The sequence below is a fragment of the Mauremys reevesii genome, linkage group 7 (genome assembly GCF_016161935.1).
Source record: "Mauremys reevesii isolate NIE-2019 linkage group 7, ASM1616193v1, whole genome shotgun sequence".
NCBI classification, from domain to species: domain Eukaryota; kingdom Metazoa; phylum Chordata; order Testudines; family Geoemydidae; genus Mauremys; species Mauremys reevesii.
Genome location: NC_052629.1, coordinates 104,940,765 through 105,012,853, shown reverse-complemented (window position 1 = coordinate 105,012,853; position 72,089 = coordinate 104,940,765). Strand labels below are relative to the sequence as shown.

General features: G+C 46.7%; 1 long non-coding RNA gene across 1 annotated transcript; it reads right to left on the bottom strand.

Annotated features, from left to right (window-relative positions):
• Nucleotides 1–50,300: 50,300 nt before the first annotated feature.
• Nucleotides 50,301–71,694, bottom strand: LOC120408920. Its single transcript, XR_005601007.1, has 3 exons — nucleotides 71,657–71,694; nucleotides 58,319–58,374; nucleotides 50,301–50,568 (listed from the first exon to the last, which is right to left on the bottom strand). It is a non-coding gene; the product is annotated as an uncharacterized LOC120408920 (long non-coding RNA).
• Between the last annotated feature and the right edge of the window lie 395 nt (nucleotides 71,695–72,089).

Below are 72,089 nucleotides of genomic sequence, written 5' to 3'. Positions count from 1 at the left end.
CTGGATCCAGGAGCAGCAAGTCACAGCTCACTTTGAACTCGCTGTGGGTCATCCGACGTATCTCAGATGATGCACATTGTCAGGCAGCAAAGCAATGGACCAGATTTCTTTCTGCACCAGGCTTGATTTGATCCTGCAAAATGTAGAAGCTGATTAGACTATCCACATCCCAAAAACCTGAGAGGTCTTGGGCAACTTTCTGACTTTGCCTGTGTCTTCCTCCTTCCATGATAGTGGTGCTTCTTTATGCCTGTCTGGCAGGGCCAGCTCCAGACCCCAGCGCGCCAAGCACGCGCGTGGGGTGGCATTTTGCCGGCAGGGCGGCAGGCGGCTCCGGCGGACCTCCCGCAGTCATGCCTGTGGAAGCTCAACCGGAGCCGCGGGTCCAGCGGACCCTCCGCAGGCACGTCTGCAAGAGGTCCCCCGGAGCCGCAGGACCGGCGACCGGCAGCGCACCCCCCGCGGCGTGCGGCCGTGCTTGGGGCGGCCAGATTCCTAGAGCCGCCCCTGCTGTCTGGATTCCTTTGTATATAGAGATACCACAGTGATGGGCATGGTATAAAAACCAGGGTGCATGGAAGAACGCATGCAACCTCTAGGGCCAGAATCACTGAAGCTGGCCCAGGAAGGTGCAAAATTACACCTCCGTACACCAAGGTGACCGCCCGCATTCTGAGCAAGGGTAAGCAGTGATATGATGATAACCTTCCCTGGGAGGTAGGCAATTTACAAGTACAGCTGAGGGAATACACTGAGAGTGCCCACCTCCCAGCACCTCCTCCTCCGACCATTCCCAGCCAGTGGGACCAATAGAGGTCATGGTCTCTACCTCCCTCCCCGGTGGATTTCCCATCATGGAGGCCAATTTGCCTGGGGGTAGACTAGTCCTCTGCTGAATCTGGCCCTTGGATTGACTATAGCCTTTTCATCTTCCTCTGTTGTCCATATCTCTCACTGATTTCTCTTCATTGTCTGCACCCGGCCCATTCTCCTGCGCTGCACCTTCAAGGCTCTGCATAGCTCTGATCCCTTCTCCCCTCCTCTCTGCCCCAGCTTTCCTCCTGCAGAACTTGGTGGCCCAGCCCCAGGGGAGGAGCAGGTGTAGTTCACCTTAGCCAGTTGGAATGGGAGGGTTTAATGTACCATGAGGATGGATGTTCTGGGCATGGGAATGACTTCCCTGACTTTCACATCACACTCAAGCAGGTGTTGCTGAATGTCACCTCCGCCAGCAGTATCTTCCTGAGGTGCCCCTGGTTGCTTTGCAGCCAGGGAATATGATGTGTTAAGGTGGCACTCCATTACATGATATGGTGGCTGCATGTCATTTACACCTTCTCGCTACCTCTTAAGGATCTGCCTGCTTAGGCAATCAATCAAATTAACCACAAAGAGCAGCCATGCTGAATGCTCTGGCTCCCGGATCAACGTCACAGACACTTCTTGACACTTATTAGGGTTTCAAAATATGCCAGAACAAACCACTTGTGTTTGAAAGTTCAGGCTGAGTCCCCCTGTGCGGGCAACCAGCATTTAGCACTGGACCATTTATCAGCAGGCAGTGTAGGGAAGGTGTGGGTGGGGAGGCTTGCAGAGGCAGCGTGCTCAAGAAGAGGAGGAAAGGAGGAGAAGGCCCTGTCCCTGGCTCATGACTGTGTTCGACCAATATCAACAAGCACTTTTGGAAGGGTGGGTCAGCTCAGCATGGAGACTAAGCAAAATGAAGCTTAAAAAAAGGGTGGGTTGATCCCTCCAAAAGAGAAAATAGTCACTATTAAAGTTCTGATTTAAATCCCTTAGATAGTTATCTTGTTGTGCTGGGCTACAGCAGGGGTCTGATATCAAGACGTCAGTGTGTTTGAAAAGGCAGCTCATATCTGCTGTGTTTGTAGATGAGTTCATGGTGTATAACAATCCATATCAGCCACGGGGCAGTACCTGAGCACGCTGGAGTCAGGTCTTATTACAGACGCTATAACCCACTCCTATGCTATTGAGCAGTTTATTCCCCAAATTGAGCTCTCATTACATTGCCATCTAATTTGGTTGAGTTTATCCTACAGGTGGTTTTTAATTAACTTATACCACTCATTCTTTTTTTCAAATTGAATAGTGGCATGTTCACTTCCTGTCCCAAAATATTGTATGATGTTGTTACACACTGCTACGCAGCTATTATATTCCACCCCAGAGGTGGCTGTATGTCAGTGGTGGGTGAAATGATTCTTGTGTATTTAGTTTATAAAATTCTTTAGGATCTTTCAGGATAGAAGCCACTAGAGAAATGTAAGGTATTAGTAGCAGCGCGCACACACACACACGCACACATATTTTCCATTTCATATACCCAGACAGAACATCTCCTTTTCTGATGAAGAAGCCTAGATCTTTGGACCAGGAACATCCATGAAGAGGAGAATCTTCTGAACATGTGTATAGAAAATGTAATAGAAATGAACACAGTGGGAATGTTATTGTTGTGAGCTGGATAAGCTATTGTGATCGTGTGTAAGACCAAGGAGACCACAGAAAATCCACCAGCAGGAAGCACTCCTCATATTGATGCATGCAGCAGTCACCTTTGTGAATGTTTGTCGTATTAACCCCTATGATCGGAGGAAACGAACTGATGTGGCTTGGAAATACATTATGTAGGATTAAATAATAGAGTGTACACACACATAAACAAGCAAGAAGCTGAGTTTTAATACTGTGTATTATTATTGACATGCCGGACCTTAATGGCTGTAATGTCAATGGGCACTCTGGGACCTTTACTCATGGACTATTAAAGTATTAGACCACAGCTGTTATGGGCTATTGTGTCAAGAGCAATTTTAGTAGATGTCTATAGTATGTGGACAGAATAAATACATCATTTAATTGTTAGGATATAGATATTCAGGCCTGTCTGCAAAGGCCTATATTTTAAGAATTTAGGTGTATTCTTATCACAGCTAGTTACAGAGGTATAAAAGAAAGAATCAAAATCACTGTCTGTGTAATGGCCTTCTCTTACTGTGACAGGCTAAGGCCTTCAGCTAAGATGTAGTTAGGCAGCCATAAGCTGGGAAGTGTATGGTCACATCCTCACATTCCAAACTAATCACATTGAAATAAGATGCTATTGGGCTATTAGGAATACAATCCTGTCCTGATATTCCTATCACCTCCAGAGAAAGGGTAGAGCCTAGAAGATGTAAAAGGAAACTTAGTTTGATAGCATCCTGTCTGGCAAGAACTCACTTATCAATAGACACTGCTGGAAAACCCTTATGTCTGTATAGATGTAGTTGTGAAATCCTCACTTCTGTATTGTTTTGTATGTTTATTTGCATGGTCTCTGTCTGGTTCTATAATTGTTTCTGTCTGCTGTATAATTAATTTTGTTGGGTGTAAACCAATGAAGGTGGTGGAATATAATTGGTTAAATAACCATGTTACAATATGTTAGGATTGGTTAGTTAAATTTCAGTAAAATAATTGGTTAAGGAATAGCTAAGCAAAACTCAGGTTTTACTATATAGTCTGCAGTCAATGAGGAAGTGGGGGGGGGGGCGGAATGGGAACAGGGACTGGCGATGGGGGATTTGGGATCATGTTTTGCTAAAGGGGGAAATGGGAACAGAAACAGGGACACAGGCAAGGCTCTGTGGTGTCAGAGCTGGGAAGGGGGACACTAAGGAAGGAAACTGGAATCATGCTTGCTGGAAGTTCACCCCAATAAACATTGAATTGTTTGCACCTTTGGACTTCGGGTATTGTTGCTCTCAGTTCATGCGAGAAGGACCAGGGAAGTGAGAGGGTGAAGGAATAAGCCCCCTAACATCCATCAGTGTTCTATACACTGTAGGCATGTGAACTGTGCACCCTAGAAATCCTTTAGACCATTCTGTAATACCATCTCTTAGCAGGTACTGTCTTATAGCAACATTGTGAATGCCAGATAAGAGTAAGAGAGAGATTGGAGAGAGACCCTGTCAGTTCTTCAGAGGAAGGCGGGGATCCACCATAATGTACACAGCCAGTTGTCAAGTATCAGAGGGGTAGCCATGTTAGTCTGGTTCTGTAGAAGCAGCAAAGAATCCTGTGGCACCTTATAGACTAACAGCCAGTTGTGCAATACTGCCCCGTGATGTGGGGACACCAGCTGCTGCTCATTTGAAACATGAAGATTAATAGCCTCGCTTAGTTAGTTAGTTAGTTTGCACTGATTAGGATAAAATAAATAAACTGCAGGTGCAATTTTAGTCCTGTAAATGTGTGCTCCTTTCCTAACTCCATTTGCTTTGCACAGTTCACTCCATGGGACTTCAGTGGAGCGTAAAGTCTCATGTTGACCCTCTGCGCCGGAATGAATTTCATACTAAGGTCTTCATCTTGAGTGGTGCTGAGGACCCCTCAAGATCTGACCTTATTATATTCCAAAGGGCCTTTCTGAATGCACTGTAATTCACTGTAAAAGCTGAAGCACGCAAAGTAGCTGGAATCTCTGTGTGATTAATTCCAGGTGAAGAAAATGCATATATTCGCCATATCTCTGATGCATGTTTGGCAAGATATATTGGTCAGATCCCACAAGTGAAATATAGGGGTCATAATAAACCTGCTAGGACACTTGGAGTGTAAGAGTTGCTGCGGGTCAGAAGTGAGATGCACTGGAAGAGCTCGGTGTGGAATCAGGAGTGGAACAGCAGGTAGTGCAGCCGGTCAGGAGTGAGCTGCACTTGTAAAACTTTGTTGTTCTCCCTGAGGTCAGCCCTGTTTGAGTCTCCATTTTCCTAGGCACTAAACTCAGATTCAAGAGAAGGAAAAGAAATCCCCTGATTCTCCTGACAATACTGAATAGAGCTAGACTTTTCATCATGTCATATCTGGGCCATGGAAAGGCCCCTGCTTTTATTGTGTGACGACATGGAAATTACCGAGTAATTATAGGATTATGCAGTACCCGGTAAATTAAATGTTACCTCTTTACCTTTTATAGAACAAAAAATAACCATGTAATTTCCTAGTGAATTAAGCTGTTAAGGTCTCATGGTAATTATACTTGGAGTCAAAAGCTCGGAGTTCTTCTGGTAGTTACAAGTAAGGAATTATCTTTCATTTTTAAACATATGTTGCAGTCGGATCCCAAGCCCTGCATTTCCATTTTAATAACACTATGCCATGCCCAAATGAAAGCAAGCATATGTTTCCTATCGATGTGTCCAAATATAGTGCACATGTTATGTAAAATAGATTGGACATATGCAAAACTGACCCAGCTTTGTACCAGAAAATATTATATGGAATGACACGAAATAGAAATAGAGCTAAAATATTATCAGTTGGATCATAATGTTTAAAATCATGCCTAGTTTCACAGCATGATGGCTAGTTTTCATGGCAATCAAGTCAGTGTTGGGCTGGTTTTTTTTAACATATATGAGCAATATCTTTGAATATAGACAGTGGAACTGGCTGGTAAGATGCTTGAATATAGCCCAGCTGTTTACAAGGAAGTCTAATGAACAGGGCTGGCTCCAGGCACCAGCATTCCAAGCAGGTGCTTGGGGTGGCAATCTGCAAGGGGCAGCAGTCTGTGTATTTTTGCCCCCAAGCAGTGCGCCGAATTGCCACCCCGGACGGCAGGGGCAGTCCGTGTGCCGTTAGGGCAGCACGCACGTTTCTGCAGCAACGGCAATTCAGCGGCAGCTTCTATGTCCAGCTGTCCGCGGTGGCGCAGCTTCTGCCTTCCGGCTGAAGACAGAAGCTGCCGCCGAATTGCCACCACCGCGGAAACACGCGTGCCGCCCTAACGGCACACGGACTGCCTCTGCCGTCAGCGGCGGCAATTCGGCGCGCTGCTTGGGGCAGCAGAAACAGTAGAGCCGGCCCTGCTAATGAAAGCCCTGAATCCTTTCAGTGTGTAGGTGCATCTCCCTGTACATTGCCCACAGGTAGAGAACAATTTTGTGTGGGCTGGAGTGTGAGGAGAGTATCATATAAACAAACAAAATAGTGAAATAAGCTGTAAGGGTTAAACCCTGGCTGTGTCATATGTTGGGCCTCCTGTTAGAATTCTCAACAATGTTGGGCAAAGACTCGGCTCTTCTTGGGGTGTTCCGTTTCGAATGTCTGCAGGAAGGATATGAGTGAGAAAACAGAGCCTGCTACAGGGCTATTTATTGATCACAGCTCAGAATAACCCCGTTCAAGGCCGAATGCAGAGCTTGTACAAGCTCACTCAGCACTGGGGGATATGACAGCCATCCAGCACAAGGGAGCTCAGATGTGTCTGATGTATACCGAAGAAACAGGGAAATGTGGTTTTCAGGCTTAAAATACATCCCTTGAGAGCAGACTTGAACAACTGGCAGCTTGAATAAGACACAGAAGCCCACCAAAATTACAGCACTCTAGCTATTCCCAGATAGCTTGTCCAGTACTTTTCAGGCTACCTAGCTAGCCTTGCTAGGGTAGACTTATTTTAGGACTGGAAGGCAGGAACTGATTCCAACTCTGTCAGTGACTGTGCAGCCTTAGGAAAGTTATTTAGGCCAGGATTAAACTGAAACAGATGGGACAGCTCTCCTGGACCCAAACAAATAAGGAAGGAAGATGTCGGGGAGCTTATTTTCTATACCAGTATTAGTGGCCTGATTTGTCGAGGTGTTGAGAACCTGCAACTCCTTTTGATTTCTAGTGTTGTTCTGTGAGCTGGTCAAAAAAAAAAAAAAAAAAAGGCTCTTGTATTAAAAAATGTTAGTGCATTTTTCAACATTTCCTGCACGACTCTTTAGGTTTTGTTTTCATTTGTTTGTTTTTGACAAACAAATGAAATAAAATAAATTTAAAAAAGCTATTGAAAAACATTGTCAATAAAAGTTTTGGTAAAATGAAAACTGACCATTTTTATCTGAAACCAAAAAAAAGTTACTAAATTCTTTTCCATTTCTAGTTTTTTATCCACAAAATGGAAAATTTCAACCAGAATCCAAAAGCCATTTTTCACCAAAAAATGTTTTGAGGAAAAATGTTGTCCCGTGCAGGTGCTCAGAACCACTGATAACCAGGCATTTATTTAGTGCCTAAATATGTTTTTAAGTCCCTAACTTTAGGCCCCCATGTTTGAAAAAATAAAATGACCTCAATACCTCTGCCTCAGTCAGACCTGGATAGTGCAACATTCTCAACTGCAGTACTTCACAGCGGTGCTGTGTGCATTCATTAGCTAATTTTATAACGTGCTTTTAAATATGTAACATGCTATATAAGTGCTAAGTATGATTATCACAGCATTACTGCAGACTCCTTCCTGAAAAAAAAAAAAAGATACAGAACGACTGTCAGGGTTTTTAATGAAGTTTAACACTAATGTTTTAAATGTTAACATTTGAGTCTGCATTTTTTAGCACAGATTGAACAATTTCACCTACAAGTCATAGCAAATCCAAGCAGTAATTGCTGCGGGTACACATCTGCATTGAAATAATTATCCTCTGATCTTTTTATTTTGAGTTTTTCTCATTTTAGTTTAATATTAGCTGGCAGCTCTCAGACGGCCAGTGTGTTTTTTAGCATACCAGCACTTTGAATCCTGTACTAATATTGCACACTTCCATTGCACGCTGAAACCAGTAACAGGCACTTATTTAAAGGACATTGCTGTATCCCGCAGTTAAGTATGTAGCAGTTGCTTTCAATATGTTGTGGCATTTTGGTGCAAATGAGCTTTTTTTATGTAACTTTTCCAGGCTTTTTCACAATCTGCCTGTCACTCTTAAAGCTCGATATTTGCCTTTTGACAAATATTAATAGCCACTCTTCTGCGTTTGATCTAAGAGTTAAAAAAACGCTCTGTATCTCATCCCTAGTCTCTTGCATATCATCCCTGCAGCCTGACACAGATTATTGCTAGCATTGTGCTTGCCTGGTCTCTCTCCCTTAATAGCCTTACATCTCATTCCAAGAGAGATGAAAGAGTGAGAAGTACCAAAGGGCTTACATTCAATTAATGGGGAAAAGGGGCGGGCCTTCAAAGTGCTCATCGGCAGCTCTGATGGCAGCAGGCTGCTGACTGCACATCCTGTATCGGCGCTGTCAGGATGTGTAAAACAAGCACTTTCACCCCCATGCTTAAACCGAACAGGGCGGAGGAGGAAAGCACCTATAAACAGGGTGGCCATATTTCCCAAAGCAAAAACGGGACACCCCCAGCCACTTGCCCTCCCACCCCCCAGGCCCCATGAGTCTCTGGAACCTTGTCCCCGCATCCTAGAATGCTGCCTCTCCCCATCCCCAGTACAGGGCTGGCATCTCCTCTCACTGCCCCCCCCCCCACGTTCCTCCACACTGCACCGCACTGGTCAAATTGGCAAGAGCAAATGGGACAAATGCCCACTTTTACCAAAAAAAGAAAAAAGGTTGGGACGGATGGGACAGATTAACTGTCCCAGTTAAAACAGGACATATGGTCACCCCTACCTACAAAAGAAAATTGGGTTTATGGTCTTTTCTACTGCTTTATGCTTGAAGAAAACCTGAATATTCCACACAGGACCATAGAATATTTTTTTCTCCTGCTTGTTTTTCACCTTAGAAATATCAGGAGTATCAAGTCTTATCTTCCCCAGTTTTGCTGGAGATCTCCTTAGAGGACCAGAGATCTGGATCAGGAATTCTCTCTCAACCCTTGCCTGAAGCGTTGAGGAAGTTCAATTTTGAACAAAGAGAACTTTCCTTCCAACTTTTTATTCAGGTCTTTGGTTTAAAGAGGCATTATCCACAACAAACAGCGGGCCGAAGGATTTTTTTAAACGGTATTTTTAAGCCAACTGGTTTAGAAGGAAACTTTCCTTAGAGGCAGGTTATTCCATAATTGTTCACTGGGGGAGAGGGGGAAGGGCTGGCGGGGGTGAATTTGGTACTAGCAGGGCCGGTGCAAGGATGTTTCGTGCCCTAGGCGAATCTTCCACCTTGTGCCCTCCCCCTCCCTCCGCCCTGAGGCACCCCCCTCCCAGCAGCAGTTCCCCCCCTCCGCCCTGATGCGGCCCCCTTTGCAGCAGCTCTCCACCCTGATGCACCCCCTTGCCCCAGCTCACCCCTGCTCCGTCTCCATCCCAAGCACGCCGTTGCTGCTTCACTTCTCCCACCTCCCAGCTTGCGGCGCCTAGGCTGATTGGCGCCGCAAGCCTGGGAGGTGGGAGAAGTGAAGCAGCTCACCCCTGCTGCGCCTCCTCCCTGAGCACGCCGTGGCTGCTTCACTTCTCCAGCCTCCCAGGCTTGCGGTGCCAATCAGCTTAGGCGCCGCAAGCCTGGGAGGCGGGAGAAGTGAAGTAGCCACGGCGTGCTCGAGGAGGAGGCGGGGCCAGGGGTGAGCTGGGGCAGGAAGTTCTCCTGAGTGCCGCCCCCCCCTTACTTGTTGCAGGTGGCCCTCCCCACGGTCCCTTGCCCCAGCTCCCTCCGCCTAAATGCCGGCAGTGACCGGGGCGGCCAAAGATCCGGCTGCTGCGGTCGCTGCCGAAGAAAATAGCACCCCCCAAATCCTAGTGTCCTAGGCGACCGCCTAGGTCGCCTAAATGGTTGTACCAGCCCTGGGTACTAGCCACTGTTATACACAATGCTGAACTGGAAGGACCAGTGGCGTGGTTCAGTATGGCAATTTTTGTGTTAGGATTTCTTTGGTCCACCCTGTTTGTTTTATGGAGAATGGCTATTTGCAAAACTTAGCTCTGGATCGGGATTTGAATTTTCAACACTCCTAAAGTGTGGGGCAGGTTTGGGCCCAGGTGTCATATGATGCATATTAAATATGTCACCGTAACATACAAAGTGCTAGGAAAGGATGGCCTCTTAAGCTCCAACAAAGACTGAGTACGTATTTCGGTTCAGCTCAGGTTTTGTTTTGTATTTAAGAGCTTTGATATTGGATAGATCCATTCTGGAATTAGACTGAATTCTCTCGAGTGATGCTCGGAGCTGACCTTGCATCGGGACTGTTTGGACTTATGGCTATCCAGGCGTGTTTGTTTATTGGGCTGCTTTGCATTTGCCTGAATTTGCTTTTAATATAAACCTTGGAGAACAGAAAGTTCTTGCCTGAGACCAAAACCACCTGCTTCCCTGGACTCTGTCACTACCTCATGCCAATAACATCCTCCACTACTTTAACCTTTTACAGTTCTCTGCATTACTATTGGATTTGGCCTCTCCACTTGTTTCTCACAGGTTAACAATGCTGTAAAGAGCCTGGCTGGTCAGTGTAATCAGAAAACACTGAAAAGGTCAAGGCATGTTGAGGACTGCAGAGGCTCCCCTCTAATTTAGTGTAGCCTGTGACCTTCACTTACCCCGTACTTTAAATGATTGCAAATTAACTCAGGCAGCAGAACGGGGGCTTTAGCAATCTAAATGAATTGAAAGAGGAAACTATATCAAAGAGCTTTCCATCAATGTCAAGCAGCGCTCTCCAGCATAGCGTACACCAAATATGCACACAGACAGAACTGTCTTACTTAGCCAGCTGGGCTATAGCCCTCAGCGTTCAAATAAAGCCCCATTAACTTCCCCGATGCTGAGCGAAGTTCTCTACGCATTCATATGTTGGTACCGTATCACATCATCCTCTCAGAGAAATGCTCACCACAGCACATCTGGCACTCTAGGCCAGCGATTTTTCTTCCCGGTGCGGGCCCGGGGCCTGCGTGGTTTATGTGTATGGAGTACAAGTGAGGAATTAGACATCATAAACCCGGGGATCACAATATAGCTACCTGATCTTGCACCCACGGAAGTGAATGGCAAAGCTTCCATTGAATTCAATGGTCCAGCATCAAGCCCCATATGCTCATGGTGACAAAACTGTCCACCACCAAATGTCAGTGATTAAATGTCTGATAAAGTAGCAGATAATACGAGCTGCACAACAAAATGCCCTGTGACACACACGTGCTCGTGCTCTCTCTCTCAGTGGAATAAATGTTCAGGATCCTCACCCCTCTCTTATCTAGCCATAAAGAAAAGGAGGGTGAACGCAACCTCGGGCTGAGCACTCATAATCTAGGTTCTTATGCAAAGCCCATTACCAAGTTTTGAGCCAGGCAATGTGTCCAAGAGCTTCAGTAAGAGTAGGTGAAACGGTTCCCCTTGATGCACGCCTTTCTAATCCTGCTGAAATCACAAGTGTTAATTAGCAAACCAATTACTGCAGAAAGAGGAGAATGTGTGAGACTTGGATGTGCATGGCATTGGCATCAGTTCTTGCTGCCTCCATGAAATGGGCATCAGTTTATATTAAGGTGGCTGTTTTCTTCTGGGTACACATTTAGCTGGCGCTTTTTATTCCACGCTGGCAAAAATGGAAAGGGAGCCATTGCTGAGGGGAAAAGGTACGTTTCCCCCCAGATGTAAAGCTACTTCCAAAGAGAGAGAAATTCAAAGCAAACACCCACCAACGTTCACCCCTAGCAACTCCACTGAAAGCCCAACTTTTTGCCAGCTTCACTGATGCTAGGGATGTTTCGCAGCAGCTGTGTTCTGCCATAAGCTCAAACATTGTTAAATACCTGGGTCCAGGAAGAGCTGCTCAGTGTGATTAGTTGGCCGATAGTATATGCTACTCAGTGAATTCCCATGGAGATGGCCTGATTTCCATAGCAACTGAATTCACCCTCTTACCTTTCCCTTAAACAGGCATAAGTGCAATGATTAAAAATACACTCTGGTGTTCTGTAGTCGTGGCCCAGAGCACTGTAGTGGCACCATCACGGACCGTAATAGTCTGGGCTATTACTGCAGCTCCTGGATAATCCGGGATATTTTTATTCGTGTGGACTCTTGCCTTCCTTTTCTTCTCATTCCTTAACTTTTTATCAGGCTGCCTGTAGCAAGGAGTGAGTATTGACTGAGAAAGCCATTGTTGGAAAGGTGGGTTTGACACTTCACTCAGAACTTATTTAGATTATGGCAGTACCCAAAATGCACATGGTGCTTTCCAGGACACGGAGGTAGACACAGTCTCTGTCCTGAAGAACATACAAAAACTGATGAAGACTTGGGGAAAGGGATGCAACATCACAGGCCCCGACTTTTGAAAGTGCCTGGGGGTGCTCGACACCCAGCTCTGCCCCAGAGCCCGTCCCCACTCCACCTTTTCCCCCAAGGCCCCACCTTTGCCCCACCTCTTCCCACCCAGTTCCACCCCCTCCACTGAGCACTCCATGTCCTTGTTCCTCCTCCTTTCCCCCCAGAGCCTCCTGCACGCCGCAAAACAGCTGATCATCGTGGACGGGAGGCACAGGGAGGGAAGGGGAGGTGCTGATCTGCGGGGTCCGCCAGCAGGCGGGAGGCTCTGGGGGGGGGAAGGAGCTGATGGGGGGCTGCCGGTGGGTGCTCAGCACCCACCATTTTTTCCCCGTGGGTGCTCCAGCTCCAGAGCACCCAGGAAGTCAGCGCCTATGTGCAACATACAAGCAAAGAGATCAGGGTGGTGACAGGCACAAGTTTGTTGTAGGGGTTTTTTGGTTGTTTTTAGTGTTATCAACAAACAAACAAAAGTTCCCTCTTCCCATTTCTGTCCTCTCTTCACACAGCAGCTCCCAGGTTCACTTCTACTGTCCTTACCCCCTCCCTCACTCGGTCCCTCTCTCACTGTTTTCATCCCTCTTCTTCCACATAAATGAGCATAAGGGCTAAATAAACGAATCCATACATGGATGACTTCGTCGGGAAGTTTCTTCTAGGCATCATGGAAGAAGTGGGTCTTAGGGAGGGAGTTAAACGAGACAGCAGAGACTTTGTGGATCTGCTCAGCGTGCATACAGGACAGGGTGGCCTAGAGGGAAGCACTCAGATGGTAATAAGATCACATGTCAATCTGATGTCTGGTGGAAGGGGGTTCCACAGGCATTATGGGCCAGCCACTGAGATGGCCCAGTTTCCCACTCCTGCAAGTTATTTTCTTGACACTCGTGACTCCACAGTGCTTGATAATCACATTTGTCATGGCAGGAGAAAGAGACAGCATCTGAGATATCCTGGACCCTCTCCATTAAGGTACTGGTAAGTCACAATCAATAACTTAAAGAGGATCTGGAAGGGAGTAAAGAGCCAGTGCACAGGGCAAAACACATAGGTTAATGTGCAGACTGCGTTGCTTAGAAGACTGGTGGCCACATGTAGGCCATCGGAAAGTTTTGCATGGCCCCCTGTATAGGTACAGGGCTTTGCAGTAGCAGAGGTTGGAGGTGATGAAGGTGAGCACCACTATGGCTAGGTCAACATCCAACCGGAAGTGGCACAGTTACCCATCTGGCCAAAGACGGTGAAAGGTGTTTCTGGCTATAGAGACCATTAGGGGATCCAGGAACAAAGAAGAATCCTGAAAGAACGACGCACCGATGCACCGGGCTGATCAGGGAGTGGGCACTCACCGTCAAGGATGCCGTGCTGGGAAAGTGATGTCTGTAAAACTTTGTATACACACGTGCAAATGGAATCTAACACACTTTCAGATATAGCTGTGCTGAGTGTCCAGATGCGCCTTCGTGTTCACAGCTGCCCACTGTGGGTGGGTGCAACCTAGGCACCTCTCTTGGAGAAAGCTGACCCTAATTCCATATGATTATTAGCATTCATCAAGCTACAACAGCTGGCTCAGGCCCTGTGCAGGATCTGCCATGAGGCGCTTGCAGCACTTGCAAATGTATTGAAATCTGCTGTGTTTAAAATATCAGGTGTTATGTCCTAGATTTAAATCATCATAAGAACCGGCCAATTTCCTGTAATCTTTGCAATATATTTTACACCCTGTCCAATAGTTTTGAAATCTAAACACAAGGCAAACTGAAACTCAAACCCTGGGTTGGCAAATCTCCCTTATCACATCCCCCCGATCCTGAGTACCAGAGCTACACATTTCCACATGGCCCCATCTCCTTTCTGCACCTCTCTTCCCCTTCCGGCCACCATGCCCCTTCCACCCGCCCCATCCAAGGATTTCATTTTGCACTCGACAGACATAATCATTCCTTTCTCCTTTCCCCCCTTCGCGCTGAAAACCAGGGAGGAAAGCATAGCAAATTGAAATAAATGAGAGCGGAGGAAGAAAAGGAGAGGAGGGGAGGGAGCAGGAGAGGGCTCCCAGAGCTCGTCAGTTTAGCAGCCTCAGGGGGCAGGGGGAGAAGGGGAGGCAGGCTGGTGATAATCAGACCAACGCTGGAGCAGAGCGTGCTTCTTGGCAGAGAGTGTCAGGGAGCTTTATTGCCCGTGACCTTCAGAGCACTTAGTGCTGATGAGGGACCAGTGAGGAATGCTCAAATTATCATATTATGGTTGTCACGGGGGATGGAACAGTGTGTTTGTGCGAGGGGGAGAGGGCCTGAAGGAGGGGGAGAAAGGAGGGGCCAGCACCCAACTTTGCCAACAGCTAAGGATGCAGCACGCAAAAGTGAATCTGTTCCCTCTCCCCCACAGTGAATCAGGACAGGACCATGTCAGATGCAGCCACCGTCCAGGGGCAGGTGGGCTCATGTGCCTTGTATTTATTCATCCCAGATGGGGAAGACTGGCTTAGTTGTGTACTTGACAACCTTGTGAAAAATGGCAAAATGGCAGCCCTGGAGCTTGATGTCCTGCTTTCATCTCCAGGATGTGGACACTGGGATGGCGGTGGCAGAGGCAGCTCCCCTCAGCTGCCTCGTGGGCCCCATACAACTGCCTGTGTTTTCATGAGCCTAAAACAGACCGTAATTCGAGGGTGGGGGGAGGTCAGTCTGGGTGACCCAGATGTTTCCTGTGGCCCTGCTATCTGTGTATCCACATACCATTTCTTCCCTCTCTTCTTTTGTCCTCTGCTGAGTTGTCAAGAATCAGTGGGAGCTGGCTGGGGATTCTTTATGTATTTCTGATCCTAAAGGAGCAGACGCTACTGGAGCCTCCTTTTGGTTGTTTCTCTGTTTGCCCCAGTGCCACTGATTGTGTGTGCCAGGCCAGCCTAGTTCTGGGATCAGTGCTAGCTGGTGAGCCGGTCACTGCAGACCGTCAGGAGGAGCTCACAACACTGCGCTTTGCTGCCCGTTAGTTGCGTTTTTGGATTTCTCAGCAATAGAAAGGCGGGTGTTTGTAAAATTGAAAAAAAAAACCCTCCAAAGGTGTCCCCAGCTCAGGGAATAGGCTGTAGCTTTAACCCACTGCCTGTGCTGGAAAGGGGCATGGAGGGACTGTGCTGGCTGACTCCGTGCAAATTCTTGATGGTGGCTTTCAGGGATGCATGGCACTGTGGCAGCTCCACCACCCTGGGACAGGGGGCGAGCATGTGCTCTGCTCTGAGTTGGCTGGTGCAGGACTATGGAAGGACTATGCCACATCGCCATCTCACACCTCTGTCCCTTTTGCAGAGGCTAGTGATCATTGCTTGCACTCCCCAGCCACGGGGCATCTGGCTGTGTGTGTGTGTGTGTGTGTGTCTTTTGCACTCTCTCCCTTATGCACCTGTCCTCCCAGCCAGCCCTGATCTAGCCCTAATGAGGATGATGCAGGGGTCTGTCAGGCTCTAGCTCTCTGAAGGTCTGCAGTGTCTCTTTAAAGGAAGTGTCTGTAATAAAAATTTACCTCCAGGTTTAGGAAGACAATTATTGCACGTTAATTAAATATGAAATGACACTTAAGAGCATATCCATTGCCTTAACAGCGACTGTCTGTAATAATAATAACACTTAGCACTTACACAGCTCTCTCCATCTACACAGCACGTCACAAACATTAACTAATTAATCCTTGCAACCGCCCTATGAAGCAGAGAGACCACTGGGAAGTGTCAGGGGAGTAAGTCTCCTTCGCCACTTCTTACTATCCCGTTGAGGCTGCTTTTCACGCAGCTGCAGTGCTAATGCACTCGCTCTCCCCGTCACGTTGACCCTAGTTTTGTCCTGTGGCTGTACCACTGCTGTAAGGCAGGTAGGCCCTAGGGTGAAAGGGAAACCAAACCAGGGAAGTGACGTGACTTGCCCATCAGCACTGGCGGTGTCAGGGATAGAATTAGAAGTCAGGGCTCCCTGGCTCTTAGGTCAGGCTCTGTCCTCTAGACCATGTTTCTTGCATTGCCCACCTTGTTAGCATGCAGTACCTGGACCTGACTACTGACTTGTGTGGAGAAAGGCCTCAGCTGATGAGCTTGAATGCAGACAGTGAAATGTGAGGGCATTTGGACCTGGGATTCCAGGTCGGCCCATTAAAAGGGTCAGTCACAAGGTTCTGATCTGAATCCATATGGCCCTAAAATGTAAGGGTCCAGCTCTGTAATGTATATAGTTCTTATATCTTATGTTAAGTATGAAACTTTAAAACAGGCCCGAGTGCACCCCATGACCTTTTATGCTGCCCTCTGCCAGCTAGAAGGTTGCTCTGATTCCAACCTCTTCACCTGACTTCGAATGTGATTCTGACCATATAACCCAGCTTCCCCTCCTGTGCAGCCTTTAACAGTGTCATAGCCTCTGCCATGGGCAATGGACCCAGAAGAGCTGCAAAATCGCAGCTGCCATTTTGGATTCCCTCCTCTCCTTGGCTTTGCCCACATAGGTTGTGGTGTTGGGATACTCAGATTTTTTGAGTCCAGACCTGTTAGAGATTGAGAGGCTCTGAGATTTCCTGAGGTTATGAGGGGTTTGGATCTAGAGGTCTGGCTTGGGACCCATCTTTGGCTTACCTAAGACAGCTGCAGCTCAAGTACCACTAATGTGATCGTCCCACACGCTGCCCCAACCAATGAATCTCCACGTTGGCCTGAAGGGGCAAGAGGGAAGTTCAGTCTTCTATTCTGTTGGTAAAGTGTCTATTGCTTGACCACACTTTGGTCTGTTATAAAATATACTCAAGAGACCAAATAACCAATGTCAGTCTGGTTTATAGCTGTAAGCCAATAATTATAGAGTACAAGAAAAAAGCCCTATACAATACCAGTCTCTGGAAAGCCTCCTTGTTCAGCAAAGTTACATTTGCCTGCCGCAGAAGGTGTGCTCCCAAAGTTACACATTTCAGCGAGTATTATTTATGCGACCATTTTACAAGTTTTGCATCTTTTTATACATCACTAAAATCCTACCCATCAGTTTGTCCCAGTTTCCTGACGTATTGTTCTGTTCCTTCCTCATGGGTTGAATACTAGCACTCTAAGTACTGATCCGTGAAGGTACTTCCCTAGCTTGTAAGAAGACATAGACTGGAATATATTTTGATTTTGACAAGTTTCTTATCTGCAAATCCAAGGTGTTTATGGGATACTTAGCATAAGTGAACAGGGTTATAGTACAGGTGTCATCCAGTTTTGGCTATACAACTGATACAATATTGGTGCTGAAAGTGCTTTGTGCTGAATGTGTACTAATATATATAATGCAGATAATACACATTATTAATGTGATAGATATGCTAGCCCGCATATGTGGGCCAATAATTCCATTCCATTCTAGTCTATGTTGTACTCATCACCTTGGCTTCTGAGCTGCCTGAGACCATTCCTCTATTGCCTTTCTGCTGGGACAGCCAATAAAGGAGGGAAAGGAAGGCTCATTAGAGGCGGAAATTCAAAATAGCGGTGGAAGCTGCTCCATGAGGCTGTCACTGTGATGCAAAGCCCTGAGTGAGCTGCTACTAACGGAAGGGACGAGTACCCAAGGTTGAGCTGCCGTAAAGCATTGCTGCCAAAGCCGGTCAGAGCAAACTCCTCTCTTGTCGAACACCTGCCCTGGATCTGCCTCCGCCACTGACTGCCTGGGAATTCTAGAGCCACCTCTAATGCTGGGGCTGTCTTTGTGTTTGTGTCCTGTACAGCACCAAGCACTTTGCTGGCACTTAACAACTTAGTATTAACAAGCCGTAATGTGGCTCTGTGCACGTCACTCCCAAGAATGCTTTTCCAGCTCAGAGCTATTTCGTAGGTGACTAAACTAGCAGAAAAAATACACAAAGTTAGGGCATGATGAGCACTTAGGGCTGCAATAAGGAGAGAGGCAATTATGTGCCCCTTTTCAAGCTGGCTTTGTGAGAAGCTTTCCCCATGTTCCTCTTTCAGACCCGTATTCAGCATCAGTTTCCTTAAATAGCCAATGAATATTCAAAAGCTCTTTATTTAGATTAATGGCCATGCACTAATAGTTACACCATCTACAACACAAATCCCTGTGTATATCTGCTAAGCAGTTGTCAAGCCACAGCAATATGTGCTCAGCGATAAAGTCGTGGTGAAGGCATCCCTTGAAACATTTAGGACTAGACTGGAAGGAGCATTAACAGCTGCACAGAGCAGTCCTGCAAGGGGAGGAGAGAGAAGATAACCTCTCCTATATAAATGCTTTCTGACTCCAAGTTCTGTGATTCAACTGTGATTTAACATACAACTCCATTCTTAAGGCCCTGGTTTTTCAGAAGTTTCTCAAATGAGCCTCCAATTTTGTACCCACTAAAAGTTGCCTGTGGCACAGTGTTGTGGGTGCAAATGATTTCAAGTACATTTTGTGGCACTTAGATATCTAATAACAGTTCCTGTCCATGTCCCCAAAGTAGACTTCCAAGAGCCAGGTGATGTACCTGGAATTATGCAAGGGCATAGAAATGTGGGTGCAAAATCAAAGGCAGTCTCTGATCATCAGGACCTAAATCTCTATTGGGCCAGATTGTGAAGATACTTTGGTTCATGCAGAATAGTGCTTTATGCCTTGAGTAGCCCCAGTGATGTCAATAGCACAATTTGGGCAGGGAGGTAAGGACCCAAGTTACAGATAGAGACAGGGCAACCCTCAAATCATTCATTCACACTTCAAGCCCTCCTTCCCCCAAACTGTGTGGTCTCAGATAACATGGAACCTGGCCCATCCCGGCTTTTGACTTTGTTTTGCAAACCCAAGCTTCGACTGATGAAATTTGATCAAACAGTGCTACTAGCACCATCATCCATCTCCAGTTACAGGTCAACAAAGAACTGAGTGTGTAGGTTTCAATCGTCCAGCTTTCTGGTCAGTTCTTTGTAAACGTCATGCGTATATTGTGTAATGCCAGTGAACTGCTTTGCTGCCCGGCATCATGTAAATGACGTGAGAAACGGTGAAACACACCTAGGTAATTTGGAGTCAAATTGCAGCAGGGAGGAAAGATCACTGTAAATGATTCTGAGTGGGCTTGGCAATGCCTGTCCTGCCCATGCGCAGGCTCCGCCTCTTGGGTTAACATGGAGTCACTAGAATGCAGTGGTCCCCCATCGCTATTCTCACCCCATTCAGTCCGCATCTGGTTCTTTCTCCTTCTCACTGGTTAATAAATTGGCTGTTCTCTGAGCACGGTTAATTTCTTATTAATGGCACTCATTTCTCACCACGTACTTTGGCTGCCAGCTTTTGAAGGTAATTGCATTGTTATTTAGAAAAGTCAAAAGTGCATTCTTCCGGCGAGATCGTAGCTGTGATCTTGTGCACTGAAGTCTGCGGCTTGAGATGGGGCCTGCATGCGCTTGTTAGCAGCCAGGTGTCACTGCAGGCAATGGGAAAACAAGGATGGATTCCAAGTCTCACCCCCCCACACACACCATACACACACACAGAAAGGATGAATAGAAGCCTTTAAATGAAGAAGAAGGCAAAAAAGAAAATTACCGTTTAAAATACATAACACAAAATGTTCCCTTCTGTTAAGAAATTGATGTCGCAAATGACCTTATTAAAAAAAGGTAAAAGGCTTGTTTACTTAAAGCTCGTGCTCACAGACAGCAGGGGAAACGTGGCTTTAGGACATTTTTCTTTCTCCTTTCTCTTTCCTCCTAAATGAGATTGAAATACAGTTTCACATTTGCAAGGGCTAGTGCCCTTTCTGCCAAGAAATCCATTGACAGTCCAATCAACAGACATGTTCTGGTTACAAGAATCACGCATCAGTCAAACACTTGAAAGCCAGATCCAGCAAATACAGGAGATAATCGTATTGAAAACAGCCAGTGGGGAGAGGGAAAAGTCATTGCAGTATAGGCAGAGGCTAGTGTAGGCAGGATGGATTGGCACATAGCAGAGGATAGAAAGGGAGGGGAATAGTGGAGGAAGGCTAGTGAGATGGGTAGTTTAATGCATCAGGCTTTTGTCTCTGGGGACCCACATTCAGACTGTGCCATGGGCCACAACTGGTAGTGATTTGGATGGACTCAGCCTATCCCACGGGATTTGTATCCCATCCACTCCATAAAAACACTGCAACTTCTGGCACAAATTGAACAAACAACACGACTCAGCCAAGACCCCGGAGTAGAATAACAAGTGGATGCTTGGCAGAGCAGCGTGAGGGCTTGGGACTGGACTGGCAGTGGGCACTGCAGGTCCATACCGAATAGGATTACCAGATAGAAAGAGTGAAAAATCGGGACAGAAGGTGGGGAGTAACAGGCGCCTATATAAGAAAAAGTCCCGAATATCAGGACTGTCCCTATAAAATTGGGACATCTGGTCTCCCTAATACTGAAGGGCTTTGGTGGAGCAGTTTGTGGTGGAGGGATCAGGACCAGGATTAGCGAGGGGTACTGCCGGGCAGGAGCCAAGTGCATTTGGCAGAGCAGTGTGTGCCTGTCAGAGGAGTCAGGCCTGAAATACCCCAGGAGGTGCTGTAAGTGAGAACACAGGAGCATTGGTAGAGCTATAGGAGAAGCTTTGCAGGCAGCCCCCACATATGTGCACTTTGTGTTGCTGAAACTAGCGATTTCAGTTTCTCACAAGCCCCCAAATTTGCTGATTTCATCCCAAAATGTAAAAATCTAAAGAAGATGATGAAAGCAAAAATGAACAGAATAGAACTTGATTGTATGTACTGTATCTTTAATGTATTCCAGAGCTCTAGCTAGTAGAATACCCAGTGTCTGATTAGAATGGTGATCCCAGTAGAATTACTTCCTTCCCATGGGTAACATGGCCAGCAAATTACCGGAACTACCTGTAAATCTGCAATCCTCCTTTGGAACTCAGTTCCTGAAAGGGAAATTAGGCAGGTGGGACAAGGGAACACTATCTCACAAGCCCCCAGTTTTCAGCCTGGGTAGGTTTGCTCACCCCTCCAGTTTTTTGCATCGCTTACCAGAAGTCACATGCCCCTCCCCAATTTTATTGCATCATTGGGGAAGGGCAGCTTGGCCAGGACATGCCATTTTTAGAAGCATTTTCTTCCACAGAAAAAGCTGCTTTACATGCAGAACAGAGGTGGGTTTAAAAAAAAAACCAACCAAAAAACTTTAACTCTCTTTTAAAGAAGGCACAGAATATTCCAAAGGAATACAGCTCTGACTCGAGCAAGTGATAAATGAAAGCAGCATGGCAGTGGCAGGTCAATCAAATATGTATAGGAGAACTCCATCCATTAGCATTGGTGCTGTAATAGGAATGACTGAATGAAGTCAGAAGCGTTTTCAGACCTGTGGGAGGCGTACACAGCTTTGCCTCCCAGAGATCAACTTTGGGAGTCTAGCAGCTTTGCCTTGTCAAGGCAGTGGGCGGGAGGGTTTAAAAAGGGGAGGCAAGGAGGAGAGACGGAGGGAGACGGTTGGAAGCACTAAAAATAGTTTGGATTATTCAGAACCATATTTTAGAATAAATTCCCCTTATCTCCTCAGGCGGCTGAATGTGTTTGCATACTATCGAGGAGATCCATGCCCTAAAAGGATGTATCCAGGGGAGGCAGGGTATGTCTCTGTGTGTGTGAGTGTTTATATAGGAGGAAAGGGCATCAAGCTTTGCATTCACTAGGAACGCAGTCGTTACAATCGGTGAAATGCCAGAAAAGGTTACGCCGCAGCAGCTGAAAACCATGCAGGAAACCTTAGGAAGAGAGTGGAATGGAACCCTATTTTTAGGATCACATGTTATGATTTGATTAATATTTTAGGTGGCAGTTATCACATGTTAAAATACCAAATGATCATTAGCAGCCTACTCAAGCACATGCTGCCAACATTTTAACGAGAGGACCTCATCCAAAATTCCACCTCCCCTCGGGTCTATGATTAATACCTGTATGCTAGGAACAGGGGTGTAATGTGCTTGCATTGAAAAGGGGTGAGGGACTGGGGAATCTATTCATTTGCTTTCTCATTCAAACTAAGACACACTAAGACACTGTGGCCATGATCAAGGAAGGAGGCAGCACTGCTCTGCACAACACAGTTAGATGAAGATACATGTTGCTGGAAATGTTTCTACTTTGCCAATGAAAAATGTACTCTAAGTCCACCAATAGCAGCAGTAGGCCAAGCAAGAGAAAATCAGGTTTGTGATTAAAAGGGCCACATTTGGGGTACAGCCTAGCCAAGTATTTAAGCACACACTTATCTTTAAGCATGTGAGCAGTACTTCCTAAACGATTAATCACAACATAACATGTTATTCTAAAAACAGGCCTGCTGACTCCATTAGCCACTCTTCCTAAGGTCTCCTGGGTGATTTTAGCTGTTGTGGCTTAACGGCTTCTCCTGTAAGCATAGTCCTCTGAGACTAGTCATTTGCTTAAAGTTAAGTATGTGCTTAAGCGCTTTGTTAGCTTTGCTGTGCTGCCATTTGTGGGGATCAGATAATTTGTTATTCACAAGTATTTGGAGCACTGAGTTCATGAAAATGTACTTGAATCTTGAAGCACCAAGATTTGTGAGTCCAAAACCTCGTCATGGAAACATGTCTTTTGTCAACCTTCATTCACTAATAGCTTTACAAAGTTTAATTCATCCAGTCTGGGAGCAGCATCAATACCATGTGTCTGAGGTGACCAATCACACTGTTCCCACACCATACTTAGGAAGGGCTTGATATTCGTGAGCAACCCATGCTCTGAAAATTGATTGGCCAAAGTGTTTTGGGAATTAGTACTAACTGCAAAGAGGCAAGCAGTAACTGGGATCAGTGGGTGAGGTGTTAGCAAGAGATACATTGGTGACCGTGATAAATGACAGCATCGTAGTGTTCCCCTTGTTTGATCTGGAGTAAAGGATTGGAGCAAAGACCCTGTAAAAAGGCACCAGAGTGAGGCAGTATCACCAAACGGATAGGTCACAGGACTGGGACAAGGAGACCTGTGTTCAATTCCTGGCTCTGTCACTGGTTTGCTGGATGACCCTTGGCAAATCACTTTACCTCCCTGTGCCTGTTTCCCCATCTGTAAAATGAGGCTCATGATTCTGATCTCCTTAGTATGGGTTCTATGGTGAAAAGCGCTATATGTATATGAAAGCTAGGCATTGTTGGTATCCTTGTCAAGGATCTTCTTAAAAACACTAGCCATTTGGTGTGATCTGGTCCGTGCCAAAGGCTAAAAGAAAAAGCTCTTCACAAGTATCTAGCCCGTCGGATGGGTCATCTCTGGCAAGGATGATTTGGCAGTAGACAGAACGGGGGAGCTCCATTAGCGGTAGGGGAGTCATTCTAGTCAGACTGGTGATGAAATCTTTGTAAGGTGATACCCAGACCCTGCTCTCATACATCCCTGACCCTACCCCACATTCTCTGCTGGTGTAGATCATCCTGGCTCCATCCGAGTCAATGGCGCTTCCCCAAACTGCATCCGCGGAGGATCAAGCCCATTTCTGTATTTCCTGAGGTTTCAATGCTGTATTCCAGACCTGTGCCTCCTCTCTGCCAGTGCTGCAGACTCAGTGAAGCATGGGAGAATCACACCAGTGTGTTAGTTCTGCTCCACACAGCAACACCAGCGCTAAGGGATCTGGAGTCCAGCGTGGTAATTCTGCGGGTGATAGTCAAGGCAGCACTGAAAGCTGATCTCCCCTTCTGCCATTGGAGTCTTGCCCATGCAGGGGCTGGTTTATTGACTCAGAAAGGACATGACTCAGAAAGGAAGTTGCCTAAGGAAGCAGGTACGTGCAATAACAGTCGTCATTCTGGCCACAACCAACACTTCAAACGTGTCCCAGATGTACTTGGGGCCCAGGTGTTACCATTTAGAAACATTCACTTTGGAGAATGGACTTGGACATGGAAATTTTCTTTTCCCTTAGGCAGTTTCTGGAGTTTTGTGACTTACAGGGAACTTAACCTCTTCGTTGATGAAGCACATGAGATAGCTCCAGCAAATGCAGATGTCCAGGGCATATGGCTGGCTGTAAAGGAGCTGGGATGTGCCTGAGATCCCATTCGTTTGACTGGCTGTTCCACAGAGAACTGGCTGCAGGACACACCCACTCAGGTTCTGCTCACTGTGAATGGGGGAAATGATCTTTTGCCCATAGCTAGAGGAAGGATCCTGGAAAAGTATTTGGTTCCCAGCAGAGTGGAGGCACTGGTTTAATACACCTGAATACTGTATATTTCAGTTACTGCCTTGCAAGGCCCGTGGAAGTCAAGTTTACTTCTGTTTTTCCGTCTAATACAGACACTGATAAATGTTAAAGACTAATAGATTTATTTGGGCATAAGCTTTCGTGGGTAAAAAAAAAACACTCCATGCATCTGAAGAAGTGGGTTTTTTACCCACGAAAGCTTATGCCCAAATAAATCTGTTCGTCTTTAAGGTGCCACCGGACTCCTTGTTGTTTTTGTGGATACAGACTAACACGGCTACCCCTCTGATACTTGATAAATGTTATGAAGTTTTAAAAATTGAAATTAATGTTAGTTTTCTTTGACTCATTTTAGATTTTATCTTTATGAAGTGGCTTTTCCATTAGGAGTTTAACCACTCAGGCTTTCTCAGTCAGGTTCAATGCACAGCTCAGTCTAACTGCCACTCTCTCCTTGGGTGGGGGCACAGGACTGGAAGCGCACACAGGCCAAGACTGGGGTTCATTGGCAGAGCTGTGGGAAGGGCAATCAGGAGAGGAACCAGGACTGCAATAGTAGGGGTTGCTATGAGTCAGAGGGAGGTGCATTGGGCAAGCTGAAACGGGGAGACTTCCAAAGTGTCTACCCACAGTAACTCAACTCCGGGCTGTCATCCACTTTCATCATGACTGTTGTGCACCAGGGCTAGTATTTGTGCTTTGCATTTTTCACCATTTCCCTCCCCCAGTGATTCAGGGAGATATTTATGGGACCAAGTCTCGTACAATAAAGTTGCTATTGTGTTCTACAGCAATGGCCCCAAACACTGCAGCTCCCAGTCATGCCACTGCAGCAGTTTGTTCTGTTGTTATATGACATCCATGGAAATTCTGGGCTTCCCAGGGCACGTTAGTTTCTGTATAGTGACTGCATCCTGAGGACACCAGGAGAGGCTGGAGATCTGGAATTGTTTTAGGCAAAGAAGACTGAAAGCCCCAAGGACATATGCAAACACAAAGGTTTATTTAGCATTTCTGGGGTAGCAAAATATTCAGGCTTGTCTGGGCACCTGCTGGCAATGGCCTGATTTTGATCTCATTTACACTGGTGTAAACTGAGAGTAGCTCCACTAAAGCTAATGGAGTAAAACCTGTGTGAAACTAGAGTGAGCTCAAGATACACGTGTCTTCCGGGAACCTGATCCACAGCCCACTGAAGTCACTGGAAATACTCCCATTGATTTCAGTGGGCTTTGACTCAAGACCTGAATGCATAGTCTTAATATAAGCTTCAGCGATCCTACCCTGAATGCTGCCTGCCACGTGCCATTTCATTTTGCATGTCACAATTCCCATTTTTAATAATGCCTCCAAATTCTCTTGGCTAAAGAGGCTCTGGAGACCCATCTGAAATAAAAGATTTCCTGTTTTCTCTTCTCCTTGCCTGGAGGTGTATCTGTATCGCAGTGAACTCTTCCTAAACACTCGTTTCTTCAGAGACACTCCCAGCTTCATCTCCCCTACTCGAGATCCACCTTTGCCATCGCTAAATAATAATGCAGCTACATAGTAAATGAGCAGTGGGGGCTGTGCAAGCAGCAAATCTCTGTTCTGATGATTAAAAAAAAATTAACCCCACTTATAGCTCAGTTCTGAGGCAGCAAAGCTTCCCGGACTGTAGCCATTATGTTTACAGAGTTCCCATTGACTTAAATAGAAAATCTATGCTTGGAATGGCTGCAGTACTAGACCCTAGATATACAGGAGAACAAGCCTGCTAATATTGACTCACTGTACATTGATATAGTGACTTCCATCCTGACGTTCTGGGTATGGATTTACACTCCTAAATGTGAACCCATTTCTTAGTGTGACAGCCACCTCCTCGGCTGGCACATCAGAGGACTGAACTGGGGAGCGCCAGAGCTAAAAGCATGAATTTCTACAGTTTAAGCTAAGCACTAAACTGGCTGTTGCAACACAACCATATCCTCTGGGATACGGGACATGTAGCACAGGCTGACCTGTGGGTTACAAAAGCAAGCAGCATCCCACATTGAGCCTGGGATATTTTATAGTCACCTTCTGGGGAAGAGATGGAAAAATTCCCTGGTTTCACCAGCCTTTGTATTTGGCCCTAATCTTCCCCAAGCCAGTGTTCCCATCCCTAGTCTCTAAAATTTGAAGGGGATTGGATAGCTCGGTGTGTCTGACTGAACCTCGAGCAGCTATTTCATCTCAGAATATAGAACCAACGCAAACTCACATAGGAAACAGCACTGGGTGGCAATGCTGCAGGCTGGAATCTGATCTCGGTTATGCTGGTGTAAATGAGGATTAACTCCAGGATTTAAAGCTCACGCCAGGGAGATCAGAATCAGAGCCAATGGGAAATTCTATGTAATTTCCACCCTTAGGGATGACTCACCGCTCACTGATACAGTTTTACACCAACAAAACCACTGATTTCCACGGAAGTTGTAAAGCGTCGCCAGTGATCCCTTGGAGTTCGAGGATGATAGCCAGTTAAGGTGACCAAACAGCAAATGTGAAAAATCAGGACAGGGGGCTGGGGGGTAATAGGAGCCTATATAAGGAAAAGACCCTAAAATCAGGACTGTCCCTATAAAAATCGGGACATCTGGTCACCCTATAGCCAGTTATTGCAACGAGATGATTGCGTCACAGTGAGGAGACACCGCTTTGTTGCTGGTGGTGAGAAGGGAAGATGCAGTCTTGTGTTGGTCAATGAGATGGCATTGGGAATCACAATGCATTGTGATGGGATGATGCACTGTTGAAATGGGATAACCTAGTGTTGGGCTGACACTGTATTACCACGCGACAGTGATGCCTTGAGGCAGATAATGCTACAATGTGATGGGACTAAGCTGCGCTATGGCCATGATTCAGCAAAATATTTAAGCATGTACTTGAGCACTTTGCCAAATAGTTCAGCAAATTGCTTATGTTGGAATAAAGCCATGGTCTGAATGGGTATTATATTGCCTGGGGACTGCACTGCAATGACACACAAGTGTGGCATATCATCCCTAAGCTATATCTGGGACTTCTTAATGTCCTGCAAGACAGCATGGCTCAACGTGAGCTAGACCCAGTGAAAGCTGGATTGTCTCACAAAAGTCAGGATGGGTGGCAGCCATACTAGTCTCCATGCTAACACTCCTACATCATCTACTCCTATAGCTGACCCACAGCCAGTTGTGTTTTCCAAGAGCGCTCTGCAGCCTCTGATGGGCAGCCTATATCCTGGAACCCAGAGGAATAATGCCAGCTGAGAAGATGAATTGCCAACCTCCAATGAGGTGGTGGCAGGAGGCAGTGTATATATTACATCCCGCGATGTAGCATTCTGCCATTCAAAACAGCTCTCACGCATGGATAGCACAGGCTCTGCTCAGAACAGTACTAGGTGGGGGGATTTTATTCAGGCAGTGTCTGAAACTTATTTTTTGTTAAATTTTAATGTTAATTAATTGTGCTCCCAGGGGTGAGCTGAAATGGCCTCTATTTTTAATTTTTTCCCTTGAGAGGATGTCCTTAAACCCCTTACCATAATGATATGTTCCCAGCCTGGTAAAAAGCCAGTCTGGATTTATTATTCTGCCTCTCTCCTTGTCCCTTCTAATCCTAGCGAGACTGTTGCAATGACTGCTGGTTAGAAAATTAGTTAAGTGAACTGTACACTGTATTCTCCATCTGTATTTTTTCTTATTAGGCTAGGCAGAAAATGTAGTTCTCTTTCCTTCCTCCTACCCCCCATGGTGGGAACCTTTAACAGCCTGTCGCACCTTGCTTGCAAAATGACGCACACCCCAAAGCCCTCAGGACACCTCCGTTTCTAGAGCAAATGTTTTGTATCATGTTTGTAGGGACAGGGGGGGATATGATAGAGGTATATAAAATCATGAGTGATGTGGAGAAAGTAGATAAGGAAAAGTTATTTACTTATTCCCATAATACAAGAACTAGGGGTCACCAAATGAAATTAATGGGCAGCAGGTTTAAAACAAATAAAAGGAAGTTCTTCTTCACACAGCGCACAGTCAACTTGTGGAACTCCTTGCCTGAGGAGGTTGTGAAGGCTAGGACTATAACCGCGTTTAAAAGAGAACTGGATAAATTCATGGAGGTTAAGTCCATTAATGGCTATTAGCCAGGATGGGTAAGGAATAGTGTCCCTAGCCTCTGTTTGTCAGAGGATGGAGATGGATGGCAGGAGAGAGATCACTTGATCATTACCTGTTAGGTTCACTCCCTCTGGGGCACCTGGCATTGGCCACTGTCAGTAGACAGGATACTGGGTTGGATGGACCTTTGGTTCTGACCCAGTACGGCCATTCGTATGTTCTTATGTAGGTTTGCCAGGACACGGGAATGGTTTGCTAATGATTGACTAGCACTTAAATAATATACCTGTAGTGACAGTTCTGCACTGGAGGAGTGTGGGCCATGGACAAGGTGGCCATTCTGTTTGGGAAAGTGCATTGCATGGGTAGTTAAACAGCTGATGGCATATATTTAAAACATTGCCGAAATGGACCCATTTACGTGATTGGTGAGATGCCCGGAATGCTGTCGTTATACAATATAATGTATTGCAACAGGCTGTAAATCCAGTGGAGTCCACTTCTTCACATAGACTAGTTAAGGGAATGAATTTTCCCTGCAATAAGCCAAATCATTGTACAGTGCCCATTTTAAAAGAATATCTGCCAAAAGAATAGACCCGTTAAGAGAATAAGCTCCTAGGGAGTTAAATAGAGCAATTCAGGAGGAGGCTGACCTGATAAGAGCCGAGAGCGCTATTAAATGAAGCTATTCTTTGTACTTCAAATCCAATATATCTCATAAGGGAGCAAAGCTTTCTGAAACAAATGCCTGTGACAGAAATAGAACTTAGGTGCAACGAGGTTGTCTGTTTAATGAATTCCCAGTATTCCCTATGTCGAGGGAGAGGACCCAAGCCTCGAAATTCAAAGCCAATTGTGGATCAGAACGAACACGAATAAAGTTTGAGGGGGCTCAGAGCAGGCATTTCAGTGTGTAGTCCCTCTCCAAGGCTTTTAAGTCATACCTTTTAATTGGAGGTGAATGGATAATTCACTGCAAACAATGTATACAATGATTTTAATGTCTCTTTCTGGCTCCCTGAATATCTGACTAGAGCCATGATGCAGGCCGTATCTTCAAAGACTAGTGCCAAAAATGCATCAGCAAAACCTTCCTTTGCCCTTGCAAACAAATTATAGTGCTTACCCTTGCAGTCACCCATTGGCAAATGTATCATTTATGGGCACAACTGAAGCACCAAGTCAGCATTTGAAAAGCTGGGTTCTGTAATAAGCCACCTGCTTCATGAGCAGAGCACAGTATGTGTCCTTTTGTTTTGAAAGAGACATACTTAGGCACCAACTGGGGCCCTGCATGGAGGGAAGGCTGGGTGGGTTTGCTGACCGTGTTTTGAGTCAGATCTTGACCTCAGTGCTGTAAATTGTTTGTGAACTAAGGGTCAGGAACCCAGAGCTCAGCCTAGGGCAAACCAAAAGCGTTTTTGTCCTGGGAGCACCCAGGCTTGCACATCTAAATGTATTAGCTAACTCATAGTAGGTGGCAATCAGTTAGCTCAAATTAAAACACACCAGTATGGACAAACCCATGGAATTCAAGGGCTTGCAAACTTCTTGAGCTCTGTCCTGGGTTCAAAATATTAGTCTGAGTTTAGGAACCTTCTTGCCCTGTAACTTATACAGGCAATGGGGCCTTTTACCAAAAGGTGATTCAATTATTTTTATAAACAGTTTTACCCAAATAGGCAGCTTGAGTGTGCTATGTGGTAGGGCTAGAATAACACTCCTGACCATCCCAAGCACAAGCTAGGCTGGCATGACTGGACAGACTGTAATAACTGCTTATGTTAACATTCACATAATTCTTGCTTCCCCCCAGCCGCTTTATTACCCCTCTGGATCTTTTCTCGCTCTCTCTTTCCTTTCCTTTTCTATTCCTCCAAAGCAGAACTTAAAACCCACAATAGGAGCATTCAGGGAGAGCTTAGGAACCTGTAGTGTTCAGATGGGTTTGTTGTTAAGCCAAAATCATTTCCCCCTGGGAGCCCACTCTGAACATCCATGTTGTGGATGTTACCACGCTGATCACTGCCGTCTCATTGTTACCGTGTGCTCCCCCCGGTCTGTTCATTGCACCACCTGTTGTCTCTTGTCTTACAGTTGGTTTGTAAGTTCTTTGGCACAAGGACCACCATCTTGTTTTAAGTCTGTACTGTGCCTAGCACAATGGGACCAGGACCTCTAGGTACTGCCAGTGTAACTCACACACCTTCTGGGTGAGGTGTTCCGTCCCATCCAGTGGCAGCGAGACCACTTCGAGAAAGAGATAAAATGAGTCTGCTCTACAGCCTTCGCTAAGAGGCAGTTGGCTTTTAGCTTGTGCTGTAGAGGCTTGTGCACTAAGCTCCAGAGGTCCCATCCTGCCCGCTGATGACTGGGGTCTGTCGGTGTTACACCAGTACACATGGGATGGGCCAGTGCTGCATCCTCATTTTAAGGTTCTGATCCTGAACCTGTGAAGTTAATAGGAGCTTTGCTATTCATTTCAGTAGCCACACAATCAGACCCTGAATATCCCCCCTACCCTGCCCTGAGCCAGCCTCAGAAAAGGAGTTGGTTTTATTGAAGGGACGTTGGAGTGAGGATAAATGAAGGACTGTGAAAGATGCCAGAGTGACCGCTCTGGAGGCTTCCAAACAGGGACCGCAGCAGCAGGGACACACACACACACACACACACACACACACACACACACACACACACACACACACACACTAGCTCTCCACCCCACCCCCACCCCATTGTCCCATACAGACTGGTTCTTTAGAATGAAGGGACAAGACTGGTAAAGCTTCCTCATTGGTCACCATTGCTATTGTATGCATGTCAACAGTAATTCAAGGGCGTGACCTTCCTCCTGCTGCTATGTCCCTTTCCTGTCAATTGCATCAGCTCAGGGAATGCATTTCAGGGGGATTGTTGCACTTCTTGGGCAGCTTGAGGTCACTTGGCTTTTGGCTTCCTGCTTCACACCACCACCAAAGGCATCCCTAGGAAAGGCCTGGCCTGTCAGGTCTTATAACTTAATTAATTTCTGATTGCTGAGCAAAACATAGCCCCACCTCTCCAGGGACACCTCTGCTGTTCTCATTGGGAGGTGGGAGGGAGACTGATCTGAGTATTTGTATTTCACGTGCTGGCATTTGTTTGAATTTTGTCTATTTCTGTGGCCTTAATGCCTCAGGGAACAATTTATGGGTCCAAAACAATGTAGACTCCTAGAAATGTAGGACTGGAACAGCCCTTGAGAGGTCATCTAGTCCATCCCCTGCACTGAAGCAGAACTAAATATTATCTAGACCATCCCCCAGCCTGTTCTTATCAAATATGAGATCTCGTGTCCTCACAGAAGTGTTTCAGCTCCTGGACGGTGGAATTAACATGGTGAGACCAGATCATGCATTATTTTGTGCTGTAAAAATGGTTTCCTAAGGCAAAAAGAGCCCATGGTTAACATGAGCACAACTTGATACCAAGATATTTGGGCTTATTCAGTTCCTATGATGGCCAACTGCTCAGCCCTGCTTTTTAGATACAATGGGAATCTATCCTCTCATGTGCACAGGGGAAGACTCCTTTGCACTGATCTCCATAAAGTAGCAGAATATTATAGATGATCTCATGAGATTTCTCCAAGTCTGTCATTTATTTCACTGAGAGATCCCATAAGATATTACTACCGCTATGTTCATCCCACGCAGGATCAGACTCAAATTAGCCTGGGCTCAGAGCCACCAAAACTTCAGCGCTCCCATCTGTAGCCAGGTCAGCTATATTCACATTATTGTGCAACATTTGGTACAGGCTCTTTAGTTTTAAACAGCAGCTAAGAGTAGAGGAGCAACTGTCGGTGACATGCTTTCTGAAGGGACATCAGCTCTCTCTGGCTTTCTGTAGTCAGTCTTTAGTGGCAAGAGTCAAGGCAAAGTTACACTATACTGGTGATGCTGGATGAGGAGAGGAGCAGGTAGCTGAGCACACAAGCTATTCAAGTCATTAGCTAAAGAGAACTGGGTCGTATCACTGAGATTTACCCAGGGTTTCCCATTGCAACCCCATGGGAATTACTGCAGAGTTGTCACCAGTGGCTTGCCATGACAGTTCTATAAAGCATGCAACAACTCACTTGCATGTCTTAGGTGATCCAAAATGGTGTCCTCCCTGGGGGCCAGATTGAATTGTTCCATGGGCTGGATCTGACCCATGGGCCACCATTGAACAATGCACAGCCAGTCGGGTGTGCAAGTCGTGCCTAGATGGCACACCACCAGTTGTGACAGAAGCCCACAAACTGTTTCCTACCAGCAGCTAGAGATTCAAGTTGTTTCATGCATGCAGAAATTACTTACCTTCAGTTTTAAAACAAGAACTAGGTAGTTTTAAGGTGGAGCTTGATAAGATTATGAAAGTGATTATATGATAGGGTTGCCTGTGATGGCAGGGGACTGGATGACCCATAAGGTCCCTTCCATAGGTTGCTAACTGCTCCCCACTCCCCACTGGTCTTCAGCTGAACTGAACAGGATTTTTTTTTCTTTTTAGATTAAAAAATTGCTTGAGAAACTGTTTCTTTTCTCTGTAATGTTCACACACCTGCTCACTTCCTGCTCCCCTTCCAAAGCAGAAATACCACCAAGAAATACCGTGCATAGCGTATTTCTATGTCGATGTCAAAATCAGGACGTGCTGGAAATCTCAAGATTTCCATCCATCTAGACACCTTCAGAGTCTGATCATGCACCATTTGATGTCAATAGGAGGTTTACCATCAACTCTCAATCACAGCCACTGAGTGCCCTTTGCTGCGGTATCTCAGTGCTAGATACAGAATTCCAAAGTTAAACATAATCTCTCCTCCCCTCCTCGCTAATTCAGGCAATCTTATATCATTTTATTTAAATGTCGCTGAATCTACCTACACGCTTATATCATTCTCTGCACCATAGTCTGTGAGCGCCTCACAGTCCTTAATGGGTTTTATCCTTACAATATCCTCATTTCACAGCTGGGGAAGTGAGTCGCCCACAGTCACATAGAAAGCCTGTGTCAGAGCTGGGTATTGAATCCATGTCTCCTAAATTCCACTGAAACACTCTAGCCAATACCCAATCCTATCTCCCCTTGTCTTCCTTCTCCTCATCCATTTCCTCCTCCTCTTTATCATTGGCCCATCCCATTTCCATCGCCATCTCCAGCCAAGAGAGGCCAGGAGAAGCTTGGAATATGCTTTGGCTATCTGGGCTCATAGGTGCTTGAATCCAAACAGAACCTCACAATATCTTGAGGATGCACATCCACAATCTGTCTCCTGAGCCACCAGCCTACTGAAATTTCTCATCTCTGATAAAGCAGATTAGCTCCTGGAAATGTCAGAGAGAGGCTACAGATGGCTGCTCTGTGGGGAGAAACTTCCCTGCCGGCCCTGGAAGTCGCTGAACACTGGACCCCAGGAGGGATGCTCCACAGTCCATGGCATAACGTGAGTTGCCCTCAAAGGCTATTACTGCAAAAACACCCCTATGTGTTCTGTTCACTGCAGTCAGTTAACAGAGCATCCGCTCAGGCAGACAGCCACTTGGTTCAGTGTTTCTTTTTTTACATTTTGATAACGGATCGGAGTCAAATTAACAACATCTGGCAATTAGTGCATCTCTGTGCTACTCACCTCTGCAGTAAAGTTCTCAATGTTTGACTTTAATTTTAAATGGGTGGCTGTCAGAGAGAATTAAATGGTGCCTAAAGAAACACACAGACATTATAATTAAAGACACGCCAACCTTGACAGGTAGCTAGAATTGAGTTCAGAATTTCAACTTTTAATAGGAAATCGTCTTCAATATATGTGTGCGTGTGTGTGTGTATGCACACATTTTTCTGCTTTATGTTCCCTTGCTGTTCTAGCCCCAGATGTTTTTTATGGCTCCACACTTGCAATTAGTTTTCCCTTCATCTACTAGGTATCAACTGTGATCTGGCCCGTACTGCAACAGAGGCACTTTTATCGGGGAATATAACACAACTCCATTAACTACACCTCTGCATGTTTCTGGTGGCCTGTTCTGAATAACAATCGTGATGATAATTAAAGGATAACACACAAGGAGGAGTGCATATGTTCCTGTTGTGTATTTGGTTGTCATGGTTTTTGTTGCTATGGCAACTGAGTTAGATTGTTATGGGTTAGCTCAGCCGGTTTCAACCGGCTGTGTGAGCTCTCTGTATATCTGTAAATAAAATGGAGGTTTTGGTTAGCTGCCTGCTCTCTGGCCTCAAGTGATTGCTTCCTACACCGGCTGCCCCAAGGATATAACACTGGCGACGAGGATGGGATTCCGGTGCTGCTCCAGTAACAGAAGGAAGTAGAAGTTAAGGTAAAGAACAAACAAAGAAAAAAAGCTGCTTGTTTGCACTGACTGTGAAAGTGAAACTAAAAATCATGGCTACTCTGACCAGGCCCCTGGAGCCTTTTGATGAGAATACAGAGCAGTGGCATGTGTATACTGAGCGTTTTGAGCTTTTTGGTATTGCAAATGACATTACAGAAGCGAAGAAGGTGCCAATATTCTTAACTGTTATAGGGGCTAAAACCTACTCTCTGCTACACAGCTTACTGCACCCTGTTAAGCCTGAGACTAAATCTTACAGTGACATTGTGGAAATCCTGGGGTCTCATTTCTCCCCAAAACCACTGGTAATTGCTGAAAGATATAGGTTCCACAAAAGAGACCAAAAGGAAGATGAAACAGTTGTACAATTTGTAGCCATTTTAAAAAGCTAGCAGAACACTGTGAATTTAAAGAGATGTTAAATGATGCCCTGCGTGACAGGTTAGTGTGTGGCCTCTGCAGTGAAGCTTACACGGCAGCGCCTACTGACAGAGGCTCAGCTTACATTACAGAAGGCTGTTGATATTGCTGTCTCCATGGAACTGGCTACAAGGGAGGCACAATACATCGGTGCATCCCCTAGGGTGCAAAAAGTGTCACAAGAACTGACCCACAAAACGGTGCAGAGTCAAGAATGTTACCGCTGTGGTAAGCTGGGTCACCAGGCATCAGAATGCTGGTGTAAGGACCTGGTGTGTCGACACTGTGGCAAAAAGGGACACATTGAGTATGCCTGTAAACAAAAGAAAAAGAGGCCTGTGGTCTGGCCGACAAAAAGAGGACCCTTGCATACCCTAGAGCAGACCCAGGATGATCAAGGTGACACCTCCTCACAAGAGGAAGTGCCACTGCATGTTTTGTCTTTGGCAATGGGCTCACATGAATACTGGGTAACCCCGTTATTGGATGGCAAATGTATACGCATGGAACTGGACACCGGTGCAGCCGTCTCACTGATCTCCGAGACTGTGTATAAAGAAAAGCTACAGCATCTTCCGCTTAAGGCGACAAAAACTGTTCTGAAGACGTATACGGGAGAAGCTGTGCCTATGCTGGGCACTATTGATGTTAAGGTGGAGCTCAATGGACAGGTGGCTAAATTGCCACTGTTTGTGGTGAGAGGTAACTACCCAGCCTTAATGGGTAGGTCTTGGCTTGGGAAGATTCAACTGAACTGGGCAGAAGTGCACCGGATGACTAAAGAAGAAACCAGTCTAACCCCTATACTAAGGAAACATGCTGCTGTTTTTGGAGATGATTTGGGAAGTATGAAGGGAATCACTGTGACATTGAACATTAAACCTGGCAGTCCACCAAAATATCTGAAAGCCCGAACTGTGCCATATGCCATCAGGCCAAAAGTTGAAGCAGACCTGGAGCGCCTGGTCACCAATGGAGTCCTAATACCAGTTACCCATAGCTCATGGGCCACTCCTATTGTTCCAATCGTGAAGAAAGATGGCTCTCTCCGGATTTGCGGTGATTTTAAAGTCACTGTCAACCCAGTGTTGTGTGCAGAGCAATACCCGCTTCCCCGCATCGATGACCTCTTCGCAGGCCTGGCTGGGGGACAAAAGTTCAGTAAGATCGATCTGAGTCAAGCATATTTACAGATGCATGTCGATGAAAAGTCCCAAGAGCTGTTGACTATTGTGACTCATAAGGGGCTTTATCGATACTGTCGCCTACCCTTCGGAATAACATCTGCTCCCGCCCTGTTCCAGAGGGCTATGGACCAGATCTTGTGTGGCTTGTCAGGAGTTCAGTGCTATCTGGATGATATCCTGGTCACTGGAAGAAATGAAGAGGATCACTTAAAGAATTTAGAGGCTACCCTACAAAGACTGGAAGAGTATGGCCTACGAGTTCGCAAAGACAAGTGTGAATTCTTCAAGCCCTCTGTTGAATATTTGGGACACATCATTGATTCTGCAGGTCTTCATAAGGCCCCTGCAAAAGTTAAAGCTATTGTGGAGGCTCCCCCACCTCGAAATGTAAGCCAGCTGCGCTCGTTTCTAGGACTCCTGAACTATTATGGAAAGTTCATCTCACAGTTAGCCACACTGCTAAAACCACTTCATGAGCTCCTTGGGCAGAACAAGGCCTGGAAGTGGACTGAAGCCTGTGATGTTGCGTTTAACAAAGCTAAGGATGCATTGCTAAATTCTGAAGTTCTAACGCACTTTGATCCATCCTTACCACTGCAATTGGCCTGCGATGCCTCCCCTTATGGAGTGGGAGCAGTCGTGTCACATATTATGCCTTCAGGAGAAGAGAGACCTATTGCTTTTGCTTCACGCACTCTAAGCAAAGCAGAAACTAACTACGCCCAAATCGAACGTGAGGCATTAGGAATTGTTTTTGGAATTCGGAAGTTTCATCAGTACCTGTTTGGGCGAAAATTTACTCTTCTCACAGACCATCGACCTCTGACATCAATTTTTGGACCCTACACAGGCATTCCCCCATTAGCTGCTAGTCGTATGCAACGTTGGGCATTGTTACTTTCAGCATACACAAATGAAATCAAATATCGGAAATCCACTCTGCACGGCAATGCAGATGGCCTCTCAAGGTTGCCTTTGCCGGTCAAACACCAAGATAGTGCCCAAAAGGAAATCTTCTACTTTGAACAGGTAGAGAATACACCCATCACTGCTACTCAGATAAAGAAGGCAACTCGCGTTGATCCAGTATTGTCCCACATTATGGACCTGGTGATGCATGGAAAATCTCGACAAACCTCTCCGGTCTCATCCGACCTTGTTCCCTACATGTCCAAGCGGACGGAGTTATCGGTCCAATCTGGTTGTTTGTTGTGGGGGAGACGTGTCATTATTCCACCACCACTGAGATCACAGATGTTGGAACAGCTACATTCCGGTGCGCATGAAGGAAATTGCACGAAGCTATTTTTGGTGGCCTGGACTGGACAGCGCTATTGAAGAGAAGGCAAAAGCTTGTATGTCATGTCAGGGTGTGAGGAATGCACCCCAGTGGGCACGCCTACACCCATGGGACTGGCCTGAAAACGCGTGGCAACGTATTCACGTTGAATTTGCTGGCCCCCTTGAAGGAAGCATGTTCTTGGTGGCAATAGATGCCCATTCTAAATGGCCAGAAGTCTCTATAATGCAGTCCACTTCTGCAGAGAGTACTATCCAAAAACTACGAGGACTCTTTAGTCGTTTTGGTCTGCCAGAACAACTTGTGAGCGACAACGGACCGCAGTTCGTTTCTCAGGAGTTTCAAAATTTTATGAAGGCAAATGGGATACACCACATCACGTCAGCACCATATCATCCGTCCACCAACGGATTAGCTGAAAGATTTGTGCAGACAATGAAAAACGCTTTGAAATCAGCAAGGGGACAACACTCCATTCAAAAGCGTCTGGATACCTTTTTACTTTCCTACAGAAACACACCTCATGCTACGACCCACGCATCTCCGGCCTTTCTAATGATGGGACGACAGCTGCGCACTTGCTTTGATCTGCTGAAACCTTCTGAACCCCGACAAATTGTGCAACATCAGCAGCAATATCAAGTCATCAGACGGGCACCCAGAGCAAAAGACCGAACCTTTAGCCCGGGACAGCCAGTTTTGGCTCGGAATTATACTTCCAGAGCTAAATGGGTTCCGGCCACAGTCATCACTCAAACAGGACCTGTTCCTACACAGTCCGGACTGCAGAGAATCTTACCTGGCGGCGACATGTAGATCAGCTGTTGCCAGGTCATGCCAGTCCTCAGGACCCATCTGCAGTTGAGGGGGCTGACTTCACCTCTTCTGGTGAGGGACCGAATCACGAGTCACCTGTTTCTGACTGTTCTCCTCCATTACTGCCGGCGGCTGAGATACCCCTTTGCCCAGCACGAGCTGATACCACCTCCTCACCTGTTCGTGCTGCGGACCCTGAGCCCCTAGTGCTTTCGGGTGCAATAACACCAGAAGTTCGCCGTAATCCACCTAGAGACAGAAGACCTCCTCATCGGCTGGATCTTTAGCTAGGGCGAACCCACGGTTATGGGGCAAAATAATCCCCAGGGTTTAGCCGGGAATAGAGGCAGTCTACCCTCCTTCTCTAGTCTAGTGTGTGTTTTATTTAGGGGATGTTCTTATTAGGGGGGGGAGGAATATGTTGTGTATTTGGTTGTCATGGTTTTTGTTGCTGTGGCAACTGAGTTAGATTATTATGGGTTAGCTCAGCCGGTTTCAACCGGCTGTGTGAGCTCTCTGTATATCTGTAAATAAAATGGAGGTTTTGGTTAGCTGCCTGCTCTCTGGCCTCAAGTGATTGCTTCCTACACCGGCTGCCCCAAGGATATAACAGTTCCAGGGTATCAATGCACTCTGGGCAGAAGCGCCGCCAGCTTTTTTGGCGCCCTAGGCAGCGGAAGGTCCCGCCCCCGAAATACAGCCCCCGACAGAGGCGGCAGGAAAGGTCCCGCCCCCAAAATACCGACGACGACCGGGGCATTGTTAGCGCCCTAGGCGACCACCTAGGTCACCTAATGGGTTGCACTGGCCCTGACTCTGGGGGCTGCCTAGGTGCCAGTCTGGGGCAACAGACATGCTTGCTGTAGCAAGTACCATTGGCATCATCCCAACACCGGGCGACATTCTCGGGTAGAAATGAAGTTCCAAATTATTAGGATTTCCTCACAGGGCACACATGGTGTCTTACCCACCCTCTAGCAGTGTGTTATCACTTCTCACTATGCCCACCTGTCTAATTTAGGCAGGGCCTAATCCTTCTCACTTCAACTCACAGGTGTCCATGTAGCTGGCACCTACAGGAGAATGAATAGGGCTACGGTGTCACCTGCTGACAGGGAGAGAGTTGCTTCAGAGCAGCGTTTAATGGAGGCACTGCATAGTGGAAGCCTGCCTTGTCACTGACCATGTGATTAAACAGAGGCACTGAGTCTCAGGGCTGGCAATCTAGTGCATTCCATGTGATTGACTTGGAGGTGTGTAACTCTAGAGTATATGAGCTTTCAACCTGGGAACAACTTTTTTTTTTTTTTTTTGGCTGAAAAAGGCAGATTCAGGTCCACTAAAACCTTCCACAAATTCATGTCGTATTTCCCAAATTGTTTTGGTAAAAAAAAAACCCAAAAAACAGAACATCTAAACATTTCGTTTCAACACTTCTGAAATTAACATTTTGATTTTTCAATTCAAAATAACGTTTTTGGTTGGAAATTTACTTCAATTTCATTTAAAATGTTTTCACGTGTTTTAAGAAGCTTCAGTAAAATGAAACATTTCAGGTCAAACAAAATGTTTTATTTGACTCAAACCAATTTTTTTTTTCAATGTTTGGGTTTGGCAAAAATATCGAAACATTTTTGTTTTGGGTCGACCTGAAACAATTTTTTTCCAGCTTTTCAGAACAGCGAGCAAACCAAAAAATCAGTTATCCACACAGTTTTAATGAGGTCACGGGTTCAAATCCCCTGAAAGTCTCTTAGAAATAGGTGTTAATGTTATGTCTTTTATAGCTTTTCCACCCACTAGCCCAGGATTTAAATAGCCGAGCACCTTTTACCACTATGAAAAGCCAAATGGCACAAAGCTGTGAGGTGCTAAGAATCCCCAGCTCCCATTGACTGAGCAAACATCTTTACTGGCATTGAGCAGCAACCTACTCCATGATTAGTCCAATTCATACTCCTGCGGGCATTCTGCACCCAAAAAAACCCAAACCCCCACAAACTATGTACATAATATTTTAAAATTCTGCAAATTGTATTTGTCAAATAAATGTGGAGGCTCCAGCATGGCACTGGGGAGCACAGGTCACTGGCTGCACAGAGGTGGGAGATCACTCTGCCACTCCACCCCCGGGACACAGACTCAGCGGTGAGACTGCACCCAACCCTGACACGGGGCAAGGAGTGGGCCTGCCCCAGAAACACGCCAGGGCCCTGCCCTGCTGTGCCAGGTGCACCAGGTGCAGGCAGGCAGGCTCAGCAAGGCAGGATCCAAGTGTGGAGGGGTTTAGTGTGGGGGAATCCAGGTGTCGGTTAAGACGGTTCTGTGTGGGGCAGTCTGGGTGTGGGCGGCTCAGTGTAGCATCTGGGAGTGGGGGATCTAGCTGCACAGGGGTTTGTTGGGGGGGTTCTGGGTGCAATGGTAATGGAACTCTGCAGGGAGATCCAGGCGAAGGTGGTTGGGGCTCAGCAGGGGGGAGTCTGGGTGTGGGGGGCTCAGTGGAGGTGGGGATCCAAGTGCAGCTGGTTGGGGCTCGGTAGGGTGGGGATCCAGGTGCGGGTGGCTCGTTGGGGTGGTCCAGGTGCAGGGGGAGTGGGGCTCATTGGGAGGGGGGTTCTGGCTACAGGGTCTGGGTATGAGGGGTCTGGATCCATGGGGGGTGGGTGAATGGGGGAGCAGCTCCCTGTACAGAGATCCCTCCCACTGCAGCTGAGCAGTAATGGGTGCAGGAAGCGTGGGGGAGGGGGTTGCAGAGCTTCCTACTGCTGAGGGTGAAATTTGGGGGTGGGTCTGACACAGGCCTGGATGCCATGCAGGGGAAGAGGAAGTCTTTAGGGGGGAGGGATAGCTCAGTGGTTTGAGCATTGGCCTGCTAAGCCCAGGGTTGTGAGTTCAATCCTTGAGGGGGCCACTTAGGGATCTGGGGCAAAAATTGGTCCTGCTAGTGAAGGCAGGGGGCTGGACTCCATGACCTTTCAAGGTCCCTTCTAGTTCTAAGAGATTGGTATATCTCCCATCCTCCCCAGCCCAGCCAGGACTAGCAGCTGAGCCCGGCGCAGGGTAGGAGCTGGGTCTTCCCCAGTTCCTCTCCCTGCCCCACAGTGATTTGCCTCTCTGCTGGCTGCCCTGAGCATCCAAAACATACTGCTGGGGAAGGTCGCTTGCCTGCTCTTGTGGCTTCCCTTTGCTTCCCCGTCTGAAAGAATTCTGTGGGGAACATAAATTCTGCGCATGTGCAGTGGCGCACAATTCCCCCAGGAGTAAATCCATTTCAGTGAGGCCAAGGTGCTGCTGAGCTGAGTAAAGGTGTTAGAATCTGGCTTTTAACTTTTAAGGTAACGCAAGTCTTTGGCGTAATCACCCTTCCTGGTGCCGCGTGGCTTACACTGAATATGCAAGATGCTTAGTGGGCCTGATTCTGATCTCAGGCCAGTGTAAATGGGAAGTACCGCCACTGAAGTAATTGGAGTTAGACTCTTGTAAAACCTGCACGAGCTCAGAATCAGGTCCATTTAGTCTAACTCCTGGGCTCTGAATACAAGATTGAATGGTTTGAAAACTTGCTTTTATTCCCCTTCCTTCTTCTTGCTGACTCCTTTCGCAAAACTGTAAAGTGAACGTGATGCAATTTTTGCCTGGCTCCCTACAGGGGAGAAAATAACCCAACAGATGATGGGCGTCTGGATGTGTGTGTGACGGAATGAGGCCCTTGCAAAGTGAGCAGGGTCATCTTCATTTCCATGAGTGTCTCCTGGTCAAAACATGGTATTTGCTACTGATTTCTCTGCTTACCCATGGTGGTGACAGATCTAATTATAACATAAAACAGGCCTGCCTCAAAGACGCAAAGAGCCAAATTCGTCATTAGTCCAGTCCAGGATTCTCTTCCTCCCATACATAGGATTGTGGGAAGTCAGGGGAGACCAGGCATTGGGGTGTCATGGGGTTCAGCACAACCAAATTTAACCAGCCCATCACGCAGCAGTCAATCAGGCTGAGATATAGCTCCTTGGCAATCGGAATGTCCTCAGCCAGCTGCGTTCTTCATTAGGGAGAACTCAGAGCTGAGCAGATCAGTGGTATGATACAGGAAAGTAATCATCCCACCATCTCCCTGTCTCTCTGCGGCCCAGATGGTTGTGGGGAAGATAAGATGTGTTCAAAGAAGAGTGAAGCTAGAAAAAACATTGAGGGATGGAGCTTCCCATCTCTCTTTCTCTCCTACATTTTTGTGGGCTTCCTACCGCCACACCCTTTCATTTGTCTTCCTTTCTTCTTCCCTCTCCTTTTTTCCCCACACTCCTCCCCACTGACTCACCCTGTCTCTGATGGATGGAACCATTAGTGGAATCACTGTAAATAATGTGTAAAGTTAGAAGTTACAACAAGGTATCTCATTAAAGCCGCTTCACTCATCTTACTTCCCAATTAATGTGTAAGGCTTCGCTGGAATGCAGTGACAATATGTCACAGCGGATCACTGTGGCAGGCGACAGAAAGTTAATAACCCACTGGCCCTTAAAGGGTCCCTATATTGTCAGCAGCAGAAGAGTAAATAACTCTGGGTTTTGGGTAGGCTTTTTGGTTTAGCTTGGGGTGGGGTTTTTTTTCTTTTTCCTTCTTCTCTGACCTCAATTCATGGCAAGAATGAATGAGTTTGTGCCAAAATAACATCATCTCATAAAGCAATCCTGAAACCAAGCGAGACAGGTGTCATCCAAGGGACACTGGGATTTTCAGCAGCATGACAGAACTGATCCATTCTCCCGCCCTGTAAATATGAGAGCTCAGGAAAACCCTGCCTCTGTAGCTCCTGTTCCGCTTCTCAGCTCTGCCCCCCCCCCCCCGCTTTTTTTTTTTAAATGTCCCTTGTGCTTTTTTCTTAGGATTTTGTTTTCTCTGAGCCCCTAAATGCAACTGCACAGCGTCAGTCTAGGGGAAAGGCTCCTTTCATGTGTAGTGGCTTGATTTGTCATTACTGTCATTTTCCTCCTTTGACCATGCTGCTTTGCGGGGGTGAGGTTATCTTTGCCTTTCATTCCGCTAAGTATCTTTTCCTTTTCAGGGTGCATTTGGAGTTCTTTACTGTTGTGTTTGCAGACAAGGGATCTGGATCAGCGCATGGTCAGGAGGAAGCAGGAAGTTACTGAGTGGGCCGAATTCTGGTTTCAAACCCAATGGTGTAAATCCAGAGTGACTCCACTGAAGTCATTGAAATTGTTCTGATTTACCTCAGTGTCACTGAAAACAGAATTTGACCCATTGATTTCATCAGTGCAGTTTCTGTGGTATAACTGAGCTCAGAATCTGGTCTACTGTGTGAATTGTCTCTCCTAACCATGCTCAGTTTTGAATAAACAGCTTGTTACCTGAGCTCCTGTCTCTGTACTTATAGCCAACATAATAATTGGCAGGGTGTATGGAAAATTTACACACACACCCTTTATTTTTAAAAGTTTCAGGATTTGTCTAGTGCCTGGAGGATAGGACTGATGAGCTAACACTACGGGTTGTAAGCCCAGTTCTGCCACTGCTTCATTGTGTGACTTTAGGCAAATCATTTATTAATCAGTTCTGGCCTCAGTTTCCCCATCTGCAAAAGGCTAAAGAGGCTCATCCACATTGCCTAATTATTGCTTTAATGTTTGTAAAATTCTTGGAGCTCTTTGGCTAAGGGGCACTATAGAAGCACAAGGCATTGTTGTGACTATCTGGATATGTTTATTATACCGATAACACAAGGATGAGTATAAATGTACTGTTATAAGATTAGGTACATTCAGGATGAACAACAAAAAAGATTTCCTAGCAATGAAATCTGCCAGTCTCCAGCATAGGCTCCTGAGAGAAGTGACAACTGTCCCCATTTAAGTCCATTTAAAATACAGCTGGGTGCAGCATTCCAGAATACACAAAAGATGCACTGCCCAGGGAGGGGGGACAAAGGGGACCTAATAGATCTTTGCTATCCCTCATGCCTAGGAGGGTCTAGTAACACTCTCTGCAATTGCATTGTTGGCATCAGTATCAAGAGAGCCATTTATAACTCTTGTGGGCCATGGCCGCCGCCTCCAGCAGGATAACAACAACATTAATATAGCACTTTACATCTTCAGAATGATCCTTACACAGCTGGGAGACGGGGTGTACTAGGCATTTGCCATCCCTCGCCAGAGGTCCCACCCCCTGGGCACACCCTGCCATATGAAGATCTCCTGCTGGAAAAGAAGTGAGTTCAGAGCTCCAGGGGATGCGTAGAGAGGCCTCCCATGATCCGCTGCAGGCAGAACTAGCGAGAGCCGATCCTCCAGTCAGAGCCCAGCAGGCCAGAGAAAAAGGGCTGGTGGCTTCTACTGGTGGCCTGTGCTGGGTGAAGCCAGGAAAGGAAGGATCTCCCTGCCCTAATCCAAGTAACCTGGCCCAGTCAAGGCCTCACCTTGAGAACATTGTCTCTGTGAGCACTAGTGTTTATATTATGGACTTTATCACCTGGGTGACTATTTTGAGTTGAGATTTAATTTGGTTTTCTGTATACTCTCTGATTGTGTTAATTGGTTTTATTTTCTTGTTAGAGCCATGGATGCCTGCGGGAAAGACCTTGCTGAAAGAGACTTGTTTTCTTCCGCTGAGTCACTGGCTTCTACTCACATCCGCTGAAGTAGAAACACCCCTGCCATGTGCTGCAGCGGGCAAATAGTAATTCCAGCTGCGGTGAAACTTCCATTTATGGGGAAATCATCTTGAGAAAGAAACTCTAGAGAAAGTTCCCTCTCGGAGGATTGAGCTGTTCACATGGCCAAGAACCTGGAGAGGCCATAAATAGACGCTGGGAAGGGAATAAGGAAGGTGGGCCTGACCTGCAGCCCCAGACCCCTCACAGGTAATCACACAGCGACGTGAAGGTGGAGGGAAAAGGAGACTAGCCCTTTTTATGTTGGAAGAACATGTAGCGACTCATGGAACAGTCAGCGGGAAGGAGTGGTCCGTGCCAGGGCACAGAGTCAAGCTACATCCTTGGGACACCATGTCCCAAAAGCACGCCAGAGGTATCAGCAATGCCCGAAAGGGAATCGGAGCTCCACATGCCGCTGTACCATTGGCATTCCAGTGCAGACCTTACACAGGAACAATAATGGGAGGAAGCACCAGGGCTGGCTCCAGGGTTTTTGCCGCCCCAAGCAGCCAAAAAAAAAAAAAAAAAAAAAAGCTGTGATCGCGATCTGCAGCAATTCAGTGGCAGGAGCAGGAGTGAGGGACCCTCCGCCGAATTGCCGCCGAATACCTGGACATACCGCCCCTCTCCGGAGTGGCTGCCCCAAGCACCTGCTTGCTAAGCTGGTGCCTGGAGCCAGCCCTGGGAAGCACCATCTAGGGTTTAAAGCAGAGGAACTGATATTCAGGTCTCCTGGGTTCTATTCTGTGCTCTGTCATTAACTCACCACGTAACCTGTGGCCTCTTTGTGCCTCTCTTCACCCACCTGTACATGGCAGTTGATGATACTGACCCTACCTCCCAAAGCTCTTGTGAGGTTAATTAATGAGTGTTTGCAAGTTGCTTTGAGATCTAACATGAAAGGCACAACAGAAATGCAAATTGCATACACATTTTTTCCTTCTCTCCCCAGACTCAAATACATTATTGATTTGCTCATTTAACAGGGGCCACTTGTCAAAAGCATAATAGCATTAGCAACACTTGACGTAATAGGGGAATGGAGAGGTCCGTGATTAAGTTTAGACAGTCTTGTCTGACTTAGCTAATTGGTTAAATACATTTGGTTACACGTGCAGCTTTGGGCTTTTGGCTTCAATAAGATCTAATATTAATTCTAATTAAAGCTCAACAGAGTTGGCCAAATATTTCTGTTTTCTGAATATTTTCTTTAATCGCATAATTCGTATTCTGCAGTGAGAAGGATTCCGGGAACGGTTGAGGCCTGGAGCTTTTTCCCTATAGAGAAAGATCTGAGGAAATTGAAAAGGGCTAACGTTGAGAAGAGATGGTTTTTTAAAAATTTTTCTAACCAGAGGGGGAGATAAAATGGACCAGGGGCAGGTTGAGAGAAGATGGAAACCTTCTAGGAATCTGGGTCTGAAGCAGAATCAGCTCAATGGTGATTGAAAGGTCTTGCCAGGCTGGTGAAATATTTATTGAAGTGGTTTTTTTTCCAAAGGAGGAAGAATGGCCCAGTGGTGAGGGCCCTAGTCTGCTCAGGAGACCCGGGTTCAAAACTCTGTCTCAGATGCTCTATGTGACCTTGGGCATTTTGCTTAGGGCCAGATTTTTAGGCACCTACTGAAATTTTTCCAAAGCACATAGGTGCCTAACTCTCATGCCTAGGTTCTTCTCAAAATGACTGTCGGTACTGAGCTGCATTTCTGGGTCCCTTTCAAAATCTGTGTCTTAGTCTCCCTGTCCCTCGGTTCACCATTTGCAACATGGGGATAATAGCACTTTCCTCCCTCACCGAGTTTGAGGATAAATGCATTACAGATTGTGAGGCACTCCGACACTGTGATGATGGGAGGGCACATAAAATAGAAGGGCAACCTGGATCTCTAGTTTGGTTGTCTGGCGAGATAATATAGTTGTCTCAAATGTTTTCCTGTAGCCATGCTGTTCGCAAATAGCCATGTGAACTCTTCCCAAAATTCAGCAAGGGGTGCAAATTGGCTGAGTGGAGCTGCCAGAGGAATTTAACAAATGAGTGGGTCAGACCATCCATTTTGTCTGCCTTCTGTGATGTTTTCCAGGAAAATGAGGCAGGTGGGCAGTTTTCATATTTAGCTTTGGGTCTGGTGCATTGGTCAGCCAAAGCACCCAGAATGTTCAGTAACTCATCTGGATGGTGCAAATAACTAATTCCACTTCTCCAGGCTGGGACTTGGTTGTCCAAGGTCATTGACAGCAATATTGTTCTTAGCTTCTTTCTCTTATAATTGTTACCTTTTAGACTTTATCCTCCAGCACACAGTCACTGTGTCAGTCACAGGGTCATGCACAGATACCATCATGTCATCGTGCAGTTGTCAAAACACAATGCAATGACTTTTTTCCCAGGAGGACATTCTTGTGCTGTTGTAATTCCTTCTCTCCATCGTGCTTCCACAGAGCCACACTGTAGGAGTCCCATGCCTGGTCACACGGCCACAGAATTGCTTTCAGCCATACTTGACAGCTAGGGGATGCACATATCCCTTGAGCCCAACATTCGCCTGTCCATGGGTATAAATATGACATGTGATCTGACCACCCCAGCTTTCCTCTCTTCCTACGGGCTTGAGGAGTTGAAGCAGAGGGGAAGAGGGAGGGTCATCATGCCATGGCTCTTTGGGAGGCAGTATATTCAGAGAACAAGAGTTAACTGTGATAAGTAACACCTCTTGCTAAGACTAGTTTACAGGTCACAGGCAAAACTCAGATCAACCCTAGGCAATGCCTGATTGCTGTTCAGTGGTCTCAGTCCAGTTCCTAGAAGACGTGAGTCCATCACAACATGAGTGCTAATTGGCACCTTTATCAGCTGCCTCAGCCCAGGGTCTCAAAGACTGGAGCATGAGTATCATTAACCCATAGCTCACACAGGAATCATCTTATCAGGGATCAGTGATAAACACCACATTCATTCCCATCCGCTTTGGTTGACATGTATGCGAGGATCTGTAAATAACAGATTATTAGATCTGCAAAGGATAGCTTCCATTGGAGAGAAACTCCCGCCCCCCAACTTGTGCCTGGATTGACCTCTCTCTGGCTCATTCAGCTGCTGCTCACAGAGCATAAAGGTCCCTATCCAATGTTCAAGCATGGCAATAAGCCCGTTGCACATGTCCAAAAAATCCAGCCACCTGATAGGGGTTACTCCTCTAACTGGCCCAGACTAACCCAAGGCTCTGCAGGACACCAATGGGCAGGCAGTCTCAAGAGCGCCCAGCAGGTGTTAATGGGGGTGGGGGCTGCCTCTTGTGAACTGTGTGGACATAATAATTACAAGAGTTACTATTGCCTTTTTAATGACAGCAATTGAAAGAGAAAATGCAGCCATAGCGCATTAAAAATAACCCTCTGCTCCCACGAAGCAGCAGCAGCTGCATTTGGAGGACTTTGCTCAGTGCAGAGAATTATCGTCCAGCCCCTTGGTTTTCCTGCCAACTATCCACTCTCCCACTTCCCATGTCAATTTTTTCCCTCTTTTTCGATCTAATACTAGAGTCAAAGATAATAAGGGAGAAAAATGGAAGGCAACGGTGGCTCATGTGCAGTATATGAGCAACTGACAGGGCTGCTTTATAGTACGCACATGGGATCTAATATCAAAAGTTTTTTTATAATATTGAGACTCAAACCTGCATGTCTTAATTAAAGTGTGGGTGTGCTCAGACGTCTGACTGTGCAGTGGCAGCACGTTCTCACTCAGCAGATCAGTCCTGGGTGTAGTCAGGGTCAGATATGTCGGTGCTACTGACAACAATGTGCTTTTACTACTCTCTTCTCCCTTTGGCACAGCTACTGGGAGAGGGAGCTGGATTCTATTCTGACTCATGCAGCATCAATGCCATTGTTAACTAAAAATTTTCTGACCCATTGACTTCAATAGGACTTAAAGTTCAGCATATGCTTAAGTGTTTTCCTGAACTGGGGCCCAGGTTCTCCTTGCAGAATCTGTGGTCACACTCTATATTAAGGGTACATTTATAAATATTTTATAAAGGGTTAATACTAATACATATTACTAGATATAAATCAGGTGTATAGAGCCCAGCAGATCAATAGGTTGCTCATAACTATGGCTAATAAGCACATCAATGGTTGGTATAATACACACTGCTCACGTTTGTAACACATTTATAACACCTATTACGCTTGTATTACCCCCTATAAACTATTTATAAATACCTCCTTAATATAAAGTGCAAGTATATGTTTATTCCTGGGGTAGGTTGTCCCAGTTCAAAGCAACTGCCCTGTATTCCCCCTCCATGGTCCGGCAAGGGGACACACTTTCAGGCTTCCTGCTCCCCAGCTGTCACACCTCTTGGGAAGAACCATGTCTCTCTCCCTCTGTGTGTGTTTTCCCCTCAGGCTACACAGTTCCCTGCCTACACTATGTTATTCCTAGCAACTCAGATGACCTAACCAGCCCAGCATCTGCACTTTGCTTACTCTTCAGAGGCTACAGACAATGTGTTTGCCCACAGTTGTAAGTTACCACACAGCCCTTTCCAAGCAAGCACATTTATTCCTAGGCAAAAACATTACAGACAAAAGCAATAAAGACCTACATGCATTCTAATATGTTTACTGGAGATCAGCTTCAACTCCAGCAAGAGCATTGGTAGGTAATCAGTTCTTCAAATCCCACACAGGGGGGTTTCTGGGGTTACAAGTTCATAAGTGCTTTTGCTCAGAACAAGAACAACCATAAAGAGTTCGCTCTTTCCTCTATATAGCTCGGGCCTTTGATCTTGTTCTCATCTAACCAGCTGATGAGCAGACAAAGGTCCTTTTCTCAGGGCGTAGCTTCAAAAGGCTGGGTTTTTACATAATTACAAAGGAGGTAAATTTGCATTCACCTTCCCCTAGAGATTCCCACTTTACTCTGTTTGTCCCAAAAATTCCTTCTTGTCTGGTCTGCTTTTCAATATAATTATCTTAAGCTTGTAATACTTCTCAAAGTTTTACATTGGCCACACTCTTCCCCTCTAGAGAAGTTACATACGATTCCACAATAATACATAACATTTGCATTTTTAATACAATGGACCCCCAAAGATAGTTAAACTTAATTCAATAAGGTTTTTCAAGGAGATTGCCGGAAATGTCATCTCGGTCACAGAGCTGATGATGCATGAGCCTGAAAGCACTCAGCCTGCTCAGATCCCAGGGTGAGTTCCGATCCCAGCTGCAGTATCCTTCGTTTTGCATGGAGCGTGTTGCTGTTCAGACCTCCTCTTCTGGAGGAATGATGGATGTGATGTGTGGCTTCAGATGTGGGTGGAATCCTCTGAATTTTGTTCTAGATTCTGGGACACGTGGTCCCTGGGTGAGGAAGGATTTAGTAAAATAACCTCATTATTAGTATTGAACCATTTATATTGGGATAACGCATAAAGACCACAAGCAGGTTGGGCCCCATTGTGCTATAGCTCAGTAGAAGAATCCTGACATTCCCCTTGTTTTACTTGTAGCAGAGAAATCAGACTTCGGTTTCCCAAGGGAATTTATTACAGGACCAGTTCAGGAGCGACATTTAATTATGGAATAATGCATGTTCTTCCCCCTACCCTGTTTCTAAATTAGCCGTCATGTCACTAAAAATGTTTCTGTGTTCCACAATCAGTCCACTTAACTGTAACAAAGCAGCACAGATCCATCAAACTCACAATGAGCTTGGCTAATGACTGCTGAAATTACCAAATCAGCCCTGCTTCCCAACACCCCAGCCTTTCTCCCGTGTCTCTCCTCAATCATCTCTCTGCTTGTGGCCGTGCTCAGTGGGAAAGGACCATAGCAGGAAGCACTTGAGCCCAGGTCCCAGAACCAAATGCATTATCGTGTTACCTTTTTGACTGATTATTCTCCAAGCTATCCACTTTGTTACGAGGCAGTGGATGGGAGGCAGGGGAAGGGAGGTGGCAAAGCTGAGGCCAGCAATAAAATACCAGCAGAGTGCATTGTTCCCATTCCCTGATTATGCATTTAACTGCATTTCTAAGCATATCTATTTTTTTTTTCTAAACCAGTGCTCGGAAGTGCAATTTCGTTGCTATTCAGATACAATGTGGCTTCTATTCTCTCGCTCGGTTTTAATTATGTGTCCGCTGCTGCGCCTTCTCCAAGCTGGCGGACTCTGAGATTCATAATTTCAGCCTGACACCATAGAAACCACTTAGTTTGATTCAGGACTCTAATGTCATCACTGGCTAGTCTTGAACGGAGCAGGGAGAGAGGGTGTAATTTGAAGGCAGCATCACACAGAAACTGCAATTATTTCTCCCTTTCAGAGGGAAATGTAAACAAAAGGTCATCACTGGTCAGTGCTCTTCATTCCCATTCCTGCACGCTGACAAGATGACTTTTTTTTGTTTATTATTTATTTCCTGATTATTCCCCTCCACATGAGGGCTAGAACTAAGCAGCAGCCAGTGTTACCACACAGCCGAGGGCATAGACTGCACCCCTAAATTCCCCTGGCAGCTCCCCATGAACATGGAGGCCTTACAGAGCTTGTTAACAGCACTCAATGTTCACGGCACTGGTGTAGGCCAAGAGCATGACTTTTGTAGCACTCTGCACCTGGATACTTCAGAGTGATCAGCATGATAGACGGTCCCATCCTCCATCTTGAGCTCAGCAACCTTCTGCTCCAATCAAGATGGAGTGCTGCCTCATGCAGGGCCGGCTCCAGACCCCACATGCCAAGTGCGTGCTTGGGGCGGCGTGCCACGGGAGGGCGGCAGGCGGCTCCGGTGGACCTCCCGCAGACATGCCTGCGGACGGTCCGCTGGTCCCACGGCTCCGGTGGAGCATCCACAGGCGTGCCTGCGGGAGGTCCACCGGAGCCGCGGGACCAGCGGACCCTCCACAGGCACGTCTGCAGGAGGTCCACCGGAGCCGCGGGACCGGCGACTGCCAGATCGCCCCCCGCAGCGTGCCGCCCTGCTTGGGGCGGCGCAATTCCTAGAGCCGCCCCTGGCCTCATGGGCTGGTGGTCGTGGACTGAACCTAAATAAAGAAAGGACTACACAGTACAATGCCATGGTCCATGTTATTAGCCGGTGGTCTGCAATTTGGCCACATTTCTAGGTTAAACTTTGTCTGATCACGGTGGGAAAGAGAGAGGCGCTTAGAAAGAATATTGGCAAGGAGAATTAATACTTGTGGACGGTGGAATACAATTTGCTCTGCACTGTTCTGCAGATTCTGCTGAACTAAATGAAGCTCTCCTGATCTCCCCCTATGGCTCAGTGATAGAAAGGAGTTAAGTGAATATAAATGCTCATATCAAATCACAGGTATTGATTTTCTGAGCTGGTAAATGAAGGTGCTTTATCTCCAATGGGAGATTGAAGGTCTGTGTGCCACACTTTGCTCTGTTTTCATAAAATGCCGGCACGGTGAAATTCTTTTACCCGACACCTAATAAAATGAAAGGGGACCAGATCCTAATGTCAGTCACATTGGTGTAGACCCAGAGTGACTCCAGTGCAGCCAACTGAGTTGTTCTGGATTTACATCAGGGTAACGGAGAGCAGAATCTGGCTCAGGAAACCAGTCTTGCATGTGGACCATCCATGCAGCAAACATGCAACGCCTTTCCAGGGTTTCCATGGCATTGCTACAGCCCTCCAGAGCCTGTTGGTAGGGAACAGGCAGGGGTGTTACAAACACGTGTGTATACACACAAACACACACACACGGGCTGCATGACAATTTTGCTAAGTTGAGCTTTTATCTAAACTATTTTATCCCACTGACTGGTTTGATCAAGACATGGGGTTTCACTGGCACTTAGACCAGTTTTGTGCTCAAATGAGTTCTGAGCAAGATATGAGCTATAATAGCGAAGAGAGACCCCTTAAAGAGAGCACTCTGTGTCCTGAGGAGTGCTGTGAAAGACCAAAGCAGGATGAGGCAATGTAACTCAAGTGCCCAGTAGGGAGGGAGGAGCTATATAAGTCACAAAGCCCTCTTAGAAAGATAACCTTTGTGGCATTGCACCCCATATTCTTCATAAAGATATTGTTATGATATGATTATGGCATAACTATGATATATCTTATGCAAGATAAGGCACGTGAGATATCACTGGAAAGGTTATGATTTACTGAATATGGTTATCCTATTTGTAGGCATGTTTCATTTATGTGTCTGAAGTTAGGACTATTATCTATGCATCTATTACAAATGTGTTTACACCCAGGGAAGGCCCACCAGCCAGAATGCAATCAGTCTAGATGGCTCGCTGGAAAGGGCCATTTGGGAGAACAATAGGTCTTAGAACAGTGGTTCTCAAACTGTGGGTCGGGGCCCCAAAGTGGGTTGTGACCCCGTTTTAATGGGGTTGTCAGGACTGCTGTTAGACTTGCTGGGACCTGCCGCCCGGGCCGAAGCCCGAGCCCAAGGGCTTTAGCCCTGAGTGGCTGGGCTCAGGTTACAGGTCCCCTGTCTGAGGCTGAAGCCCGGGGGCTTTGGCTTTGGCCCCCCTGCCCAGGGTGGTGGGGCTCAGGCTTCAGGCTTTGGCCACCCGCCCTGGACAGTGAGGCTTGGGCTGGCTCTGGCTTAGGCCCCTCTCCTGGGGTCATGTAGTAATTTTTGTTGTCAGAAGCGGGTTGTGGTGCACTGAAGTTTGAGAACCCCTGGTCTTAGAGGATGCTAATCTCCCACCAGGAAGCCTTCCTGGGGACACTGCAAACAGACTCTGAGTTATGGCTGCAGGGACATGTGACCAAGTCACCAGGTACTGGACTCCATGCTATACTAGCAGCAAAGAGTCCTGTGGCTCCTTTGCTGCTTCTACAGAACCAGACTAACACGGCTACCCCTCTGATACTTGACACCATGCTATACTAGTGTTTTTCCACTGACTGGGGGTGGGAATCAAACTGGGAGACAAAGGATTCCCACCACCTGCAAAAACTATTTAAGGCAGGGGAATGACATCATCGTGGTTCATTCCTCACTGACTCCCTGCCCAGGAAAGAGGACTGCTGGAAACATCTGAGAACAAAAAGACTGGACAAGGGAAGAAGGGCTGAGCCCAGGCTAGAGGGTTGTCTGGCCTGTGAAAGGAATATCTGGAGCTTTCAAGAATCTCTGCAATCTGCCTAAATCAACATTTTGGATGAGAATGTGATACTTACAATCAGTTTCTTTAGTATATGAAGCAATAAAGAGTAAAGGGAGCCCAGGCTGGTGGGTCAGGTGGGCTCAGTGGTACCCCAGTCCCAGGTGGCACCCAGAAGAGGGGGGTAACCAGTGATGAGCTGCCAAAATCTTGACAACGGGTTCCCTATAAAAAGTTCTGATTTAAGGGGGGAAAGCAGGGGAGAGGCCGGGATTGGGGGAGACATACTTGTGGGGTTGAGGGCCCCTACAGGGTCTGGGGCAAATTGCCCCACTTCCCCCCCCCCCTGCAGCCCTGGAGCTCACAGCCCCCCCCCTTCCCTTGCCCGAGGCTCAAAGCAGCAGGACGACTCAGGAGCTTAGCTGAGCTGCCTAGTTGCTGGCCACGCTGCAGGCCTGCGGGGGGGAGGGGAGAGGGGCTGGGGGAGACATCCTACTTACCCCACCCCACGGACCCAGAGCTCACAGCCCCCTGCCCCCTTACCTTGCCGGCAGCTCAGAGCTCAGCTGAGCTGCCCAGCTGCTGGCCATGCTGCAGCTCTAAGGGGTGGGGGAAGTGGGGGAGGGCCTGGAGGAGACATCCTCGTGGGGCTGGGGGCCCCTGCAGGGCCTGGGCCAATTGCCCCACTTGCCCCCTCCCCTCCGGCCAGCCCTAGAGCTTGCAGCATCCACCCCCCCCCGCTCCCCTCCTCACACACACACCTTGCCGGGATGCTCAAAAAGCGGCAGCAGGACTCTTCCCGAGCTCAGCTGAGCTGCCCAGCTGGTGCCGGCAGCTGGCCACGCTGCAGCTGGGGGGAAGCAGGGGAGGGGCCGTGGGAGCCTCAGCCTCCCCAGCTGGGAATCCTGGAAGCAACAGGATGGTCCGGCCTGCAGACTGGAGTTCTTTGCCCACCTCCTGGTCCTTTAACAACCGGTTCGTCACAGAGGTCTAATTTTAGCAACCGGTTCTTGGGAACCGATGGGAACCGGCTCCAGCTCACCACTGGGGTAACCTGTCACAACCTCCAGCTGATCAACCTGTGTCTATTGTTTTGCCTGCCCAGCCTGATGCAGCTCCAATTGAAATCAGTGGGCTTGCTTCTGACTTCAGTGGGAGCAGGACTAAGCCTATAGACTATAAGTTCTAGGGAGCAGAGGTCATGTATTCCTCTGTGTTTTCTACATCACTGAGCATGCTCTTGGTACATAACAAATAAGATGGAAGGAAGGGAATCATAGAACTGGAAGGGACCTCAAGAGGTCATCTAGTCTAGTCCCCTGCACTCAAGGCAGGACTAAGTATTATCTAGACCCGGGGTAGGTAACCTATGGCACGCGTGCCAAAGGCGGCACGCGAGCTGATTTTCAGTGGCACTCACACTGCCCCGGATCCTGGCCACCGGTCCAGGGGGCTCTGCATTTTAATTTAATTTTAAATGAAGCTTCTTAAACATTTCAAAAACCTTATTTACTTTTCATACAACAGTAGTTTAGTTATATATTATAGACTTATAGAAAGAGACCTTCTAAAACGTTAAAATGTATTACTGGCACGCGAAACCTTAAATTAGAGTGAATAAATGAAGACTTGGCACATCACTTCTGAAAGGTTGCCGACCCCTGATCTAGACCATCCCTGACAGGTGTTTGTCCAACCTGCTCTTAAAAATCCCTAATGATGGAGATTCCACAACCTCCATAGGCAATTTATTCCAGTGCTTAACCACCCTGACAGTTAGGAAGTTTTTCCTAATGTCCAACCTAAACTTCCCTTGCTGCAATTTAAGCCCATTGTTTCTTGTCCTGTCCTTAGAGGTTAAGAAGAACAATTTTTCTCCCTCCTCCTTGTAACAATCTTCTATGTACTTGAAAACTGTTATCACGTCCCCTCTCAGTCTTCTCTTCTCCAGACTAAACAAACCCAATTTTTTCAATCTTCCCTGATAGGTCATGTTTTCTAGACCTTTAATCATTTTTGTTGCTCTTCTCTGGACTTTCTCCAATTTGTCCACATCTTCCCTGAAATGTGGTGCCCAGAACTGGGCACAATACTCCAGTTGAGGCCTAATCAGCGCGGAGTAGAGCGGAAGAATTACTTCTCGTGTCTTGTTTACAATACCCCTGCTAATACACCCCAGAATTATGTTTGCTTTTTTTTTGCAACAGCGTTACACTGTTGACTCATATTCAGCTTGTGATCCACTATGACCCCCAAATCTCTTTCCGCAGTACTCCTTCCTAGGCAGTCATTTCCCATGGGAAGGGTTGTTGAGACATAGGACAGGCTTTTCCTGCTTAAGAACATACAATGGAGAGCAGGAGTGGGGCCTCTGACCCTTGACTTTCTTCAATTCCATCACTGATGGGCATCTCTTGGTGTTGGGCATCTCTTGATGTTAGCCGGCGGCATATTGGCTCTAGAGTGGTGCCCTTGTTCCAATATGGGAGTTGGTTCACAGCATATATCTGCCATTGCCAGGATGCAAAATCCAAAACATATCAGATATTTCCTTCAGTTGGCTTGTTTGCATTCAGGTATTGGGCATATTCACATAAAGAACCTCTGGCTCTGGGGCGTTCTCCAGAAGCTAGTCCCTTGTTGCACAGCTCCCCACACTGTACCAGCTGCAGTAATGAGGAAGATAGTGGTGGTGGCAGCATCCTCATGGCTTCAAATCCCACTTTTCTTTTATTCTGTTATCTGTAGGTTCTTATCCCACCCTTGTAGTAGCTGAGTCCTTTCCAGTAGTACATTAAGTGACTTGCCTAGGATCTGTCCCAGGAGATTTGTTCTCTCTCTTATCCTCTCCGCAGGGGAACAATTGTGTGCACTGTGGAATGATATTTTGGGGTTGGGTTGTTTTTTGTTTTTTGTTTTATTTTCATTTTTAAGGTACACACCACCGTGTTTGCCAGCGTCCCTCTGCTTGGAAAGCTTTTTTTTTCACATCTTTTGTATTTTTTTTTCCAATCATCGTCTTAGCGCTACAAGTGGAAATGTCTCCCCACACAACCTCTGCACAAAGTGCAAACATCAATCCTTTCTTATTAAGCTAAAGCTGAAATGCTCATAGACAAGTTGTTAAAAAGAAGAAAGTGTCCACACTGTGGCGGAAAAGGTAAAATGCAGTAATTGTCCAAACCTTTCAAGAGAGGAAATTGCATTGGAGAGGGGAGGACCTTTTCCTTCTGCGGCAGTTTGCCAAAATAATGCAGAGAGACTCACTTAACTTACATATTGTTAGGCGCAGAATCATCTGAGTGCCTCTGATTCCTGCAGCTTTGTACTACGCACGTCAAAATGCAAAGAGCGATTGAATACCCTTTGTCGTTGCTATTTAAATATGTTGTATTGATTTATTTGTAATCCACAAAAGTGAAAATGATGTCTCAGACAAACAGTGAGTTCTCAGCAGGCAAAGTGGATCAGCATGAAATAGAAGAAACGAGAACTGTGATAATGCTGTGGGCCGCGATCCTGGGCTGCGGCTTTAGAACACACGCTGCACGGGGTGCAAGGTGGCTTTAAGACATTTTTTACAGGATCCAGGAAGCATTGTGCACTGGGCCAGTGCCCCAGCATCTAATTTGCAGCAGTTGTAATGGGCCCAAGGGGCTGTTATAGTAACTACGGATCACAACTTCAGCAATGAGAATAGCGTAGCTGAAGTCGACGTATCTTAGGTCGACTTACCTCTCATCCTCATGGCGCGGGGTCGATGGACGCCGCTCCCCTGTCGACTCCGCTTCCGCCTCTGAAGCCTCTTGCCATGGTGGAGTACAGGAGTCGATGGCAGAGCGATCAGGGATCAATTTATCACATCTACACTAGACACGATAAATCGATCCCCAATAGATTGATCACTACCCGCCAATCCAGCCACACCTCCTTTTCATCGGTCATACCGCCAACATTGGCCATGGGGCAGGGATGGTGTCAGAAATGCTATGTTCAGCTTACCCTTGGGTGATTGTTTTCATGGCTGGTTATGCTGGCTTCAGGCCCAAATTGCACTGCTGGAGAGAAAGGATAAAAGGAGTGGCAGGAACTCAGGATATCTTGGGTCAGTATTCATCTCTGCCAGAGACTTCCTGTGTGACCTTGGGCAAGTCACTTAATATTTCTATGTCTTAGTTCCCCATCTGTAGTACTGGAATAATGATATTTCCTCTCTCCCATCCTGCCTCGATCTTATCTGTTTAGATCATAAGCACTATGGGGCAAGGATTAATTTTTGCAATACTGCACCTGGTATGATGAGGCACTGATCTCACGTGGACTCTAGATAACACCACAGTGCGAATAACCAAAAAACAGCCTGAATGCAGGGGAAAATCTGGGCCTGGATTTAGAAAGTGAAACTGATTGTGTCCTTTCAGTGGAAAGATGGAGAAAATCTCCTCTCTTCTACCATCTCTCCCAGTTGTCTTTCACAGAGTTTAAGGCCAGACAGGACCACTAGGTCATCCACTCTGACCTCCTGTGTATCACAGGTTACCAACACCACCCAGCAACCCACACACACACTAAACCCACCAATGGAAATGAGACCCACAGGAGACTATACCATTATGTGCCACAGGCTGAGAATAGGAGAGACCGAGGTACACCAGTGCTCAAGGTCCCTGCAATGGCAGAGAAATGATTAGGTGAGATATACCCAGATAATCCTGGCAAGTGACCCACACTCACACTGCCACGTATGGCAGTCAGTTAGACCCTGAGCACATGAGCAAGAACCAGCCAGCCAAGCACCTGTGAGACAGAATGCTCAGTGCCACCTCAGAGCCCTGGCCCTCTACATCCAATGTCCCATCTCCCTCCATGGCCATCCCTGATGCATTAGAGGAAGGCGATAACCCCCCAAAAATATTGGGGCGGGGGAATCCCTTCCTGATCCTTGCCAATGGTCATCTGAAACCCTGAAGCATAAGCGTTAGGACCTTTGTATTTTTTAAATTCTTTTACCTTCAGCAAAGATTCCATCTACGAAACTGACCAAAAGAGGATGGAAATTCCGGAGCAGCAAAATCCCCTGTGAAATGCATAATGGTCTGTGCAGCTTTGCCCGGAAGTTTTCCAATGCAGGATCCAGAAATTGTACATGAGATTATCGCGCCTCAAGAGAAAAACCCTAATGGCAGTAAAGGAGCTGAAGTACGTCAAAGTCTGAACAAGTCGATACAGCTCAGACTCGTTCATACCACCCCAGAAAGACAGTCCATATATTATTTAAACTATCCAATTTACTGAGCGGCTTAAACAGGGCTCTCGATGCTGCAGTCAGAACTGCCAAGGCTGCCCAGAAAACACTGAAAAACATTCTGTTTAGAGACAATTCTGCTTCAGTGTCAGAGATTTTTTTGCTTTTAATCATCTCCCATTCTCTAATGCTAGGATCATTTGTATGAAGAAAGGACCTTTGTTCCTGCTGCATATTTCCCACCTCAGAGCAGAATCCTTAGTGATGGCCTTGCCGTCATCTCCACCACTTCGTATGAGGAAGCTGCACAGCTTCGTGGTCCCAGGCAGGGGGCTTGAGGCTACAATGATGGGCACACACTCGCAATATCAGCATAGGAAGTAGGAGCAGATGAACTCTTAATAAACAAAGACCCTTTCAGAGTTCTTTTGTAACCGGAGCAACAGCCCTTACCAGAGAGAGATTGTATGGCAGGTGCCTGCATGGATAACTCTGTGACGGTAAGGGTCCAAATCCCTCCAGCCTTACGGAGCTCCTCAGATTCCTGGATAATGGGGCCCATATAAGAACCTCAATATCCATCTACTTCCAGAAAAAACCAGGATGTATAGCACCCCCAGACACTGTGCAACAGAGAAATCCATCAAACCTTTTCACACTTATCTACGTTTGGCCATTAGTTCCAGTTCTTGTCTGGGTGACAGTTTGAGTCAGTTGTTAATAGATCCAAATCCTTTGTGACAATCTTTGGCCTCTGCTTTTTCAGCCAATCACCAATGAATATGTTTATATTTGGAAGTTGTGTGAGTGGCTCTTCCCTGCCTGGCGTGGAAGTGGAGACAAAGGGGTGAAGGGGCATATGTGTGCGCACACACCATGGGATTAGCACAGCTAGTTATAAACCTAATAAATTGGGAAGCCCGGCTAGCCTTCTGTTGTCATTGGCAAGATGCTTGTAGGAACAGCACCTTTTGGATATTCCATGGGAAACTAACCAGTCCTGAGCCCCTGCTGGCTACCAGATTCAAAAGGATCTGAAGAGGAGGACTCACCATGGCAGCATCAGCCCCAGAACTGCCAAGATCAGAGATTTCTCTCTCTCCTCTCCAAGATATAGCTATGGCCTTTAGGCAATTTTCTCTGCTCTATAGTGGAGATGGGCCCAAGTTGTTTAGTGTGGATCCCAACCTCTATCTGAATGTCCCCTGTTCTAACAGGTTTGGATGAGGCGTTGTGCCCATCTCTCTGCCTCATTATTAATTATTATCATTATTATTTGTATGACCATTCCACCCTGGGGCTCTAGTCACAAACCTGGACTCCACTGTGCTATGCACTGGACAAACAGAACAAAAAGATGGGGCCTGCCCCCAAAGGACTTACAATCTAGGTATAAGACAAGAGACAACAGGTGTATTCCGACAGACCGAAGCAGGATCTCAAGGAAACAACGAGAGAACATTGGTCAGCATGGTAGCAGCGGTCCTTTCAGTATGTTTCCCCAGAGGAAGGAGGCAGAGGGAGAAGATCTTCCTCACCACATTTCTGTGCACATTTTGTATTGAAAGCAATTTTTTGCTGGTAAAAGATGCTGCCTTGACAGGCTGGGAGACCAGCTTCGTCTACTTCTCTACAGAAGAGGAACAACAGCAACGTCGAGGCAAGCTTCCCCCGCTGCTCCACTAATGTGTCTCCGGGGAAGAGGGGAGCTCAGTCTCCGTGGCTCATTCAGTTCTTGGCCATTTTTCTGAGACTGCCAGTGAGGGGGAACGAGGGGCCTCTTAGTGGTTTTTGTGATGTCTCAATGTGGAATTGTTTCATGTGGTCTACAGAACAGATAGCAGATGGCAATGCCTTTTGATCGCTTCCAACCTTGACCAGTGTCCAAAAGGTGGAAAGCTCTCAAAATAATCCATTATCTCATGAGCCCGTCAGCCCGCTTTCATTGTAAATTCTAAACAAGCCCAGCTGGACACTGTTGGCAAAGCAGCACTATTGAAATTGTAGTGCCAGACACTAACCTGAATGGATTTAATTCTCATATTGCAAGAGTGACATGATAAGGTGGGAATTCGCAGTTCTGGGCTGAAAACCCACTTCCACCACTGACTCGCAATGTGGCCTTACAAAAGTCACTCAACTCTTCTGCGCATCATTTTTCCCACCTGGGAGATCAATGAACACCCACCTTTGCAAAGCACTTTGAGATCTACAGCTCATATTTATCAATATTAGTTTCTCGTTGGAGTCTGTTTTTGAAGTTTTTTTGCTGGAGTATTGCAACTTTGAGGTCTGTAATCGAGTGACCAGGGAGGTTGAAGTGTTCTCCGGCTGGTTTTTGAATGTTATAATTCTTGACCTCTGATTTGTGTCCATTTATTCTTTTGCAATGAGAAACTGCAGAATTGGAATTAATTTGCAAACTGGACCAGGGCCGCCCAGAGGATTCAGGGGGCCTGGGGTCTTCGGCGGTGGGGCGCCCCCGCCACCGAATTGCCGCCAAAGACCCGGCACTTTGGCGGCGGGCCCCAGAGCGGAAGGACCCCCCGCCACCAAATTGCTGATGAAGACCCGGTGCAGAAGAAGCTCCGGGGGCCCGGGCCCCACGAGAGTTTTCCGGGGCCCCCAGAGCGAGTGAAGGACCCTGCTCCAGGGGCCCCAAAAAACTCTCATGGGGGCCCCTGCAGGGCCCAGGGCAAATTGCCCCACTTGCCCCCCCCCCTCTGAGCGGCCCTGAACTGGACACCATTAAATTAGGCTTGAATAAAGACTGGGAGTGGATGGGTCATTACACGAAGTAAAAACTATTTGCCCATGCTAATTTTTCCCCTACTGTTACTCACACCTTCTTGTCAACTGTTGGAAATGGGCCATCCTGATTATCACTACAAAAGTTTTTTTTTTCTCCTGCTGATAATAGCCCACCTTAATTGATTAGTTTTGTTAGAGTTGGTATGGCAACACCCATTTTTTCATGTTCTCTGTGTATATATATCTTCCTACTGTATTTTCCACTGCATGCATCTGATGAAGTGGGTTTTAGCCCACGAAAGCTTACGCTCAAATAAATTTGTTGATCAATATTAGTGTTAGTGTTAGCCTCCTTTGACCCGAGCGGATAGCCAAAGCTTACAGCTGTGCATATTGTTTCCACTAGGAAGAGAAATTGAGACGAGAGCCAGGTATTTTCTTTGATGTAACCCTGTTTATTCACACAGATTGTACATCAAGTTCTGCTTCCCAGAACACAGCAGGAGACAGTTCCTCAGCTTGCTTTTCCAAACCTGCCTTTCCAGCAAGCACTTTGTGCCCAAAATTCTCTCTCTCTCGCTTTGCTTTCTCTCAGGGCCACATCACCAGTGCCTCTGTATTGTCTGTTTGGCTTTCTGATTGCTTCTGTCTCTCATGAGAATGGCCATACTGGGTCAGACCAATGGTCTATCTAGCCCAGTGTCCTGTCTTCCAACAGTTGCCAATGCCAGGTGCTTCAGAGGGAATGAACAGAACAGGTAATCAGCAAGTGATCCATCCCCTGTCATCCATTCCTATCTTCTGGCAAACAGAGGCTAGAGACATCCACAGCATGGTTTTGCATCCCTGATCATCTTGGCTAATAGCTATTGATGGACCTATCCTACATGAACTTATCTAGTTCTTTTTTGAACCTCATTATAGTCTTGGCCTTCACAACATCCTCTGGCAAAGAGTTCCATAGGTTGACTCTGCATTGCATGAAGAAATACTTCCTTTGTTTGTTTTAAACCCGCTGCCTATTAATTTCATTGGGTGACCCCTAATTCTTGTGCTGTGTAAAGGAGTAAATAACACTTCCTTATTCATGTTCTCCATGCCAGTCATAAGTTTACAAACCTCTATTATATCCCCCCTTAGTCATCTCTTTTCCAAGCTGAAAAGTCCCAGTCTTTTTAAACTCTCCTCATATGGAAGCTGTTCCATACTCTCTCCCTGCCTCCCCCCGCCCCCCCTCCATCCCCCCCACGCACACACCACCCTAGCCCCTCCATTTGAAACCCATTGGACCACATGGTTCGGCTTCTACTCCAGCTTTTTCATGTGCCTGTGTTTTGGGTACTACTGCCGTACATTTATCCTGAATAAAAGGCGGTGGTTATACCCAATCCGTGCCACCATGTGCTTATAGAGATGATGGTCCCATATTGCATCTTGCAAGCCATGGCACATGGTGACTGGGGCAATGATAGCAACAGACTTCGCTAATGGTAACTTATAAACACTTCCACTTGTTTTTATCCCGAAAGAATCATGATAACATTTTGAGATAATAAAATAATTAATCACACAGCACACCTGTAAGCTCCTAAAAGGATCTTGCTGATATCACTGACCAGGACTCAAAGTGGAGACGACTTTGCAAATAATCTGGTTCAGGTTTTACCCAGCACCCAGTGCCTGCTGGATGGGGATGATTGGAGTTGTTGTGTGGGTCCTAAGACCTCCAAGCCATCTGGATGCATTTCAGTACATCCACCAGCGCTGCTTAGTCCTAGCATGTTGATATGAGGCTGCTGGAGACCCCAGCTACCCTATCTGGCTAGCAGGCTTTTTGAAACATTCATGCAAAAGTTCTGGGCTCTGCTTTTGCAGAAGAAAAACCCTTTGGAGTCATGCCGTGGTGTCAGAGCACTTTCTGTCCAGTGCACGGGAGCAGTTAAAAAGAAAATAATGCTTTGAGTGCGTTTACATGAGAGAGTGCACATAGTGCCGAGGAGGGTGGGCACTAGACAGCAGCTCTGGTGATTTCAGTGTAATAGAGAATTTAGGGCTGTGTCTTGGCTATGAGGCTGGGGACTGCAGGATAATGGACTGTGCATCTGGGCAGTGGCCACTGAGCCCTCAGGCTAAATTCACTACAATTATAGGTGTATATAGAGAGACTATATAGAGCATATCCCCTTGCAAGTCATAAAACAAGAGCTGGTTTACATCCTCTGAGCTGGGTTTCCCAGTAAGGCTCTAAATGAAATGTCTCAAATAAGGATCCACTTTAGCCTCAATAAAGAGAGTTATTGCTTAATAATGAAATGGAGAGTGGTTATTGCAAACACATTCAGTGAGGTTTAACCACCCCATAACGGGTATGCAGAAGTCATGGCCTGGCTGGGAAAGCTCAAAGAATATCTTTTTAATCATATATTGGGATTTAATCGATATACAATTCTATTCCATCAAATCTGAATTAAAAAGACACCACTGCAGTGAGAGCCTACCCTCATTCTCCTGCATTGCCAGGCTATTTCCACCCATTGCGGATGGCTACCATTAGGGCTGGGTGAGATGTTTGCACGAAATAAGCATCAACCTTCACTCAACACTTTTGACCCAGGATCACTGAGTTCTTGGATCACTTGTGCCCTTCCCTCCCCCGTTGGTCATTGTTAAGCATGCGATAGGAAGTGCTTCCAGACCCATGGTGAACCAAGAGTTACGGTCATCTTAGTTGCCCCCTCCCCTTGCACGTTAAAAGTCTAGGCTGTGGTTGGGAATTTGAGTTCAAGGCCATAACAGGATCAGGGTTTGATTTCTGTGGCACTGACATCTCATGAGCTCTTCATGGGAGATTCCTGCCATTTTAGCAGTGCATCTGAACCACATCTGCAATATAAACCCAATCTGGCATTGCAGCAAACCAGAGTGAGATCAGAAACCTGAACTTCATGGGGAAGGCAGTTCAGATTTGAGGTTCTGGTTTGAATCAGTATTTATATAAGTCTAAACAGGGCCCAGGTCCATCGCTACCAAATGGCCACACAGCAAACTAAAGGGTCTGTGTTACACACACACAATAATAATATAAGGAGCTATACCTATCTCATAGAACTGGAAGGTCATTGAGTCCAGCCCTGTGCCTTCACTAGCAGGACCAAGTACTGATTTTGCCCCAGATCTCTAAGTGCCCCCCTCAAGGATTGAACTCACAACCCTAGGTTTAGTAGGCCAATGTGCAAACCACTGAACTATCCCTCTCCCCAGGAATCTTGGCTCCCTGCCCTGCCAGTGCTACCTCCTTCCCAGCCCCAAGTGCCAAGCTTAGCACTTTCTGCCAGTGCCCTACTCCCCACAGCCCCATACGTAGAGGGGTGGTAGGCCCTCTCCTAGCCTACAGCTTGGCTCCCTGAACCCTGCCTTACTCCACTCCTGCTGCGTGTGGCAATAAACCTGCCATTAGTTACTACATGGAGACATTTCTGCCATAGAACTGCTTGAAGTGCACTGTGTACCCTCTTCATGCCTTACAGATATCAATAGCAACTAAAAGATCCCAATTTAAAAAAAAACATGCTGGGCTTCATAAGGCAGGGTGCAACGGAGGATGCAAGCAGAATCAATTCCTTTAAGGACAAAAAAATATTCGCACCACATACTGTCACAGAAAAACACTCCCCAGTTAGCAGAGTAAAGAATCTCGCTCCTTTCCACCAGCCAGTGACTTAAATTGATCTAATGCAGGAAGCCATCCTGGCTAATCCTAATTTTATAGGGTCTAATGGGTGTCACTTAGCTGTGATCACACTTCACCTGGTGTGTGAAAGATGCAGTTCGGCTCAGCTAAAGCAAGGGAGAGATTATTTTCTTTCCAGATATATAAAGAGAGCGGGAAAAAACCCGCTCACCTTGATTGAGTAAGGCAGTTAAGTAGCACATCAGAGACCACGCAAATGGAACTTGAGCCATTATGGAGATCTCCACTCTTTATTGTCTCTAAAGATTACCCTTCTGCTCTTGTCTTTAGTACCTAAATGACCCTGGACAAAAGGTACTTGCTGACTAGCATTTCATTTGCTTGTTATATTTGGGGGTGAAACTAATGCTCATGAAAATGAAGGACTGAAAAGAAACAGAGCAAGATCTACAGGAGGCAGGTAACATGCAAGCTTATAGTACCACACGGCTCTGCCAGTGCACCTCCATCTTGTCCTGCAGTACCTCCTGCTGTTCCAGCCCTAGGCTGCACACACAGCTCTGTGAATGCACATCAACCCTAACCTACATCCCGGACCATCCTACCCCAGTCTTCCAGCTCATAAAATACTGCCAATGTGCTTCAGTTTTGACCGGCAGAACTCTTGCTATTCCAGCACTGAGTCTCTCTGTTGTAAAAACTGACGGTGGAACCAAACTGTGCCAAACTGGGCTTTCTGATGCTTTACTGATATGGTAAATGTCAGGAAGGAAATGGAGTACCAAGGTTATCCCCAAATTCTACTTCCATCAAAGTTTCCACTGATATACTGGCCCATAAAAACTCCAGCAGTTTTGACTCATGGATTAGATTCTATTAACTAAAGCAGGCAACTATATATACCATTAAATACATAAGCACGGTAGTTTGTGAATTTTCTCAGGGCACAGATTAAGGACCCGATACAGAAAAGCACTTAACCACATGCTTAACTCTAAGCATGAGTGTAGTTCTATCGTTGCATGTTTAGAATTAAAGCTGTATGGAAGTGCTTTGCTAAATCAGGACCTAAGGGCTTGTACACACCACCACTTATGTTGCTATAACTTATGTCGCTCAGGGGTGTGAATAAGCCACCCCCTTGAGCGACGTAAGTTACACGGACCTAAGCCTGGTGTGGACAGCACTGTTGGCAGAAGAGCTACTGCCTCTAGTGGAGGTGGTTTTATTATGCCCCTGGGAGAGCTCTCTCCCATCAGCATTGAGCGTCTTCACCAGATGCGCTACAGTGGCATAGCTGGGGACTGGATTTAAATTATTCCATGCTCTTCTTTAACCCCAAAATGACTAAGAATGCAAAAAATGAAACTTACTATAAACAAAAGTGAAATTGCCCAGTCTCAGTTTCCTTCTTTAAACTCAGTGAAATGAAAGCTGAAAATAAACAACACAGTGAATGGGGATTGGATTAACAGTCTAGGATGTTATCGCAAGTAATGATAACATTCATCTATGGACATTATCGTTCAATAGAGCACACATATCCTTAGAAAAAGAAGCGAAGCTCATACAAAAGGATGCATGATACAAATGTGTAATAGAGGTAAACAGTCTCAGCTGGACCATGTGGGTCAGTTTTGCTTGGCTACATGCTGAAGCAATGAGCAATGCATCCATGTGGATGTGTAGGGTGGACAAAAGCGCTTGTTGCTCCAGAAATGGCTTTAGCATTTCATTATAAAGGGTGGATTTTTGCACATGCCAGCACATCCAAAGTTGTGCACAAAAAATGTTGCCACCGGGGGGAAGATAACGAGCTGACTGCCTCTCCCAGCTCCGTACAGCACTCCTGAGAATTCTTGTCATTAAATCGGCATTCTGGAGGATTCTGTCCCTGATCAGATTTAAAGGTTTTGGTCAGCCCGGAAATAAACACTGGATAAACATATTCTTGACAAACTATTATTGGGATAAATTCCCTTGTGGTATTTTGCGAAGGCTGGTGAGCAATGCTAAGCGGAAAGGCAACTTTGGGGCATCACCTTCCTCTTCCGTAACACAATTAACGGGTCTCTCTCATCAACTGAAAAAGGGTTTATGGCCTCCATTCTGATTCATATCTGTCAAGTCACTGGCCATGGCCAGATAAAATGTGACCATGTGGTAATCCAAAGGAGAGGCACAACAAACAGGGCTGGAAAGGGGCATTTCAGAGAACAGGGAGATTCTTTTCTCCTTTGCCTGTAAGGGAAGCTTTTGCCAGCTTTAGTTTAACAATATGAGACCTATAATAAAATATCTATTATGAATGGGCCAGATCCTGCCATCTTTATTCAGACAAAATGTCCACTGAAGTGAATGGGAGTTTTGCTATGGAAGGTGTTCAGGATCTGGTCCATTATTAGCCGGCTAATGAAGCAACAAGCCAATGCATGAAGCTGGAATGTGCTTCTAAGCCAGCAATGAGTTCTGGGTGCCAAAAGACAATAGACGAACTGCTGCTGTCTGTTACACTCATGCAGAGGCGGATTAGAGGTTTGTGAGGCCCCCTGGGCCAGCACAAGTGGAAGACCCCTTACCCCTTCCGCCTGCAGTCCCTCCTCCCCTGTGTTCCTGCTGGGGAAATGGAGTCAGGATGTGGGGCTTGCCCCACTCTGCCTGCCCAGCAGGGGCGGCTCTAGATATTTCGCCCCAAGCACGGCGGCATGCCATGGGGGGCGCTCTGCCGGTCGCCAGTCCCATGGCTCTGGTGGACGTCCCGCAGGCGTGCCTGCGGAGGGTCCGCTGGTGTCACGGCTCCACCGAAGCCGTGGGACCAGCGGACCCTCTGCAGGCATGCCGCCGAAGGCTGCCTGCCTGCCACCCTCCCGGCGACCGGCAGAGCACCCCCCGCGGCATGCCGCCCCAAGCACGCGCTTGGCATGTTGGGGCCTGGAGCCGCCCCTGCTGCCCAGGGCTCCTGCCAGGGAGTGAGGGAAGCCCTGGTGCCCCAAACATGCTCCTGGGCAGGAGTGCCAGGCAGGCGGAGCAGGTCGGGGCACGGGACCCCTCCCAATTGGCCAGGGCCCCTGGGCACGGGCCCCGTTGGCCCAGTGACTAATCCACCACTGCACTCATGCAACACTGCTTTGCATTGCTCACTGAGGCTGCTTCGCACCATTAATCTAGAGGACTCCAATAAAGACAGAAGCTGCCCTTTAAAGAGCAAATGAAAGGCCTCCTTGGTGACTCAATCATTAGGCACTCAAGAGTAGAACAAATCCTTGTTTAGCCCTTCTCATCTTCATAGGGGCCTACTTTATAATGGGACCATCTGGTACCCCCTTAACTACAGTGCCACTAGGACAATTACTCTGCTAATATTGTTTCTCCCTTCCCTCTATTCCTTTTTTGTTAATTAACTTAACACTAAACCATTCCTGGATAGGCTTGAAAGCCACAGTACACATACACACAGATTTAAAATAGGCTGAACCAGTATAGCACAAACAGAAAGGCAATATAGGGACTGACACAAGACTAATGCATGAGTCACCATATGTAATTCCTAAGAGGGGGTAGGCATTGGGATTAATGGAAAAAAAAGACAGGGATGCGCCCAGGATGCTCAGACACACAAAAGAGACAATACAACAATATCAAGAGAGCAAATGGGATAAACAGAAGGCTGGACATGAGGTTAATTCCATGGCTGGGATTGAAGAGATCCAGTTCTATGCCCACTTCTACCACTCACTGTGTTACCTGGTCATGTTATGTCGCCCCCTGTGCCTCAGTTTCCTTATCTGTAAAATGGGGATACTTAGCTCACAGGCGGGTTGGGTTTTAATGCCACATTTACTGATGTTTATAAAATGATTTGAGATCTTCATCTGGTAGACGCTATGGAACAGCAAAATATTATAACTCAGAAAACAAAATCAAGAGGAATGTGGTATTCCCAGGAGCAAGTGTAACCCACACACCTTCTGGGTGTGGTGTTCTGTTCCATCTAGTGGCACTGAGACCACTTAGAGAGAGTTAAATTAGCCTGCTCTACAGCCATAGCTAACAGCCATGTGTTTTAGCTCATGCTGTAGAGACTCAAGCACTAAACTCCAAAGATCCCCGTTCGATCCTGCCCGACGATGACCGGGGTCTGTTGGCGTTACACAACCAGACAGACTTACTGTAGACTCTGCTAGGACTGCGTGAATCATTCACAATTAAGTTAAAAAACCTTAGAATCCTGCTAGTTTTGCATTTGGTTTTGATTTTACTTAACTGTCCAAATTTCACACACACAGTAACTGTTGAGAAGTCATGGTATTTTACCAAGCAACGACAAAAAATACTGGAAATGGGTCTTTTACTGTTCATTACTGATGCTAATTTTGGTTGTAAGCCTCAGCATCTTTGAAATTTAAAATTCAAAATCAAATGCAGGCAGGGATCGATCTGGTCATCAAGAGAGGTCAATGGAGTTTTTTTCCAACATTTTGCTTGTTTTGATGTGAAAACTTTGGGAAAAGCCTCATGGGGAGAGGAGCGGCAAATGGATCCAGAATGACAGTGCAAGTTTGACCTACATTTTCAAAAGTGAGTAGTGACTGGGTGCCCCAGCTAAGATCCTTCAAGGGGCCTGATGCTCAGCCCTTACTGAAAATCAGGATCCTTAAAGATGACCCAAGATGACATCAAAAAATGGACACATCACAAATCTCTGGTCATTTCTGAAAATGTGTAACAAATGTTAATGAATTTTTGCAGGTGTGTGTGTGTGTGTGTGTGTGTGTGTATATATATACATATATATATATATACATTCCTCACATTTCCTACCTTTTTATGACAGCTCTAGCTGGCCATAAAGATGGACTCTCAACAAAACCAAAGCATCTAGCCTCCCTGGGAGAGCCGCTCTTTGTTCTCCTAGCATGGCCAAATCCAGGGGCGGCTCTAGGCCCCAGCATGCCAAGCGCGTGCCTTCGGCAGCTTGCCTGCGGAGGGTCCACTGGTCCCGCGGCTTCGGCGGACCTCCCGCAGGTGTGCAGCCTGCCTGCCGTGCTTGGGGCGGCAAAATGCCTAGAGCCGCCCCTGGCCAAATCCCAGCTCCCTGCTAGCAGAAGGGATTTTTGATGAAGGATTTCCACATCTGAGCAACCGACTGGGGAGGGGGGCATGATGCCTTACTGATTGCACACCGCAGGAAGTGGTGAGAAATCATCATTTTACCGCTCTCTGCTGGTGTGACAAAGGAAGAGGTTTGGGGACAAAGCTCTGATTTTGGCTCATCATAGGAGTGGTTAGAGAGGCAGAACCCCCGGTGCAAAGCCCTTCTCAGAGCTGCTCAATGGCCGATGGGAAATGAGTTAGTGGTTTCAGTTCTTCATGGGGCAGGTGCCTACGTCACAAAACAGTCTCCTCAAGTGGTGCTAACTGTCTCCATTGTTGGCACAGGTGTTGTTTAAACATGTATCAAGAGTTTCCAAGCTCATCCTCCAAATAGACAAGGTCGGTAAATGATGGGAGAGGAAATGGAAACAAGGAGAGGTGAAGTGACTTGGCCAAGGCCACCCAGCGGGCCTGTGGCAAAGCCAGACCCCACCCCCTCCAAGGTCTCTTGAGTCCCAGTCTGGTGGTCTAGCCACTGACCACTCTGCCTTTCTCTTACCTCTCCTCCTCCTGCCATGAGACCAGGATGCTAAACTGGTGACATCGCAATCAGCTGCGTACCCCCAGGCTGTGATGTCACAATCCCAGGATCAGGACTTTGCTCTAGGGAGATGGCCAGGGGTGGGGGGGATTTCTCTCTCCTTCAAACACACAAATATCTTCCACAGCACCTCTGGGGAGAGGGGAAATTGTCGGCAAAATAAATTGCTTTTCGGATTGCTTTTTGTCCCGTCGTGAGAGTCTCACTTTAAGAATTGTCACGGGAAGGGCTGACATATTCATGTACAAAACACACATTCCAGAGGCTGCTCCCAGGAGCTTCGTGTATCAATAAACATATTCCCTGTGGCTCAGGCAGGCCGATTACACTTAGCACGGCCCTCGTTTGTGTAAAATGCAACCGTTATTTTTAAAAATTCATACCAAAATAA